The sequence below is a fragment of the Pinus tabuliformis genome, chromosome 5_1 (genome assembly GCF_031772625.1).
Source record: "Pinus tabuliformis cultivar Carrire ecotype Pingquan chromosome 5_1, CPIR1, whole genome shotgun sequence".
NCBI lineage: Eukaryota > Viridiplantae > Streptophyta > Pinopsida > Pinales > Pinaceae > Pinus > Pinus tabuliformis.
Genome location: NC_142305.1, coordinates 752,051,164 through 752,123,252, shown reverse-complemented (window position 1 = coordinate 752,123,252; position 72,089 = coordinate 752,051,164).

Genomic DNA, 72,089 nt, shown 5'->3' with positions numbered 1-72,089 from the left:
TTGCTCCCAACATTGGCTTGGAATGGATAAAGGTTGTAATAGATGCAGTGTCTTAACTGTTTCAACTTTATTTTGTTGGCAAACCAAACATTCTGCCACCAACTTTTGAATATCTGATTTAAGGCCCTCCCAAAAAAATTCCTTCTTAACTCTGTGGTAAGTTTTTAAAAATCCTGAGTACCCTCCTAAGGGAGAAGTGTGCAATTCCATAAGAATCTTTTGTTTTAGCTGGGAATTCTTACAGAGGTATAAGCGATCTTTGTACCATAACGAATCATTTTGCCAGCTAAATGTATCAGACATACTGGAGTCTTGTTGTAACTTTTGAATAAGTGCCCACACTTCTTCGTCGTTCTTCCATTCCTCCCTTACTTCGTTTATCCAATCTGGTTGGATAATAGAAATGGCACACAACAATGCTTCCACATCCTCATCCTTTCTTGAGAGTGCATCTGCCACCACATTTTGCTTCCATTTTTGTAGATGATTTCAAAGTCATAACCCAACATCTTTGTGACCCACTTTTGTTGCTCTTCAGAGGATAATCTTTGTTCTAAAAAGTATTTAAGGCTATCATGATCCATTTTTACCTTGAAGTGTCTTCCAATTAGGTAGGGTCACCATTTCCTAAGTGCATGGAGTATTGCCAACATTTCCTTCTCATAAATAGCTTTGTGTAAAAACTTTCCCTTGATTGGACGAATTTCAAAAGTAATGCGTCTTTCATCTTGCATTAAAACACCACCAATTCCATTTCTTGAAGCATCACATTCCACAATAAAGGTTTTTGTGAAGTCTGGTGTAGCTAAGACTAGTGCTTGGAACATTGCCTCTTTAAGATGCTCGAGGGGAGTCCATGAAAATGCATCTTTCTTCAATAATGTTGTTAGAGGTGCTGCTATTCTCCCATAATTATTAACAAACTTGCGATAATACCTTGTCAACCTGAGAAATCCTCGCAGATGCTTTATGGATGTGGGGATTTTCCATTCCTTAATGGCTTTAATTTTGCTAGGGTCTACCTTAACTCCATGAGATACAATATGACCCAGATATTCCACCTCTTGTACTCCAAAGAAACATTTGGATCTTTTTGCATATAATTGTTTCTCCTCCAATAGTTGTAGCACCCTGTCAACATGTTCAACATGATCCTTCCAAGACTTGTTGTAGATTAGTATATCATCAAAAATACTAACACAAATTTTCTAAGGAATGGTTTGAAAATGGAATTCATCAAATCTTGAAATGTTGAAGGTGCATTGGTAAGGCCAAAAGGCATGACCAAAAATTCATAATGACCCTCATGAGTTCTAAATGCTGTTTTCAGAATGTCTTCAGTCTTCATTCTGATTTGATGATATCCAGAATGAAGATCCAACTTGGTGAAGTAAATTGATCCATGCAATTCATCCAATAATTCATCAATGACAAGAATGGGAAACTTATCTTTAATACTGAGCTTGTTGAGCTCCTTATAATCCGAACACATGCGCCATGATCCATCCTTCTTGTGCACCAATACTACTGGAGTAGAGAAAGAACTTTGACTTTGTTGAATTATACTAGCCTCTAGCATTTCTGCAACCATGCGTTCAATTTCACTCTTTTGGGCATAGGGATATCTGTATGGCCTGATGTTTGGAGGAACACTTCCTGGAATCAGATGAATAGCATGATCATGATCACGAATAGGTGGGAGACCTTTGGGAGTCTCAAATACCTTGGAATGATTGTCCAAGACTTTTTGGAGATCTGGAGAAATAGATGATTCCAATGTGGAAACATCTAGCGAACATAATTGTGCAATTACACCTCTTTGTTCCTTTTTTAGAAGCTTTGTCATACCATTAGAGATAATTATCTTTCCCGGTTTCCCTGCAATACCCCTTAATTCAAATTCCTTTCCTTCCACAGAAAATTTCGTGAAAGGTTCTTGAAAATTAAAAGCTATTGTACCCAAGGATTGTAGCCATTGGACTCCTAGTACAACATCAGCACCTCCCATTGGAATGGAAAGCATTGGGCTAGTCAATACATATTCTCCCATGGATAGCTTGATATTATGGCACTTTCTAGAGCAATTTATTGTTCCTCCATTTGCAACCATCACTTGACACTCTGGTGCTGGATATAAGAAGCAATTCAATTCTTTTGCTACCTTACAATGAATAAAATTGTGGGTACTTCCTAAATCAATCAACACTATTACCTTTTTCTTCTTGATTTGTCCTTCTATCTTGATCGTTTGAGGAGTGGTAATTCCCACCAATGCATTACAAGATATGGTTGGATTCAATTCTTCTTTATCTAGGCTTTTTTCTTGGAGTATATCCTCTTATTTTGACCTTTCTTGCTCCTTTTCTTTTTCCTCTTCACAATATATGTAGAATAATTTCTTCTCAGCACACTTATGACCTTTAGTGTATTTGCTATCACAACTGTAACAAAGCCCTTTTGCTCTTTTTTCTTCCAATTTTTGTGGTGTCAACCTTATAGGTTGTGGAAGACTAGGGGCAACAACACTTCCATCTTTATAGTTGTGAGTGGTATGCTTCCTGGTTGCCATAATTTCGCTTTCCATTTTTCTTGCTAACCTGAATGCCTTCTCTAATGAATCAGGTTCCCAAAGAGAACATCATGTTGGATATTATTCTTTAAAGTACCTATGAACACATCAATCCTATGCTCCTCTGGAATATTTTTTACCCTTATGTTCAATTTTTGGAACTCCTCAATGTGCTCCATTATTGAACCCTTTTGTTTGAGACTTATCAATTGGCTAAAAAAAGTGTTGCATTTTGTATCCTCATAATGTGCTGTCAATTCTTCCGTAAAAATTGCCCAAGTGATAATTTGTTTACGAGAGCAAAGTCGTTGATACCATACAAACTGATTTGGTTCCAAATATAAAGTTGCAATACGTACCTTTTGTGTGTTTTGCACATTATTGAGATTGAAAAATTGCTCCATCTGTAATATCCGTGTTGCGGGATCCTTGCCATCAAACTTCCTCATATCGATTTTTGGAATATGGTGGGTCTTTGATCCAACATTAGAGTCTATGGAATCATGATTAACATTTCTTTTGTTCTCATCATGATTTTCCTTTACTACCCTTTCACCATTAGTGACCATTTCTTGTAGCAACTTATTCATATTTATCTTCAATTCTTCCATCTTATCATCCATGCCATCAATTTTAGCGTCCATGCCATTCATCTTAGATTCCATGCCATCTATCTTAGCTCCTATTCCTTTCTTTAAACAATCCATCTTAGCTTCTACACCTTTCTTTAAACCATCCATCTTAGCTTCTACATATTTCCTTAAACCATCCATCTTAGATTCTGTTGCTTTTTGTGCAAGCGACACTTGTTGCACTTGGTCTTGTAATTTTGATATATCATGTTGCATTTCTTCCTATTCTTCATGAGTCATGCTAGAGCTTTCAGGTTGTTTACTAGGTTTTTGCATTTTCTTTCCTCGTGGCATCAATTACCAATTCAAACTAATTTTTCAAACCAAGCTTATGCAAAAATTTTAAAAAAACTACACACCTTTTTTTACTTTGTAGAAGCTTGATATAGAATCTGATGTATCTCTGCAATTTAGGATCATCCAGTTCTGAAATTGTGACCTATAGTATCCCTCTATATCCTCTTTCCAAAGCCACCATTCTGATCCAAATTGGATTCTCCAAGGAAGAGTTATGCACAATCTCCCAAGATGACCTGATTTTAGACTAGTTCAGTAGAGCGAACTTGTCTGATGTGCCACGAGTCACTGTTTCGACCTTTGGCTCTGAAAAATATATACAAGAAACTACAATCCGTCCTCTTTCTGTGCCTTCTTACGAAATTTCAATCTGATGCTCAGAGAGAAAGTTATGACGATTTTTCCCAGGTCACCTGTTTGGAATGTAATTCAGGAGTCTGCAAAAAGACCAACTTCCTCAGATCATATCTCCGCAAATATAGTGCGACAAGCTCTGAAATTTAGACCCGAGATTCAGCACGATTTATTCTCAAATGGGTTTTTTTTTAAGATTCTGAAACATTAGACAAAAAAAGTTATACTGAAAATTCCACAATGACCTGTTTGGAGTAGCGAAACCCTAGAATCCAAAGCTCTGATACCAAATATTATGAAACCAACTCACAAAAAGATAGAAAAGAGAGATCAACGCCTTAGAATTTAGCCTCTTTGAGGGGGAAACCTCCTTTACATTACACAAATGAACAATTTTTGGATGATTCAAATGACAAAACCTCCTTTGTATATATAGAAGTCTAAGGAGTCCAATATAACCCAGTCGACCTAACAATAATAATATAAAGCCACAAAAATAACAATAGAGGGATTCTATGGGGTACATTAATAACAATATGGGGACAATAGGGGCGCAACAGTATTAATAAGGGATACAACTACAATAGTAATGGGGTAATCACTAGTATTATAGGGACCCAACAGCTTCACTTCATAAAAGCAACATCAATGGGTACAGTGGCTACCTTTGGTTGAATGGTGGTATAATACTAACTATCATGAAGCCACCAAGATGACTCTATATGAAGTAGTGTATGGCCAACTCCCACCTTCACCTATTTATTATATCCTTGGATGCTCTAAGGTGCAAGGATTTGATCAACTCGTACAGAACCGTGCAGCCATGCTAGCTTGTCTCAAAGATAGTCTCCATCAAGCTCAAATCCAATGAAGCAATAGGCAAGCCAACATCGTTCCAAGTGCACATTTCAAGAACGGGATCAGGTATTCCTGCAGCTGCAACCATATAAGAAAACATCGCTCAAAGAAAAGGGTTGTCAGAAATTAGCTCCAAAATTCTACGGACTTAATCAAATACTTCAGCGCATTGGAGAAGTAGCCTACAAGATGGCCTTACCACCAACTTCAAAATTCCATCTAGTCTTCCATGTATCATGCCTCAAGAAAGTGGTGGGGAAAAATTGCAGAACTCAAACTAGTCTACTTGAATTGGATGAAGAATATTCACTCTAGCTCCAACTTGAATAGGTCCTTGATACTCAAGAATGACATCTGCATGACCGCATGATCAAGAAAGTCCTCGTCAAGTGGAAAGACACCTCTCCAAGAGATGCGACCTAGGAACCAGCTACTATTCCTCAGCAGCTTCTGCAGCTTTAGCCTTGAGAACAAGGCTGCTTTTGATGGGGGAGGGCATGTTAGGGTCCAACCCTAACCCCTTTATTTATCTAATAAACCCAATAGGGTCAAGCCATAGTCATATATAGTTAAGGAGTAAATAAAGCCCGTATTAATAATTGTAAGTAGTTGACCTGCATTTAAGAAAGGGACCACAGTTAGTTGCAACAGGATATAATTAATAAATAAAGTATTTAACCCTTGTTATGGAAAGGACCACTAGTCGTTATGTTGTTGAAGGTCATTTAACTATATATAGTCATAATTAGAAGTGAAAGATCATCGAGTCTTATTTTGTAGTCGAGCTATGCTCTACTGGAGGTTGCGCCCTTGAAGAGGCAAGTGAACATTGATTTCATCTCTGAATAATAAAATAATTGTTGTTTTTTTCATTTTATTTTGTGTTTTGGGTTGTATTTCTTTGCATATTTGGTATTTTGGAATTTCTCGCAGGTCAAGAGCATAACACTAAGTGATATGGTAAATTATTCACTAGGGGAATTGGAGCCTAATCTTCCTACCCCTATTGAATAACTTGATATGTATTCCTTTGAGACATTTTTTCTTCCATCTGATGAAAACATCTTGCAATCCATGATCATGGTAAATAGTTCCATGAGAATAGTTCTTTTACTATGCCAGGCTTGTTAAAAAATGAAACAGGCCACCATGAACATAGTTTCTTCTATGTTTCAAGCTTGCATAAAAATGAAACAAACCTTTGATCATGGTTCTTTTCTTGTGTCAAGATCAATGAAAAATGAAATAAATCCCATCCAATTTCTTTGAATCTATGACTAGATATCGATTTTGATTTCAGTTGTTTTCACCCAATCTCAGAGATTGATCTTCATTTCATCTGCCTGTATCACATGATCCTCTTCCTTCCTTCTTGGTGAACATAATTTTATCAGTAAATCGTAGTCTATTTGGGTTCGTGAGAAGAGTTGGCAAACAAAATGAAGCTGGGGGGTGAATGCCTCTATCGTTATGCAAGGGGAGATTTACTTATCTCAAGCATAGTTTTGTTTTGTTTCAATCTTGTATAAAAAAATGAAAACTATTCCAAGCTTAATCTCTCTTCTTTCTTGTGCTCATAAATACATGAGAATACATTACCGAGCTTAGTCTTTGTTATTTCTTGTGCTTGTAAGTACATGAGAATAAGTTGCTGATCTTAGTAGTTATTCCTTCTCATGCTTGTAAATACATGAGAAAAAGTTACCAAGCATACCTTAATCACTTTTTCAGGCTCATTGAAACTTATGAAAAAGAAACCCCATAGATTCCTCTTTAAGTTTTTAGACTCCCAAAATATGAAAATACCATTGAGTACACTTGTCTCTTTCACACTCGTTAAAGTAAATGAAAGGAGATACGCCCTATATAAGTTTACCCCTTTTACACACTGGGTGGACTATTTACGAAAAAGGAATACTTTAGTCAAGCATGCCTAAAAGGTTCTCCTGGGTATGGTTTATGCCTTTTAGGAACTAAGGAAATAAATTCATGAAAAGGAACCTCTCAAAGTTTTCTTTTTGGCCTTCTTTCAAATTCTCTATATACAGAAAATGAATTCGAGCTACCCCTCCGCTAGAATCGAAAAACATAAAAAATGTAGGGATCATCAATCAGGGTGAGACCAAACCACTCCTTATGGTTCACTAAAATTACTCGGAAGGGAAAATTGAGGAAAGAAGGGATAAAACCTAAATTTTGGCAGTAAGTCACTCTTGAAAAAGACACTCTTTCACCTTCGTGATTGTTTTTAGTTGGGAATTTTTCTTGCCTCCTTGTTGATTACACATTATGGAAAGTCTTTGTAATGGGTGTTTGAGTCAATGTTTCCAATTCCATATAAGAATAAAAAATATGTTCAAGAGAACTTCACCCTCAATTGACATCTGTTGTAATACTTATAACCTTCTTTCATGTCATTCATACCTGAACTAACTATGCATCATTACATTCTATATCAAATCTTGGTATCCATTTTATGTCCTTGATGGGGGATACATCAAGTCCCTCCTGAGGCAGGTCGCTTCCTATTGACTTCAAAACATTAACTACGATGTCGATTTAGAAACTCCCATCAATGCCTTGGAACTTGCATGCCTCAATGGTAAGTTTTCTCACTTTACCTTGAGCTCCATTTTCGTTATTGGTTGTTCTCCTCACATTTGTTAATGACTTTAATCATTGGTTGGTAATAAGACGGTCTCTATCATGTTCAAATTTAACACATCTATTCACATAGTTAGATTCGTACTATCAAGTGATGAGATGGACGACCCTAGATCTAGTTTCATCCATATAGGTTGGGGCTTTAGGGTTTTGTACAAATATATGAAGTGTGATGGCTATGGTCATACAAAAATCCATCCAAGAATGGATCTATAATGCATAATAAATGGATGTAAATTTTATCATTGTACATGTAAAATGGCTTATATTTTGAGTATGGGTATGCCTAACTTAGAAGTGATATATTGATGATAATGTATTGTAACAATTGATTGATGATTATTAGATATCAACTAGTGAACTCTCAATCCAAAATTTTCACATGGTAAAGCACTTCAGTCCTCATCCAAAATTTATGACTTTGTAGTTTAGGGTGCAGGCAGATACAAACCATTTTGTCACACTTAGTCAAAATTCCCCAAACCTACGTCTCTCATCATCTGTTACACTTTGGAACAATACCTTATATGGCCAAAAGCCAAACTATTCACAAAATTTATAAGGATCCTCGACTACATTGGTTCAAAACCCTAATTTGAGACTCCATCACATATATCTTCATCACAACAATGGCACATGTTTCACACATGAAAATTGTGTTGTTAATCATAAGTTCCTTTGCCAAAAATGTGATGACACCTAGAAATGAGGAAAAATAAAATATAAATTCTAAGATTCCCCTTCTAGATGCTTCAGGAATGGATTCATCCATTTTCTGTTGAATATGATCTTGAATTCCTATTAATGAGGGTTTATCCCTTATCCCATGGAACTTAACTCCTTTCAAAGTGGATCTATCCTTAGTATTGTGGTTCTAAAACTACCTCATATTCTCTATAAAAGTAGTACCTAATATAAAGTCTCGGTTAGATTTTGGAGACTACAATTCTACCCTTATGCTTCCATTTTGAGTTTGGAGGTCCATAATCCATCCTTATTCATTGGTGAGATTGAAAGATTTATCCTTATGACAAAGAAAGGACGAGAAGGCTGGGAGATATTCACAATATTAGGGCCTCAACAAAGGATATAATATTTCTCTATTATCATTAATATAAAGCGTATTATTTTTCACGTACATCATGTCTTTGATTGCATATGTGTAAAATAAGGTTCCTTGATATCTTATTTGGATTTATTTGAGTATACCATGTTGTATATCTTAATATCTTTGCTTGTCTTGGCTAACTTGTAGGTTTGCTTTTGGGAGTTAAAGCTACAGCTGGAGTGAGTAGGTGAAGACAAGAGGGAAACTTGCACTAAACACCAGGTAGCTCTTCTTCTTATATTTCAAATATCTCTTGGCAAAGGTAGTGTAGTCTGTTTGGTTGTTTCTAGATTAAGCCACTGAACCTAGAGAGATCACTTCTGTTTGTAGAATGGATTTGTCCAAAAATCAATGAACACACCAAATAACTAATCACTAATTCATCATTTGCCTCTCAAATTTCAAATTTGATCTTTGACTCACCCTTGATACAGACCACCACTATGCATCTTGTTGCACCAACAACTTTCAAACCCCTCATCTTGGTTGCTTGAATTCTTCTTTTAAAAAATTCTTCATTGATATTTTGGTGTGAGACTTTAGTTAACTTGTTCTTTGATAATTGCATGAATTTATTATCCTTTTCCTTTTTCCTATTCAACTAAGTCTTTTGAATATTCTCTTAATGTTATCATTCACTACTTTGTTGTTTATCTAAGAAAAAATGAGTTAAATTATTATTTTTCTCAATTTTGGTGAGTTACAGGATTTAGCTGGGATTTTGTATTTTTGGTGAATCTCCAGACTTATTGTTTCTGCTAAAAATTCCTCTTTAATTTATCCATGCTACAAAATACACCTCCACTAATATATTCATGCCAATTATAGATATTTTAGTTCATTGTTTCAATGTTTGGCCTAATCTCGAATGTTCAAGATTTCAACTCATTCATCCATCCAAAGCATCGCCCTATCACTTTATTCCAAAGCACTACCATATATATTTGTTGACTTTTTTAGGCCAAATCTCAAAGGATTTCATAAAACGTCTCAAATAACCAACAAATCAAGACTATAGATGTGGTCATCTGTTAACATTTCTTATTGGGATCCTCTTACTTTTTTCTAGCCCTAAAGGGCTTTACTATTTCTCCATTATATTATATGTATATATATATATATATATATATATATATATATATATATATATATATATATATATATATATATATATATATATATATATATATATATATATATGTTTGGCTCCAGCTACACAATGATTCATCCATGTGTCTAAAGCACTTCACCATAGTCCCAAAGATTTTTATTAAAACATTGTTGCAATACATTGCCACCAAATAAGTCTTAGCCCAAGTTCTTACGCTTCCAAAGTAGCTTTGCGGACCATTTTTAATTATAAACATGAGGGATTCTCTTATAAAAAAAATCTTCACAATCCTATTCTTTGTTGCTACATAAAACCTCAATCTGGTGTTGTGTATTAGCCCATAACACCTTTCACCTTAAGCTCACGCTCTCGATCATATCTACCACATAGAACCTTGTATTGGTGATTTGTATTAGGCCTTGGTGCCTTCATCCTGACATAATTATCTTGTGTCGATCTATAATCCATAAAGGTCTTCCTTACAGGATGATTTGTCTCGATGGGGTCCTCACATATATTTGCACCCAATAACTCTAGTTTTGGGATGAGTCTTCTCTTCCACTTATTATTTCAGCCCGACACCTAATAGTCCTGTTAATTCTTCTATGAATAGCTCAAAACCCTTCCAAATTTTCTTTTGTAGGCTTGCTTTCAATGTGGTTCAACCAATTTCCATTCACTATTAGTTGTCACTACCTACTCTATCGGCCAGCATCAACTCATATCATTTCCAGCTGAAAATTTTCTCCTGTGCCTTTATTTTCCCTCTAGGATTTACCTTGCAGGGTAAGTTGTTATAGTGGGTCTGTTTGATGCTGCTACAACTAATCAAATTTCTACCAAGATTACTCGTTATGCCACCTTTGTCTTCTTTCTCCTTAGTGCATTGCATGAAAAACCTGTTAGGATAACTATGTCAGGATAACGTGAATGGAGCCTCCACCTTGGACCAATGAAAAACCTTTCCACCACTCCATCTTTTGCTCATGTATGCCCGAGGCTTTGGATAGTGACTCCACCAATTACTCCACTATGTTTTCTTGTGTTCCAAAAATAAGCATTCTCCAAAAGGGTATCCAACCAACTTTAGCTTTACCACATTGACTTTGGGGGTTCTAATCTTTGACTGGCTCTAAATTATGATCTAGGAGGCCATTTTCAAACTTCCACATACCACTTGAAACCTCTTTTAGAGCTCTATCCATCCGAGTGGGTTCATACTACGGTGGATATGATTTACACTCAAAGAATTTAGCTCAAATACATTGTAGTTTCTTCATCCACTTTTATCTTCATCCTTCTTGTTACTGATAGTGAGCACCTGTGTCATCCTTTTCCATCCTTTTCCTTTGCCAACAATGAAAAATAATAATTAATTCTTATTAGTTGAAATCCTTTGTATGTTCCATCAATTAAAAAAACATCATCAATGCTTTATAGTTTCAATGCTTTGCCTTTGCCATTAATGACAATGTATTTCCAAAAATCTCCCACTTTGGCGTTGATGGAAATATCGTGATCAAACAAAAAACTTCACTAATGATCAAGAAAAGATAAGTGTAATTCTCTTATTTGTCTCTTATGCTTCTCCCTATGTTTTTCTTGAGGCATTTCTCCCCCTTTGTATGATGATATTTTCCATATTTTGTTTGATCATTAATTCTCCCCCCTCCCCCCCACCCCCTTCCCCCTTTGACATCAATGGAAAAGATACTAACATGCTACCCATGTCAACAATCTCCCTTTGTCATTTTGATCATGTGTACCTACCAGCTACTTCTTCTTATGTTGATAACCTTAGGTACCTATAATATTATCTAAGTGACTTCCTCTCTGTCCTGTGAAGAAGATTGAGTTGAAAGGAGATGAGTAATTACTCTCAATCTCTGCCTCAAGTAGTCAAGAGGGATCTCCTGTTAAAAATTACACATGCTAGTATAAATGAGCCATTATAGAAATACTTCCTATTGGTGTGAGTTTGATCTAGGATTACATTCATAACAATGACCACCTAAACACATACACTTGATCTCTAGCAACAAGAAAAACCTTTCCTATGCATGACACCATCAATTTGTCTACTGATGAACAAAAAATTACTGCACTTAGAAGTTCTTTTTTGATAAACACAAAGGAAATCTCACCAATGTATGCTTAAACTTGCAACTCATACTCGCCTTGAATAACTTCTAATGGTAGCAGAATCACCAAATATATTTGATTCACCATGAACAATAGTCATATAAATTAGTACTTTCTTACCAACACTTGGACTTATAGTCTTATATTGACAACACAAACACCATACTCTGATAAAGAATCTAATGACTATGAATACCAATTGATTGTACCTTTGATACCAAGTGTTAAAATGATGCCAATTATTGAATTGACTCTATTGATAGTAATTTTTGATCACTTGATAACTGAGTGTACTCATCCTCTAATCGTGCTCCTTTCACCAGCAAGTCAAATACCAATTACCACTTAGACCAACATCATAATAGGAAATCCACTCTGATGCAACAAACAACATTAGCCTCTGTCTTGCAGTAAAAAATTGATACCAATTAATGATATCAATTGTAAATGAATAATTTGATACTCAAATATTTACTTGAGTATACTCCCTTGTGGTTATGCTCCCTCTTTGAATTAGGAATCTGTAAATAATAATTACAAAAGAAACTTAAGCAATAAACAAATAATCACCATCTATACTACCAATCTCATTTAACAACAACATTCAATACTTCCCTTATCCTTCAAAATAATTCCTTGGCATATTCCTTTCTGCTCCTTGCATTCGACATTCTTTGTTGCCCTTGAAGCCAACCTCTTCTTTTCAATGAAGAGGAACAAGGGATCTACTCCCCCTAAGTATATTGTCTCCCTTTTTCTTCCGCACCTGGGTATACTAAGTTTGGTAAATGCCATGAGTTGATTTCATGCATTGATATAGTAATTTTTCCTGATTAAGTGACTTTCTACCAAATTGTTAGGTTCCTATACCAATAGGTGTCATAATTTATGATTGGTTGATTTTAACTCTATAATATGTACATACCTTTGCTTTTTCAAAGGTTTTCCATATTTGTAAAAAATAAAAATTAAAAAATGTAAAGAGGGTATACCCTAGAAAAAGAATAAAAGGGTAAAAAGAATAAAGAAAAGGTAAAAAAAAGGAAAGAAAATGAACCCCAACAAAAAGAAAAGACCATGAAAGTGTGCAAGTCTAAAAGCCACTACTTTTTTACTTTTGTATAATAAAAAATTGTGTGCAGCTTGTCACCTATGCCACAATTCATAAATAGTCAAACAGTTTAAGCTTGGCTAGTTCATATTTTCAACTTCATGTTTTAGAAATAGATAATAAAGATCTAACCAAATAGTTTAATCTTGGCAGATCAGTAGATAGGTAGAGTGAAAAAGGAGCTCAACAGTTCAATCTGAGCCCTTGGATGTAATAAGGTTAGATTTAGATAGATATCACTATGTAAAAGAAAGTTGAAAAGGGTTTGCCAGTCTAAGTGCACCCTAATAAAGAAGTAAAAATGCTAGGTTAAGTAGGTAGGGTAAGTAGATGATGGTTGCAGAATAAATGTGTGATGGATGGTTGAGTTTAATGCTTAAATATTTTTCTTTCATCACTTGGACAAGGCATGTATCACATGGAAGGAACATCAACACTCAAAGTAAAAATTAATTAACCTCCATACTCATTTCCCCTAAAATTTTCACTAATTCCCTAAGTGCTAAAGGTAATTGCCAAAGTTAAAGGGGCTTAGAGCATTTCTCTGACTATTGGAGGGACCGGACCCTCGGCCCAATAATTTGAAATACCTAAAGTACTTAAAACCCCTTCATTAATATTCACCCCTTCATAAAGTCATTCATTCCCTTTATAAAGCTTTTCCTAAGTAAAATCCTATTTTACTTAGGAAAATTAAAAACATTCTATCTACATGAAACCCTCATATATTATTAGCCTAAGTAATGTTATATGATGAAATGATTTCGGAAACATTTACATAGCGCACTTCGTAATCCATAGTCATATTAACCACTAATGTTATTATTATGTAATTCCTAAATAAAACAACATTACCCATACCCGTATTATTAAATTATACAAAACCCAAAATTTTTACATATCCCGCCCCGATGGTTAAATATAACTGTAAATCAAATAATAAACGGGATTAATTAGCTAATCTGTAGTTAATTAAAAACCTGACCTCCCTGCCATGCTAATGAGAATTAATTAAGTCATCATGACTAATTAAAAACTCAGCGACCAATCAAATCGCCCCCGATATGATTAAGTATTTTAATTAATATCGGGCCCGCTCCTGTTATACACCAGTCATGTCATTGCCTTGAGTCCAATCAGATCCTTAGATCCGGCGGCTCTTGCTCATATCGCGTGGGCCTTTTGGTCGACCTTTAGTGCATGATGTGAGTCGTTTTGTGAACAGTGCCAATGCTACCTGTCTAGCAATGTATGGAATCGTGCTGCTCCCCCCAAATACCACTTACCCTCCATAAGCGGTGCGATGAAATCCACTTACCGCCCCTGCTTCCCACTCTTCGCATATGACAAATTGTCCACTGTTCATTCAAAGCTTACCCGCTAATACCAACCATTTACCCGTTTAAACACGAAAACCCTAGTTTTGCTCGTTTTCACCTGATTGTTCAATAAAACCCTATGTAACCCATCTGCACCACCTGAAGCCTCTATTAACCGATTCGAGCATGGTTTACTTCCTGAAAAGCACTCTGGACTCACTCCACAAACCTCTCAAGCTCAAATGAAACCTTTTCAACCCTCCCTGTCAACCTAATGTTTTCTTAACATTTTGTTTTGTTATATAGGTGATCAAAAGACTGCAGCCTTGGATAAACAATATTAATACTAGTCGTAAGACCTGTTTGCTCGAAGATTGTTATCAAGTCCATTCAAATAGAGATGCAAAATAAAACACAACTGAAAGACAAGTAAAGGGAACATGGAAATAAAAGGATTCACTGTTGAAATAGACAGTAAAAATCTAAAATATACAGTGAAGGTAAAAGGACACAGTAAAGAACAATCAAAGTGTATCGAGATTAAAGAGTATCAGATTGAAGACCAAGTCAATTAAATTAGCTAGCATGAAGATAAACAGCAGGGAAGATAGCTACAAAACAGAGTATACAAATTCATGTCAAAGTGAAGATAGATGAAAAAATAGAGCGATAAAAGTAAAAAGTAAACAGTAAACAGTAAAAGTAAACATGAAGACATTAAGGGTTAAAAAAATATAAAAACACTTTCACCAGCTACAATGAAGTTTATACGGAGTAAAAGTGAAAAATAGTTGAAAGGAATTTAAGGTTAAAAGATGAAATTAGAGCAAAAATGGTACATTCTTTCGAAATTTCCTGTTTAATTCATATTTTTGCAAAAACTATTGTGACCAATCCAAGATGTATTTTGAAAAAATCAAGGAGGTTTTTGTTCCTAACAGGTTAATCTAAAAAAAATATCTCATGTTTTACACAGGTATTACCAGAAGGGAGATAAGTGCATGCCTTCACAGCCTATTGTTCAGTTTGTGCAAAGTCTTGTTTTTGACATCTTTTTGAAGAGAATATTGTGAACAACTAAAGCTAAATTTTGGGAAAATGAGAGCGGTTTATCTCAAAAACATTCTTATCTACAAACACCTCTTTCACTTTTTACATATCTAACACAGAATAAGATATACAAGTATATCATTGGACCCTAAGTTTGCAGAATTTCTGGGGCAAAATGCACGAAGGAAGGATGTAGTTAGTGACTGGGATGCCTCATCATCAACTAAGAGCTACTATCAAATTCGACTTTCCCTTCTTTGTCACCATAAATCCATAGAAATAGTGCAAATAGATTCATTAGTTTTGAATGTCCTTTATTTAAGTTCTATTAATGTAATTAGTTAGAGATATTTGTGAAACTAATCTTGATATTTTTTCAAGATATTTCAGTGTACAATTAGTATAAATAGTTTTCATTTGAAGTATTTTGTGTGGATTCTTAGACATTTCTGTAGACACTTTATTTTGGAATAGAAGTGTTGTTGAACAACTATTGTATGGCTGTCTAGACAAAGTAATAAAGCAAAGGACTTTTACAGGATTCCTGTGTCAAACGAGAAACAAATAAGTATTCTATATCTTATGTTTTTACAGTTTTCTTGTTTAAATATTCATATGTGTTCCATATCTGAATGATAAATGAAAAATTATATTTCAGAAAGAGCTTTATTGCATTCTGTCTTTAAAATCGTTTATATTCTTAATTTTTTCTTCCAAGCTATCATAGGTAGGGAATTATTAATTGCTCCCTGCTTTTAGTTTATCATTGTGGCCATTTAACAAAGAATTCTTAATTGCTTTTGTTAATGATCACCCATTTTCCCTTATCTTGAACTTTGTTGAAGGATTCTTAATTGCCCTTCCTCCCTTTCAAGACCATTTCACCCTTTTAAGCTATCATTTGTATCTCGTTTAGCTATCTTACCCTGTGAAACCCTCCTTTGTTAAATCAACCTGATCTAGTTAAGCCATCTTTAGTTGACTCCATAGCCCAATGGCCTGAAATACCTTGTTCTATCCATCTACTCTTGAATTCCACCACCAAACAAAATCAAAACCTCCCAAGCTTTCATAACTAGCCTAATGTCCCACAAAAAAAGCTAAATCATAAAGAGAGAGCCCTCTATGAGTATAGATTGGCTAGATTCTGTACTTAAAAGATTGGTTTTTGGTTACCTCAGAAATTTATTTCTTTAACCTTAAGAAAATTCTGAGTGATAACATAGTGGCGACTCCACTAGGGAGAACTAACATTTTCTTCAGAATCGTTTTACAGGTTTAGATCTGATCTATGATGGTGGACAATGATCATACACACAAAGGTTAAAATCATCCGCCTGGCGACTCCAAATCAATTTCACAATCGACACTCCACTGGAGAAATGAACCTAAAAGAACTATGTGAAAAGATCAGGCTTTTAACTTGGATTTTTATCCAAGACATTATGTTCTTTCTCATTGATAAATTTTTTCAATGTATATTGTATTTTAGAGAAGATTTTAGATTAATTTTTTATTATTTCCCTTTGAAAAATGTAGTTATAAAATCTCCTTACACATTTGAGCAACATTCTTCTAATTATTATGAAGGTCATTTTCCAATTGAGGAGAATAAAAAAATTAAGGTTGATCGTACATCCCTGTACATATTCTAGTACCTCATAAAGTTCCTGATAGTTATAAACCATTCATTTTACCTCCTACACTCCATGTTTTTCCTAATGATTATCCTAAGCACCTCCCTAGATATGGTGGAGAGAATGGTATCACTACCCAAAAACATATTCAATCTTTTGAAGATTACCTTAACTTATTTGAAGTAGATGAAGAGGATGTCAGTATTAGGCTTTTTGCTCTTTCTTTACAAGACAAAGTCAAGAGTTGGTTCAAAACCCTGCTTGAGGCAAGCATCTCAAATCTTGAGCAGTTTCTCAAACTCTTCCTTGATAGATGGATAATTAAAGTCAATCTTCTTGTGATCATAGAAGAATATAATCAATTAAAAAGAAATCCAAATGAAACAATACAACAATTTTCAGACAGATTTAATCAAATCTATTATTCAATACCATTAAATATAAGACCTCCCCCTGGTTCAGGTTTTTTGCATTACCCAAGAACATTTGATTCAGAGATAGAATTTCATCTAAGAGAAAGAAACCCCTCAACAATGGAACAGATGCAGAACATGGTAGTAGATGTATAAGTTAATCTTCAAATTAGAAGAGAAAAGTTGAAACCAGAGAAAGAGGAAAAACTCGACATTTTGATCAAGAAAACAGAGGAAATGATACAGAAGATCACCATGAAAGTTGAATTTTTTGTTCAAAATCAACATGACACATTTGTTTAACAAAAATAAAAGGTTGACATCAATGAAAAATCCGTGTTAATTCCAAATACCATAAATCTGAAGATAGAGTTATAGAACCATATGTGGAGAGGCAATCTGCTGATCTAATATGTACATTTGGTGACATTAATTCGTATGATGATGTGCCTAAGCTTGATCAATATAATAATGATTATGTTTCTCAAATCCAAATTAACCTTGCAGAGGAATCAGAAGCTAATTTGAGGAATAAGGAAGTTCAGGTTCAACAACTTGAAAATAGTGATCAGCATGTTCATTTCACTATGAGAATGAGGAGGAAAGTGCATAAAATTTTGAAATGAGTGAAGGAACTTTACCATTTTTTTGCTTCGTTTCAGTTTATCACAAATAACTATCATGCAATTAGAAATCAAATGTCAACAAGTCTTGATATTAACTATCTAGAGGGCAATAAAATCTTTGTTCAAGACTTCTCATATCTAGATTTGCAGCCCCAAAATGCCATTGAATGTTAGGTTGCATAAGAATACTTGGAAGCTGGAACATATCATCAAATGATCCAAGATGATTCCCTGCCTCTTTGTTTTGAATCATTTCAATTTTTAAAGGAAATGTGGTATAAAAATTTTAAAGAAAAGGAGGAGCAGCTTGTAGAAATCTATGAAGTTCCATTTGAACCTATATGTAATAAGTTGCAGAAATCCTTCCAAGTTATTTATGATCCAATAGCTGATAGGTCGAATGATGAATGTAATCAAAGTTTTTCTCCATTAACAGATTATGAGGGTCAAACTCAAGATGATAATAGTTTCACCATATAGACACTACAATTAGTAGAAATGTCATCACAAAGATCAGTTGAAAACATGCAGGGTGATAAAGATAAAAGTGATATTTTAGTTTCCTGGAATGCATGCCATACACAACAGATGTGCATTTGTTTGAATCAGTTCAAGAAAAGTGTATATATTTTACAAGATCCTTTTGTACAGTTTCTATATTCAATAAAGGAGATCAGGAATTTCCTTATCTTCTCAAAGGTTGACAAAGCTATATTTGATTTCAAGATTTCAATTTTAACCACCAACAAGCACAAGAAACAAAAGTCACCAATGTATATGATGTTTGAGTGGTTGCATTGGTTGTTTCATTTTACCTAACCAGTAGCCAGATAGCTGATTAGAGTAAGTAGGTAGGATTTCAGCTTGAATAAATTTAGTTTTCAGCAACAACTTTATGTTAGATCAGATTTCAGTTTCAAGAAAAGGCTACAATTTCAGTTCAAGATTTTCAATCACAAAGATTATACAACAAAGCATACACATGTGTGGGATTGGCCCAATGGATCAGGCTACCAGTTGACAGTGTTCTTGACATTTCACAAGGAAATGCCATCCCCAAGTGGAGCCACTGTTAGGTTCCTATCCCAATAGGTGTCATAATTTATGATTGGTTGATTTTAACTCTATAATATGTACATACCTTTGCTTTTGCAAAGGTTTTCCATATTTGTGAAAAATTAAAATTAAAAAATGTGAAGAGGGTATACCCTAGAAAAAGAATAAAAGGGTAGAAAGACTAATGAAAAGGTCAAAAAAGGAAAGAAAATGAACCCCAACAAAAAGAAAAGACCATGAAACTGTGCAAGTCTAAATGCCACTACTTTTTTAATTTTGTATAATAAAAAATTATGTGCAGCTTGTCACCTATGCCACAATTCATGATTAGTCAAACAGTTTAAGCTTGGCTAGTTCATATTTTTAATTTCATGTTTTAGAAATAGAGAATAAAGATCTAACCAAATAGTTTAATCTTGGTAGATCAGTAGATAGGTAGAGTGAAAAAGGAGCTCAACAGTTCAATCTGAGCCCTTGGATGTAATAAGGTTAGATTTAGATAGATATCACTATGTAAAAGAAAAGAAAAGTTGAAAAGGGTTTGCCAGTCTAAGTGCACCCTAATAAAGAAGTAAAAATTCTAGGTTAAGTAGGTAGGGTAAGTAGATGATGGTTGCAGAATAAATGTGTGATGAATGGTTGAGTTTAATGCTTAAATCTTTTTCTTTCATCACTTGGACAAGGCATGTATCACATGGAAGGCACATCAACACTCAAAGTAAAAAATAATTAACCTCCCTACTCATTTCCCCTAAAATTTTCACTAATTCCCTAAGTGCTAAAGGTAATTGCCAAAGTTAAAGGGGCTTAGAGCATTTCTCTGACTATTGGAGGGACCGGACCCTCAGCCCAATAATTTGAAATACCTAAAGTACTTAAAACCCCTTCATTAATATTCACCCCTTCATAAACTTATTCATTTCCTTTATAAAGATTTTCCTAAGTAAAATCCTATTTTACTTAGGAAAATTAAAAACATTCTATCTACATGAAACCCTCATATATTATTAGCCTAAGTAATGTTATATGATGAAATGCTTTCGGAAACATTTACTTAGCGCACTTCGTATTCCATAGTCATATTAACCACTAATGTTATTATTATGTAATTCCCGAATAAAACAACATTACCCATGCCCGTATTATTATATTATACAAAACCCCAAATTTTTACATATCCCACCCCGATGGTTAAATATAACCGTAAATCAAATAATAAACAGGATTAATTAGCTAATCTGTAGTTAATTAAGAACCCGACCTCCCCGCCATGCTAATGAGAATTAATTAAGTCATCAGGACTAATTAATAACTCAGCGACCAATCAAATTGCCCCTGATATGATTAAGTCTTTTAATTAATATCGGGCCCGCCCCTGTTATACATCAGTCATGTCATTGCCCCGACTACTGTCCGATCGGATCCTTCAGATCCGACGACCCTTGCTCATATCGCGCGGGCCTTTTGGTCGACCTTTAGCGCGCGATGTGAGCAGTTTTGTGAACAGTGCCAATGCTACGTGTTGAGCAATGTATGGAATCATGCAGCTCCCCCCAAATACCACTTACCCTCCATAAGCGGTGTAATGAAATATACTTACCGCCCCTGCTTCCCACTCTCCTCATATGACAAATTGTCCACTGTTCATTCAAATCTTACTCGCCAATATCAACCATTTACTCGTTTAAACACGAAAACCCTAGTTTTGCTCGTTTTCACCTGATTGTGTAGTAAAACCCTATGTAACCCATCTACGCCACCTGAAGCCTTTGTTAACCGATTCGAGCATGGTTTACCTCCCGAAAAGAACTCTGGACTCACTCCACAGACCTCTCAAGCTCAAATGAAACCTTTTCGACCCTCCCTGTCAACCTAATGTTTTCTTAATAGTTTATTTTGTTTTATAGGTGATCAAAACACTGCAGCCTTGGATAAACAGTGTTAATACTAGTCATAAGACCTGTTTTCTCCAAGATTGTTATCAATTCTATTCAAATAGAGATGCAAAATAAAATACATAGTTGAAAGACAAGCAGAGGGAACATGGAAATAAAAGGATTTACTGTTGAAATAGATAGTAAAAATCTAAAATATATAGTGAAGGTAAAAGGACACAGTAAAGAACAGTCAAAATCTATCAGGATTAAAGAGTATTAGATTGAAGGTCAAATCAAGTAAATCAACTAGTATGAAGATAAATAGTAGGGAGGAAAGTTACAAAACATAGTATACAAATTCATGTCAAAGTGAAGACAGATGAAAAAACAAAGCGGTAAAAGTAAAAAGTAAACAGTAAACAGTAAAAGTAAACATGAAGACATTAAGGGTTAAAAAAATATGAAAACACTTTCACCAGATACAATGAAGTTTATCCAAAGTAAAAGTGAAAAACAGTTGAAAAGAATTTAAGGTTAAAAGATGAAATCAGAGCAGAAATGGTACATCCTTCAGAAATTTCTTGTTTAAGCCATATTTTTGCAGAAACTATTATGACCAATTCAAGATGTATTTTGAAAAAATGGAGGAGGTTTTTGTTCCCAACAGGCTAATCTACAAATAAATGTCTCACCTCTTACAAAGTTATTACCAAAAGAGAGATAAGTGTATGTATTCACAGCCTATTTTTCAGTTTGTGCAAAGCCCTGTTTTTGACATCTTTTTGCAAATAATATTGTGAACCACTGGAGCTAAATTTTGGGACACTGAGAGAGGTTTATCTCAAAAAAATCCTTATCTATAAAAACTTCTTTCACTTTTTACTTATCTAACACTGACTAAGATATACAAGCATATCATTGGACCCTAAGTTTGCAGAATTTCTGGGGCAGAATGCACAAAGGAAGGATGCAGTTAGTGACTGGGATGCCTCATCATCAACAAAGAGCTACTATCAAATTCGAATTTCTGTTCTTTGTCACCATAAATACATAGAAATAGTGCCAAATAGATTCATTAGTTTTGAATGTACTTTATTTAAGTTCTATTAATGTAATCAGTTAGAGATATTTGTGAAACTCATCTTGATATTTTTTCAAGATATTTCAATTTACAATTAATATAAATACTTCTTCATTTGAAGTATTTTGTGTGGATTCTTAGACATTTCTATAGACACTTTATTTTGGAATAGAAGTGTTGTTGAACAACTATTGTATGGCTGGCTGGACAAAGTAATAAAGCAAAGGACTTTACAGGATTCCTGTGTCAAACGAGAAACATATAAGTATTCTATATCTTATGTTTTTACAGTTTTCTTGTTTAAATATCCATATGTGTTCCATATCTGAATGATAAATGAAAAATTATATTTCAGAAAGAGCTTTATTGCATTCTGTCTTTAAAATTGTTTATATTCTTAATGTTTTCTTCCAAGCTATCATAGGTAGGGAATTCTTAATTGCTCCCCGCTTTTAGTTTATCATTGTGGTCATTTAACAAAGAATTCTTAATTTCTTTTTGTTAATGATCACACATTTTCCCTCATCTTGAACTTTATTGAAGGATTCTTAATTGCCCTTCCTCCATTTTAAGACCATTTCACCCTTTTAGGCTATCATTTGTATCTCATTTAGCTATCTTGACCTGTGAAACCCTCCTTTGTTAAATCAACCTGATCCAGTTAAGCCATATTTAGTTGACTCCATAGCCCAATGGCCTGAAATACCTTGTTCTATCAATCTACTCTTGAATTCCACCACCAAACAAAATCAAAACCTCCCAAGCTTTCATAACTAGCCTAATATCCCATAAAGAAAGCTAAATGATAAAGAGATAGCCCTCTCTGAGTACAGATTGGCTAGATTTTGTACTTAAAAGATTGGTTTGTGGTTACCTCGGAAATTTCTTTCTTTAACCTTGAGAAAATTCTGAGTGATAACATAGTGGTGACTCCACTAGGAGAACTAACATTTTCTTTAGAATCGTTTTATAGGTTTAGATCTGATCTATGATGGTGGACAGTGATCAGACACACAAAGGTTAAAATCATCCACTTGGCGACTCCAAATCAATTTCACAATCAAGGCTCCACTGGAGAAATGAACTTGAAAGAACTATGTGAAATATCAGGCTTTTAACTTGGATTGTTATCCAAGACATTATATTCTTTCTCATTGATAAATTTTTTCAATGTATATTGTATTTTAGAGAAGATTTTAGATTAATTTTTTATTATTTCCCTTTAAAAAATGTAGATATAAAATCTCCTTACACATTTGAGCAACATTCTTCTAATTCTTATGAAGATCATTTTCCAATTGAGGAGAATCAAAAAATTAAGACTGATCATACAATCCCTGTACATATTCCAGTACCTCATAAAGTTCCTGATAGATATAAACCACTCATTTTACCTCCTACACTCCATGCTTTCCCTAATGATTATCCTAAGCACCTCCCTAGGTTTGATGGAGAGAATGGTATCACTGCCCAAAAACATATTCAAGCTTTTGAAGATTATCTTAACTTATTTGAAGTAGATAAAGAGGATGTCAATATTAGGCTTTTTGCTCTTTCTTTGCAAGACAAAGTCAAGAGTTGGTTCAAAACCCTGCCTAAGGCAAGCATCTCAAATCTCGAGCAGTTTCTCAAACTCTTCCTTGATAGATGGATAATTAAAGTCAATATTCTTGTGATCATACAAGAATATAATCAATTAAAAAGAAATCCAAATGAAACAATACAACAATTTTCAAACAGATTTAATCAAATCTATTATTCAATACCATTAAATATAAGATCTCCCCCTAGTTCAGCTCTTTTGCATTACACAAGAGCATTTGATTCAGAGATAGAATTTCATCTAAGAGAAAGAAACCCCTAAACAATGGAATAGAATCAGAACATGGCAATAGATGTAGAAGTTAATCTGCAAATTAGAAGAGAAAAGTTGAAAGCAGAGAAAGAGGAAAAACTCGACATTTTGATCAAGAAAACAAAGGAAATCATACAGAAGATCACCATGAAAGTTGAAGTTTTTGTTCAAAATCACCATGACACATTTGTTTCACAAAAATAAGAGGTTGGCATCAATGAAAAAATCCCTGTTAATTCCAACTACCATAAATTTGAAGATAGAGTTATAGAACCATATGTGGAGAGGCAATATGTGGATCTACTATGTACATTTGGTGAGATTAATTCTTATGATGATGTGCCTAAGATTGATCAATATAATAATGATTATGTTTCTCAAATCCAAATTAAACTTGCAGAGGAATCAAAAGCTAATTTGAGGAATAAGGAAGTTCATGTTCAGCAGCTTGAAAATAGTGATCATCTTGTTCATTTCAGCTATGAGAATGAGGAGGAAAGTGTAGAAAATATTGAAATAAGTGAAGGAACTTTACCATTTTGTTTTGCTTCATTTCAGCTTATCAGAGATAACTATCATGCAATTAGAAATTAAATGTCAACAAGTCTTGATATTAACTATCGAGAGGGCAATAAAATCTTTGTTCAAGACTTCTCATATCTAGATTTGTAGCCCCAAAATGCCATTGAATGTCAGGTTGCAGAAGAAGACTTGGAAGCTGGAACATATCATCAAATGATGCAAGATGATTCTCTGCCTCTTTGTTTTGAATCATTTCAATTTTTAAAGGAAATGTGGTATAAAATTTTTAAAGAAAAGGAGGAGCAGCTTGTAGAAATCTATAAAGTTCTATTTGAACCTATATGTAATAAGTTGCAACAATCCTTCCAAGTTCTTTATGATCCAATAGATGATAGGTTGAATGATGAATGCAATTAGAATTTTTCTCCATTAACAGACTATGAGAGTCAAAATCAATATGATAATAGTTTCACCATACAGACACTACAATCAGTAGAAATATCATCACAAGGATCAATTGAAAACATGCAGGGTGATAAAGATAAAAGTGATAATTCAGTTTCATGGCATGCAAGCCATACACAATAGATGTGCAGTTGTTTGAATCAGTTCAAGAAAAGTGTATATGTTTTACAAGATCCTTTCTACAGTTTCTAGATTCAACAAAGGAGATTGAGAATTTCCTTATCTTCTCAAAGGTTAACAAAGCTATATTTGATTTCAAGATTTCAATTTTAACCACCAACAAGCACAAGCAACAAAAGTCACCAATGTATATGATGCTTGAGTGGTTGCATTGGTTGTTTCGTTTTACCTAACCAACAGCCAGATAGCTGATTAGAGTAAGTAGGTAGGATTTTGGTTTGAATAAACTCAGTTTTCAGCAACAACTTTATGTTAGATCAGATTCTAGTTTGCAAAAAAGGCTACAATTTCAGTTCAAGGTTTTCAATCACAAAGATTATACAACAGAGCATACACATGTGTGGGATTGGCCCAATGGATCAGGCTGCTAGTCAACAGTGTTCTTGACATTTCATAAGGAAATTCCATCCCCAAGTGGAGCCACTGTTAGGTTCCTATACCAATAGGTGCCATAATTTATGATTGGCTGATTTTAACTCTATAATATGTACATACCTTTACTTTTGCAAAGGTTTTCCATATTTTTGAAAAATAGAAATTAAAAAATGTAAAGAGGGTATACCCTAGAAAAAGAATAAAGGGGTAAAAATAATAAAGAAAAGGTCAAAAAATGAAAGAAAATGAACCCCAACAAAAAGAAAAGACCATGAAAGTGTGTAATTCTAAATGCCACTACTTTTTTACTTTTGTATAATAAAAAATTGTGTGCAGCTTGTCACCTATGCCACAATTCATGTATAGTCAAATAGTTTAAGCTTGGCTAGTTCATATTTTCAATTTCATGTTTTAGAAATAGAGAATAAAGATCTGACCAAACAGTTTAATCTTGGCAAATCAGTAGATAGGTAGAGTGAAAAAGGAGCTCAACAGTTCAATCTGAGCCCTTGGATGTAATAAGGTTAGATTTAGATAGATATCACTATGTAAAAGAAAAGAAAAGTTGAAAAGGGTTTTCCAGTCTAAGTGCACCCTAATAAAGAAGTAAAAATGCTAGGTTAAGTAGGTAGGGTAAGTAGATGATGGTTGCAGAATAAATGTGTGATGAATGGTTGAGTTTAATGCTTAAATATTTTTCTTTCATCACTTGGACAAGGCATGTATCACATGGAAGGCACATCAACACTCAAAGTCAAAAATAATTAACCTCCCTACTCATTTCCCCTAAAATTTTCACTAATTCCCTAAGTGCTAAAGGTAATTGCCAAAGTTAAAGGTGCTCAGACCATTTCTTTGACTATTGGAGGGACCAGACCCTCAGCCCAATAATTTGAAATACCTAAGGTACTTAAAACCCCTTCATTAGTATTCACCCCTTCATAAAGTCATTCATCCCCTTTATGAAGCTTTTCCTAAGTAAAATCCTATTTTACTTAGGAAAATTAAAAACATTCTATCTACATGAAACCCTCATATATTATTAGCCTAAGTAATGTTATATGATGAAATTATTTCGGAAACATTTACTTAGCGCACTTCGTATTCCATAGTCATATTAACCACTAATGTTATTATTATGTAATTCCCAAATAAAACAACATTACCCATGCCCGTATTATTATATTTTAAAAAACCCCAAATTTTTACATATCCCGCCCCGTTGATTAAATATAACCATAAATCAAATAATAAACCAGATTAATTAGCTAATCTATAGTTAATTAAGAACCTGACCTCCCCGCCATGCTAATTAGAATTATTTAAGTCATCAGGACTAATTAAAAACTCAGCGACCAATCAAATCGCCCCCGATATGATTAAGTCTTTTAATTAATATCGGGCTTGCCCCTATGATACACTAGTCATGTCATTGCCTCGACTACCGTCCGATTGGATCCTTCAGATCCAACAACCCTTGCTCATATCACGTGGGCCTTTTGGTCGACCCTTAGTGCACAATGTGAGCGGTTTTGTGAACAGTGCCAGTGCACATGTATGGAATCGCACGGCTCCCCCCAAATACCACTTACCCCCCATAAGCGGTGTGATGAAATCCTCTTATCGCCCCCACTTCCCACTCTCTGCATATGACAAATTTTCCATTATTCATTCAAATCTTACCCACCAATATCAACCATTTACTTGTTTAAACACTTTAACCCCACTTTTGCTCGTTTTCACCTGATTGTGCAATAAAAACCTATGCAACCCACCTGCGCCACCTGAAGCCCCTATTAACCAATTCGAGCATGGTTTACCTCTTGAAAATAACTCTGGACTCACTCCACAGACCTCTCAAGCTCAAATGAAACCTTTTCGACCCTCCCTATCAACCTAATGTTTTCTTAACAGTTTGTTTTGTTTTATAGGTGATCATAAGACTGCAGCCTTGGATAAACAGTCTTAATACTAGTTGTAGGACCTGTTTGCTCCAAGATTGTTATCAATTCTATTCAAATAGAGATGCAAAATAAAACACACAGCTGAAAGACAAGCAGACGGAACATGGAAATAAAAGGATTTACTGTTGAAATAGACAGTAAAAATCTAAAATATACAATGAAGGTAAAAGGACACAGTAAAGAACAGTCAAAGTGTATCGGGATTAAAGAGTATCAGATTGAAGACCAAGTCAAGTAAATTAGCTAGCATGAAGATAAACAACAGGGAAGATAGTTACAAAACAGAGTATACAAATTCATGTCAAAGTGAAGACAGATGAAAAAACAGAGCGATAAAAGTAAAAAGTAAACAATAAACAGTAAAAGTAAACATGAAGACATTAAGAGTTAAACAAATATAAAAACACTTTCACTAGCTACAATGAAGTTTATCCAAAGTAAAAGTGAAAAACTGTTGAAAGGAATTTAAGATTAAAAGATGAAATTAGAGCAGAAATGGTACATTCTTCCGAAATTTACTGTTTAAGTCATATTTTTGCAAAACTATTGAAACCAATCCATGATGTATTTTGAAAAAATGAAGGATGTTTTTGTTTCTAACAGGCTAATCTACAAAAACCTATCTCATGTTTTACACGGGTATTACCATAAGGGAGATAAGTGCAGGCCTTCACAGCCTATTGTTCAGTTTGTGCAAAGTCCTGTTTTTGACATTGTTTTGCAGAGAATATCGTGAACAACTAGGGATAAATTTTGGGAAAATGAGAGAGGTTTATCTCAAAAACATTCTTATCTAAAAATAAATCTTTCACTTTTTACATATCTAACATGGACTAAGATATACAAGTATATCATTGGACCCTAAGTTTGCAGAATTTCTGGGGAAGAATGCACGAAGGAAGGATGTAGTTAGTGACTGGGATGCCTCATCATCAACTAAGAGCTACTATCGAATTCGACTTTCCCTTCTTTGTCACCATAAATCCATAGAAATAGTGCCAAATAGATTCATTAGTTTTGAATGTCCTTTATTTAAGTTCTATTAATGTAATCAGTTAGAGATATTTGTGAAACTAATCTTGATATTTTTTCAAGATATTTCAGTTTACAATTAGTATAAATACTTCTTCATTTGAAGTATTTTGTGTGGATTCTTAGACATTTCTGTAGACACTTTATTTTGGAATAGAAGTGTTGTTGAACAACTATTGTATGGCTGGCTGGACAAAGTAATAAAGCAAAGGACTTTTACAGGATTCCTGTGTCAAACGAGAAACAAATAAGTATTCTATATCTTATGTTTTTACAGTTTTCTTGTTTAAATATTCATATGTGTTCCATATCTGAATGATAAATGAAAAATTATATTTCAGAAAGAGCTTTATTGCATTCTATCTTTAAAATCGTTTATATTCTTAATGTTTTCTTCCAAGCTATCATAGGTAGGGAATTCTTAATTGCTCCCTGCTTTTAGTTTATCATTGTGGCCATTTAACAAAGAATTCTTAATTTCTTTTTGTTAATGATCACCCATTTTCCCTCATCTTGAACTTTTTTGAAGGATTATTAATTGCCCTTCCTCCCTTTCAAGACCATTTCACCCTTTTAAGCTGTCATTTGTATCTCATTTAGCTATCTTGTCCTGTGAAACCCTCCTTTGTTAAATCAACTTGATCTAGTTAAGCCATGTTTAGTTGACTCCATAGCCCAATGGCCTGAAATACCTTGTTCTATCCATCTACTCTTGAATTCCACCACCAAACAAAATCAGAACCTCCCAAGCTTTCATAACTAGCCTAATATCCCATAAACAAAGCTAAATCATAAAGAGAGAGCCCTCTTTGAGTAGAGATTGGCTAGATTCTGTACTAAAATATTGGTTTGTGGTTACCTCAGAAATTTCTTTCTTTAACCTTGAGAAAATTCTAAGTGATAACAGAAACCACTAATGATTTGTTAGCACCGATTAAAGCCAATCTGGAATTTAACACTTTCTCTTCTTTCTCACTATTTGTGCATTCTTTCTTGCTATACTTAAATGAGGAACTAGCAAATCTACTGCTCATTTAGTCTTATTGGAGTCTCTGCTTGTTGCAGTTTATATAAGACAGATCAACTGTAGGAATTTTAGACTAATATGTGAATATTCTGTTGATAATTTTTAAATCCGAGCATTGGTATATGTTGCCTCCATGCACCATTTTATCTTCCTTTCTTATGAGTGTTGTAATAACTCCTACATAGTTCTCTCTACCTACTCTCCTCATGATTCATGCATTTGATTCCAATGTTCTAGAAAGGGGGTGAATTCTTTCCAAATCTGTATGCAACTGCTTTATGCCCATAATTATTACACCTATCGAATTCAACTTTATTCAAGAAGGGGGAAAAAGAATTATTCTTCTTCCCTAAGCTTCTACTTGTCTAATTTCTTGGACTCTTATTTTCTTTCTTGTTGCTATTGGGCCATTGAAAATATTTCCCTTTAGGGAAAAAGGATCTTTTTGTATGTCTATTCAAGTTTATCTTCTAAGAAATTTGTGGCTATTGCTGAAATGGAGCATTTCATCTCTACTATTGCACCTTATTTTTCGTCTCTAGACACATGGAGGAAAAGTTCCCTACGTAACTACAATAAGAACAGATGATGGGCTACATACCTTTATATTGACCCCTGAAGGTCCTTTTATCTCCTTGATGTTGCATTGTTTTCTCTTCCACTTCAGTGTCGTTGGATATTTATTTGACAAATATGGTGTGTCCCTTTAATGATGTTGCTCAGTGACTGTCATTTTCCAACATTGTCTCAGCCTAAGAGGAACATTGGTTGGTTTGAATGTCTTCAAATGCTTCACAATTCTTTACATGCTTCTGAATGTTCATCAACTTCTAATTTAATGTTATATTCTCTTCTTCCAGCTCCATATTTATGGCTTTCAATTTCTTGAGCTCCTTAAGAGATTATATGATTTTCCTCTTTAAATGGATCTTTTCTTCAATATCTTCCAACTGAACATAGGGGGCACTAGATTCATAACAAGTGCCAATTTTACTCACATCATGTTCAAGAGTTTTTTCCCTTAATGACTCTTGGGATTCTTCTTCTTCACTAGAGGTGGACCCATTTTCTTCTTGACCAATGTTAAGATATGTTATTGCTATTAAAGTAGTTCCTTATTCACTACAACAAGGTGAACAACTCTCACTTTCACTAGTAATTTCACTTAACAAATTTGAAGATAAATGGCCCATTGTTTTATCATAAGAATAAATTGACAACTTACTTGCAGATTTCATCTCCTTTGAATCCTATCAGCCTTGATCAACAAATTGGTATGTTGATACAAAAGAATCATCCTCTATTTCATGATCTTTGATTCTCTTTGAATCTTTGACAACTCCATCTTCCAGGGAAATCCCCTTGACATCACATGCATCTTGTATGTCTATATCATAGGTGTAATTCAACTCATGCCATATCTCCTTTGTAGTCTACAAAATATTACATTCTCAATATCTGACTTGGATAACCCTTTCATGATTTCCTCCTTGGCTTGTTAATCAAACTTGTCATCGATTACTCCATTCTCCATAGATATCCATACATCCAAATCAAGAGCTTTCAAGTACATTTTCATCCTTACCTTCCAAGTCATATAATTTGATCCATTCAAAAATGGAACTCCATCTAACGTAATATCATCCTAGTTCTCCATGATCCCTAATATTCATTCTAGTTTTTAAACTCATTTTGAAGGAAACCTACTCTAATACTAATTGTTGAAAACAATGGAAACTAGGACACTACTAAGAGGGGGGTGAATCAATAGTGTTACCAAATTATACAATTCTTCACAAATTATACTTTTCAATCACTTTAACAATTATTCATGGATCAACAACCCAACTCAATAATATAAAACATAACAAAGTCATCATCAAGCACATGAGAACTATATATATATATATATATATATATATATATATATATATATATATATATATATATATATATATATATATATATATATATATATATATATATATATATATATATATATATATATATATATATATATATATATCTATATATATATATATATATATATATATATATATATAAGACACACACACACACAGAGATATATATATATATATATATATATATATATATATATATATATATATCAGACACTAATATATATATAAGACACTAATATTATTTTATTATAATATTTAACTTGATTACATCATTTCCCGACAAGTTACTACTCATAGGTTTATCATCTACTACTGAAAATAAATTTTATCCCTACTCATTTATCAGTCTTCATTGAAAGGGATTTCTTCCCCTATTCATTTATTAGCCTCTCCTGAAAGGGACTATTGCCCCTACTCATTTATTAATTACTACTAAAAGGTACTTGTGTCCCTACTCATTTATTAATTACAACTAAAAGGGACTCTTTCCCCTACACATTTAGCAACAAATACTAGAAGGAGTTATAACCCATGATCTGTAAGCTACCACTTGTTGGCCCTCTTGGTTCATCTTTAATCCATTTTTAAACTAGAACTAATATACCACTCACCTCATAAACAAACAAACTTGATCACTACATCTGTTCTCCAAAACCACTATACTAACACCTTCTGCAATCCTTGATTGCTAATAAAATTACCATCAAAATCACCTTCATCAATTTATCATTACTGAACACATCATGAAAACATATAAACCAACAACATCAACACCAAAAATAACTTTTGATGAACACACCAATGCACTAATCACAAATTTTTCATTCGCCTCTTAGATATCAAATCTGATCTCTAACTCACCACTATGCATCTTGTTGAACCAACAACTTTCAAACCCCTGACCTCGGTTCCTCAAATTCTTCTTTTAAAGAATTCTTGACTGATATTTTGGTGTGAGACTTTAGTTCACTTGTTCTTTTATGCTTACATGAATTTATTATTTTTTTCCTTTTTCTTATTCAATTGAGTCTTACTAATCTTATCTTCAAGTTATCATTCACTACTTTGTTGTTTCTTTGAGAAACATTGAGTCAAATTGTTGCTTTCCTCAATTTTGTTGAGTTACAAGATTTAGTTAGGCTTTTATGTTTCTGGTGAATCTCCAGACTTAGTGTTTCTTCTGAAACTTACCCTTTAATTTATCCAAGCTATAAAATACACTGCCACTGATATATTCATGCTAAATTTGGAGCTTTTATTTCACTAATGTTATATTTGGCCTAGCTGCCAATGTTCAAGCTGTTGACTCATTCATCCATCCAAAACACTACCATACCACTTTATTCCAAATCAATTCCATATATAGTTGTTGACTCATTCATTCCAAAGCTTGAAGGATTTAATAAAAGTGCTCCACTGACTGATAAATCTAGATTGTAGATCTAGTGGAGATCATCTCCACCATGATTCAAGAGGATTCTACATCATCCCCCATTATTCATGGAAGAGAGGCTAGCCACATGATAATTATGAAGAATAATCTAGGAGAATTAATATTGTCATTGTAGTTACAAGTTGGAATCCAACTTAACCACTAGTAGGATATCCTGATTTGTTATAACTAGGCTACTAGGAGGAAAAGGGGCTTCATTTTATTCAAGTGCATTTTGTTCTATAGATCAATAGAGTAGCTGAGAGTGGACAGAGGGAGAATAAAAAGATAGATTTTGTGCACTATAGTAGCCCATAGGCCACAAGTCTCACATCTTTCTAACTGCATCTAGTTCCATTAATTGAAAGGGAGAGCAAGGAAACCTCACTATCCAACTAGCTTTTCTCTTGAAAGGGTTTCCTCAGTCATATATTGTTTTCTCATGGTTGTGATTGTTTGTATTTTTTCTGTTATCCATTTTTTACATTTTTTATATTGCATTCATTAAAAAGTAACTAGATAAATATAAAATTCCAAGGGAATAACCCTCATAGTATAGAATTCAGATCTTTCAATATAAATTTATCAGATTTATTGTGAAAAATTATCCAATGGAAAATCCATGAAAATCTACAGATCATATTGGTATTAGAGCAAGGTTTTCTTGGGTATATTGTGTAGAGTTTCAAGAAATCCAATTCGGTTAATATATATGTCATGAAACCCTATCTATGGTTAATGAATTTTTTTAATATCCCTCAATATCCTATAAAGGAGAGGTTTTTACAAAAGGAAGCACAATCATAGATATAAACGATAATGTGAGCTTCCTCATGGTGGCCTTGACCAATAATCTCAGGCTATTCAATGAAGATGGAGGTTATAACATAATGGTTATATTAGAGGGGAGATTAGGGGACTATGAAGAACCTGAGAGAAATTATAAGTAAGAAACCACAAAGGATCAACCCATTTCAAGTGTCATGAACAATTTAATTCCCTATTCAAGATATAAGCGAAGGTAGCAATCAAGCTATGTCAAGGTGATATTGATGCTTTGATATTAAATCATTGGTTGCAATAGTTAGAAGTTTAGTTAAGTCTTTACCATATGTATGAAGAGCATAAAATGTTATTTATCCAATTGAGATTATAGGGCCATTCCCTCACCCAGAGGGAAAGCCGTAGGGAAACCCCTGAAACAACTGCAGGAGAAGTATTGGAAATTTCATACAGAACTCAACCTAAAGAATTAAAATAATTATGCTAAGAAGAAAAATCTCATGTCCAAATTTTCCAGAAATGACATCAAAAGTAGCTTGGATGTAGATGAAAAGAGTTTATATACATTAGTCTAGAAGGGAGTGAAGCACTATAGTCTACAATAAGAAGAAGAGAAAAAAATGGCTAGACTCTTCCATATAAAGATACCAGTCAAGTAGAGAAAAATATATGCTCGATTTGACTTAGAATCATAGGAGAATCTCATAAAAGTAGATATGACCAAGAAATTGGGTCTGGAGACTCGTGACCAACCTAGCACATATCCATTGGGATTGGTAAATAAGGAGGAAAAGATAAAGGTATCAAAACAATAGAGAATCAATTTTTCTATTAATGTTGATTTAATTAATGAAGTAGAACTAGATGCAGTTCCACTACATCTATGTGGTGTTTCATTTGGGATTCCCTATAGGTATATGTAGGATGAAAGCCTCATGTAAAGAGTTATCTAGTACTACCTCATCAAGGGCTAAAATTCTTTCATCATCAGCATGGATAAGGCAAAGTCAAAGATCTTACTAGTCAGTGCCAACCAGGCAAAAAAATTTCTCAGTTCAAGCAAGAAATAGGTTTTGATATTTTTAAGAGTAAATTAGTATGTAAAAGAGTCCATGAGGGCTAAGTTATCCCTAGAGGTGTGCATTAAGAAATGAAAAAAAAGAGACTAAAATAGTTTGTCCAGGTGTAAAAGGGTTTATTCAAGGAGTGTAAAGGGATACCACCCAAGAGGGAAGTGACGTATGAGATCTAGCTTTTTCCACGTGTTGGGGAAAATTAATTGCTTAATAAAAACAATTAATTACTGTACATTAATTATCAACCCGAGGAACGTCTTTTTATTTCAAGGAAATCAGAAAAATATATGCATAACAAATACCAACAGCTAACGTTGGTTCTATATGATTGTGTTCTATACTATCAAGCTCATTCAACAAGAAATAAAATGTAAGACTTGAATAATAAAACTAAAATTAAAAATAAGAAAGTAAATGACAAGAAAAACAATTATGCTAATCACACAACTTGAATCATTGCTAAATTAAACCACACATTTCTAAATTGGAAATTTAACCTATTTCACCCTGCATAATTAAAATGCTAGTCTAGAGCAGTAAATTAAATGAAATCTAGAAATTGGATGAATTAACAAATATGGAAAATGTAGCAAACAACAAAATATTTAAAAGAAAGGAAATATGCTTTAAGGAATGACAATTGAAATTCAAATAAACAAACACATAACTACACTAATTTACATGTTCAAGGAAGCACCTCATCCGAGGTAGTGGGCCCAACTGCCTAAGACTCAATTCCGCCTTGAGAAATAACTCAGATCATATTACAAATAACAAATATAGAACTCAGTGGATAACTTATTTCATTAAAATATATGAGAGAAATAATTACAACATAATGAAGCTCTTATCTTTGCCTCAAATTCAATAATTGTTCATCTCCCATCTCTTATCTCTTCTTCTACATCCTACCTAATAACTGTCTATCTCCTAATTATCTCCTCTTCTTTGATCTCTGTTTTCATTTAAATACACAGAGAGCAAAGGGAAGTTACAATAAAGTTTATTAAAAAATGATTTCCATTACAATTTTGGATTGATTACATAATCTCAATAAAAGATATCAGACCTTAAAGATCTTCCCATCATCATTCAACAGGAACAAGTCGAATCTGGTATTGCAATTGGAAGAATTTGGAAGACGGCCACAAATACAAATATGAGAAAATCATCTTCAAAGAACCTTGTGTTTCTCTCGATCCAAACTAAATTTTGGAAAACTTCTCATGTCATTGCTAATCTGGTCCATTCTGCACAAAACCCATTTCTTGTATTTTCAATATTCTTCTTCATTTGCTCAAAATGTCCAATGCAAAACTCTCACTTCTTATCCAAATGAATTTCTGAGTTGGAATATTTTATTATGGGCTGGAAATCAAATTTGCAATCTAGAAAATATCTTGGAGGCTAAAATTGTGAGTGATGTTATAACAAATTCATTAATAAACCATCATTGGAAAAATAATGCATAATAATATTCAATATATTAAAAATAAAGGAGAAAAAATAGTATTTATCCATAAGAGCATAAATAATTATGAAATGGAATTATATGATAACTTACGATAAATGATGTGATAAAGAATAGTAGAAATGGATTAAATAGACGTTAAAAAGTGATAATAATAGTTACAAATTATTGGCCCAACACTAGGAACTCCATTGCCAAACATTGAGCGGTAAAAGAACTCCATTGTAGATGAAAATATTGTGAAGAATAAGTTACACTATTCACTCGAAGAGGGTGTTATTTGACCAAGTACCTCACCATGTGGTTCACCCATCATCATTGTGTGAAAGAAGGATGGGAATTGGTGGTTTTGTATCAGTTACAAGGTCTTAAAACAAATTACACTCAAGAAGAAGTGCCCCTAAAATAAGATAGATGATTTATTAGATGAGTTGTAGGGAGCCAAAGATTTTAACGTGTTGGACATAAACTCAATATATCACAAGTTTTGGGTCACTAAACAAGATACTTGGAAGACCACATTCAAAACTCGAAAACTTTTCACAAGTGGTTGGTCATTCCATTTATCCTATGAAATTCACTGGCTATATTCATAAATATAATAAATGATATACTACACCCTTTTATATATTCATTTGTTATTGTTTATTTGAATGATATGCTAGTATATAATGTCACCTAGGAGAATCACATGTAACATTTGATGCATGTGCTAGAGACATTAAAGAGGCACTAAGTGTTGAAAAATCTCAAGAAGTGTGAGTGTGCAAAATAGTATTTGGTGTATCTAGGATATGTGATAGGAGGAGGAGAGTTGAATATATATCCATCCAAGATGGAGGCCATCATGAAGTTTTCTATTTTTCTTAATGTTTCTAAGGTCAAGATTTTTATTGGGGTAGCACAATACCTGAGGATATTGATAGCCTTGATTTCAATAGTAGTAGCAGCCTCCCATGCCATAATAGTTTGGGGTAAGAAGGTCAACAAAGTGCCTTTGAGGAGTTAAATAAGAATATTAGTCAAGCACCAGTGATGGTGTTACCAATCTTATAGTATCCCTTCAAAGTGGATATGTGAGTGGGTGTGATATGGTGGTAGTGTAGATGTGGGGATAAAGGACTATATGTTACATTATGAAGTATTTAATTGGGTGGTTCTAAAATATCCTACCTACAACATGGATTTTTGTGTCATAGTGCATACTATGAAGAAGTAGAAACACTATTTGATTTGAAGGTGTATAATAATCCACACTAATCACTAGTTGCTATAATACCTGTCAATGAAAAGTAAGCTACGATGGACCAAAAATTACATGTGAATGGGGTTTGTACATCAATTTGATTTTGTGATCAAGTATAAGAACTGAAACAAAAAAGTGGCCATGATTTCAAGGCCACCTACATCAAGAGTTACAACATCTGGAACCCTTATGCATATGAAGCCTTTCACCCATGATGCATATAGAGAGACATGACCAAAGGATGATGACATCAAGGACTGTTTTATCATTTTCAAAGCTAGAGACTTATGCATGATGGTTACAATACGGTTTCTATCATCTTCAACATGTGTTACTCTGTATGTTAAATATGTTATGTGTTCGTAATGGTGATAAACTAAAGCTAATCAAAGAAGCTCACAACTCCAATCTTGCAAGGTATTTTGGTGTAGGGAAGAGAATTTACAACTTGGATATGTATGTTTATTGTCCCAAAATGCAAGAACATGTATCTAGGTTAATAAGAGGATGCATCTAAGGTTATACTAGCAAGCCTAGTAATATGAAATAATGTCTATACCATCCCCTTTTTATACCCATTCATACATGGCAAAGAATTTCTAGGATATTTGTGGGAGGTTTACCAATAAATAGGAAGGGACATGAATATCTGTTCATGGTAGTTGATAGGTTCAATAATATAAGTGTTCTCATGCCCTATAAAAAGACCATTAATGGGAAAGTAGTAGAAAATTTATGATTTTGATAGGTTTAAGTGTGCTTTGAGATGCTAAGGAGAATTATTGCATAAAGTGACACAATATTTCTTAATGTATTTTGCACTGTATTAACAATGGAGGAACGTGGACATATATTTGAAGAGATATACAACATTCCATCCATAGAAAAATAAGAAAAAATAGTTAACAACAATTTGGTAAAACTTTTGAGGGATTATAATTAGAAGCATCCAAACACTTGGGATTGAAGTTTAGTATATACAACACTAAAATATAGTAGTTCATGCTTCTATTGGTAAGTCCTCATTTGAATTTTGTTTTATATATTTTAAACCTTTCCCTTTGGATATTTCATATGGGAAGTAAGGACAAGTGAGTGAGAATCTCACAGGGGTTGCCTTGAGGGTAGAAAAATTTGTTGATAAGATCAAAAAAATTCATATACAAGTAGAAGGGACACCATTAAAGTCACAAGATAAAGACAATGTCAGGCATGATTAACAAAAAACTGAGAAGCCATTGACAACGGAGACAAAGTATGTTTCTAGTTTAACAAAGAGAGGTTATAGGGTCCTAGTAAGAAAATCAAGGCTTTGCAATATGGTCCTATTGAGATACTAGATAAAGTGGTAGATAACACCTATAATCTTAGTTTAAACCCATATATGAAAATTTACTTAATGGAAAATGTAGAAAATGTTAATTTTTGTTTATGCTATATTGTTCTTCTCTTTAGATAATTGCATTTCATTATTTACATATTGAATTTACCCCAGATTATTAAAATATCATTACATCATATGTAATTATATAAAAATAACAATATCATCAACAATGCAATGGAACATAAAGGAACAATAGAAAAAAATAATTCACACATAGAGACATCGGGATTAGTCGAAGACTAGGGAAAACTGCCATAAGGGGGAAAACACTTTCAAATTATTATTCTTATTAGATTGTTGTAAGAGGTTTAGCAAAGAGAGAGTACAATATTCCAGTTTCTTCGATCACAAAACTATTCAACAAAACTAAGCAAACAATATAAAAAAATATGAGCCCAACAAAAATATTGATCAGACATAACTTTTCCATCATGTGGTCATCTACAGTCAATTGTGGTCAATTGTCACCTGAAACCCTAGGTCTTAGCTACACAGAGAAAGTGATCTTGCATGCGGCTAAAGAATTCTAGCAACACAAAGAGGCTTTTATGCATGCGGCTACAACTTAAAATTTCCTCTAAAAACCCTGTGGCCATGAACTAAAAGCCCTAATTTGAACATGCAAACTTTAAAGCTTGCAATCTCGAACCTGTACAAACCAACCTCCATGAACGAACTTCATACCTATGTGATCCAAAAAAAGAAGAGAGAAGAAGAAAATTCTTGATGATGATCACCAAATGAGGGTCACTTAACTTGTATTTATAGCCATCCAAGGTTGTCCAGTTTCCTTTTAGGGGTGATATATCCTTTTTTGCACATGTGGGTTTCCATAATAATATTATATTCTTCATTAACCAAATTAAATTCTTCCAAGCGCTAGAAAGGGTCTTTCTTAATGAGGTATATCTTCCAAAGGATGGAATTTGTCCCATAGATGCCAAATTAACACTCCCTCTCATCTAGGGAGAAATTATCGACTACAAAATATGTCCCATCACAAATATCTCATCAACAAATGTCATATTCACTCATTTGTATTCAACTCTTCTCATCCCTACTTATCTCTTCTTATGTATGCTCATCTATGCTCATATGCTGAACACTCTCAATTCTAAAAGAAAAGGAATTTTACACCGGAGGGGAGCCCAAGCTACCACACTCTATCCATAATTATTTTGGTCATTTGAAATAAAATCATCGTCACCATTAAGTCATATCTCGTCTCAACTCTTCTATTCCTATTTCCATATGTTAAACAATCACGAATCTCAAGCGTATAACATCATATGGGAGCCTAGATAAACCCATCAACATAGGAGAGTTTAGCTCAATCTGAAACAACATCAGGGAGCCTTTCTCAACCTGGAACCACATTAGGTATCCTAAGTTAACTTGGAATATCTACCTCTAGGAATACAATTCTACAACCTGAGAAGATCATTGTGAAGGAGCCAATGTTACTACTTGGAATCCGATGACAATGAGGAAGGTCCTATGGGATGCTGTCACCTGATGTTTGTGACAATGGAGAAGATCCTATGGGACACTCTCACCCCATGTCATCTCATATAAGGGAGTATCCATTTACCACCCTGTATCGAGCAATAGACAAGATACCACTTACTAAGAAAGGATCACAACCATCACATTATGAAATCAATGGGAAAGAGAACACTTGGTATACAAGGTAAGGATCACAACCATCCTATTTCCTGTTGATCTTCCCAGCAATGACCCTTAAGAGTCACGTGGTAGAACAAATGCATCATAATCCAAGCTTGGGTGAGATAACTCACTTACAAAAGGTAGGGAGGGACAATCCCAACAAGCCCGACTTGTGGGTATGATTTCGTCTGGTGTATACTCTGATAGACCATGATAGGGGGAGATAATTGACTTTTCAAATTAGACAAGGAACACCCATATCATATGCGCTACAATAGGGGAGATATTCGACCTACTGTAAGGGTATAAATCACACAAACCTATTTTCCAGAGTTCCCTCAACCTTAGGAGATCTTTGGCTTAATTCCTCACCCTAGGAACTATGAAAGGGGGGAAGATCTAGCTCAGTGTCCTCGATAAGCCCATACCATTACTTAGGAGATTCAAATCCATCAATCCATGCTACTCTCTATTATAGACAATTTTGTGCCTTACAGCATCAGGCATGAATTGTCAATAATCCAAGGGATCCAAAGTCCCTAAACATGATGTTCCTACCCCTAGAGGAACAAGGTCAGCAAACCAACAGCTCTCAGATCAGTTCTCCACCTGAAAACACTCAAAAACAAGCAATCCTGAAATCAAAGCAGGTGCTCCACTAGGCTTCTGCGCTGAAACTCAACTCCTCCATGGTGTACCTGTGTTGCAAAGCAAGTAGAACAAAGGCCACCTGCGCTGAGCGAGATGGGACAAGTGGCACACTGAGTCATTGCTCTGGAATCTTCCAAAAATGACACTTGGATCAGGGATTTCGCCTTGTGATGAGTCAGAGGCTCTGTTTCTCCAAGTGGAAGCAAGGTTCTCCAAGTGGACTCAAGAACTGAAGATCAACTAAAGAGAGAGAGGACACAAGGCAGCTACACATCAGTTGCAAGCTGACTCATCCTTTCTCAATTCATCTATATATTGAGCTCTCTCCTATGAGCTCAGGAGGCTGGAATTTTGTGCAAAGTAATGATATGCTGTTGGTTTCACTATAGAACTATTGGGTGATTTCTTGAAGGAGGTGAAGAGGAGAAATTCTTTCTGCTGGGAGGTGTTGCTGGATTGGGGCCTTCAATGGTTGTAACACTCTCAGAACTTTACTTCTTCTATTAATAAAAGCTATTGAGGTTCTTCTATATGCACTTGTTTCAATTATGTGTTGTGATAATTGTATATTTGATTTATGCTAATCCTTGAATCAGTTATGATTGCATGCTTCTTGTAGTTTCCTTCTTTGTTATTTTGCAGGATCTCGTTGTAGCTGGGCCAGCAAAAGAGCAAGGAGCTGGGAGCAAGCAGCAAAGAGAAGAGTTTGGATTCGACATTAAGCGCAAGGCAACGGTTAGTGCATTTCTTCATTCTCTCTTGCTTTCATAAAGAAGTAAACCTTAAGTAGTTTTCTTTACAGTTGTTGCTGAGGTACTATCACCCTTAGAGTGGGATAGGGTCGTCCGAGTCGGATACTTTTCCCTACAACAAACTGGCGACTCCGCTGGGGATCGTATCTGTTTGATTGTTTGTAGTATTTTGCTATTCATTTCCTGAACAAAAGAGTACCAAATCGAAAAGCTTTTGACTATATCAAAAGCGAAGTAGAGGGCAGCTACTCTAGCTCATTTCTGAGCATGTTCATGATTTGAAGAGCTGATCTACAAGGATCCTTGTAAGCTCTTAGTGATAGCTTTTCATCTTCCTTGCCATCCCTTAGTGTGTGCTTGACTGATAGCTTCTGATTTGAGCAAAAACTGTGAATATTTGAGAAAATTGTGACCCGGAAACTGAGAAAACGCAACTTTCGTTTTCCAAAGCAGGTAGTACACAGGCTACCTACTTTGCAACGCAGGTCCCGAAGGGGCTACCTGCGCTGAGAGCTAGACTGGCTGTGCAGCACCTGCGTTGGCCCAATTTTGCCTTGTGCATTTGGGGTTTCCTCCCTTTTTCTTGCCTGTTTTCACTATAGTTTTTGCAGCCAGTTACCAGTCTTGTACCTGTTCTGAAACCAACCTTACTTGCCATCATTTCGCCTCTGTTATATAACGAAATTGTACTTGTTCTTTTGTATTTCTTACATCATTTACAATTTCCCATAACGAAAGTGAACTAGTCTTGCTTTGGCCTCTTAGATCTGAACCTGTGTTAGGCATTTTGCTGGTCTAAAGAGTTAGCTTGTTTGCTGTCCATAGCTAATTAGTCTTTTTACTTTCGTCATTATGGTTTGATTTTATGCATTTCCAGTGTTTAAACAAGTAAATCTTAAGGTGTCTTTTGATTTTGGACTAGCTTGTTTACTTTCGCTTGAAATCGAAATCAAAGTTATATAACATCTTTCTTTTTGTAATACATCAACATTAAGAAAGGGAAAAGAAAATACATGCATTGTGCATTTTGCATTTGACTGTTTGCATGCTGATTTAGGAAATTTTGCATTAGTGTGTGCTCTATGATCTGTGTGAAAAGATTTGCCTTTCTTCTCCTCAGTAGTTAAGATTTTCAAAGTTGAAAGATTGAAAAGTTTGCTTCTCATCTTAGACTGCATTCAGGAATTTGTTACATACATCTCGTGGTGATCCTTAAAGGCAAACTGCTAAACAAGATCAACATTAAAATAAATCCAATTTACTTAACAACGCTTTGTAACATAACGCAAACACATAGAGGTCTAGGTAGAGACGTGTTCCGGCATCGTTAAACATAGTGACTGTCGATCTCTACGAAGGTGGGTGATTCCTCCTGAGAGTCGGTGGCACTAATACGGACTTGTGCTCCCACGTACCGTCGCGTATATATTGGGAGACCCCTATAGGAACAAAGCCTTTATCCATAGGAAGCCGTGTCGGCCGCCCTACTGATCGCGATGCAGTGAACACAGCATTCACGAAGATCGACCACTCGTACCGTAAAACGTATTCTGTGGTTTCGCAAAAAGTTTGGCACACCCTCTGCCTAGAACTCCAGAGTAGTTTCTTTTGGCCTTTTTCAAACTCTATAACTGAAAAAGTCCATCCGAGCATTTGTCACTTCGGGCTCGTTAATACATCGAAGGAGACTAGAGTCATCTTTACCTTTTTCTCGACTCTTAAAACATGAAAAAGCAAAGTTGTGTCTAAAGCGTCGTTAATAAAATTTATTTTAAACGGAACATAATCACCTGTTATTCCCGCGTTGATCTTTTAGTTGAAAAGTATGGAGTCCACCAACCAAGGAAGTCACCTTGGCGGAAGTCCCAGTCCCTTCTCCTCTTGGGGAGATGTTGGTGCGCCCCATATGGCCACATTGTCACTTCCAGGATTGACAATTGGCCTACCTGTATGGCTCTTTTCAACTAATGTAGTTCAGACCACCACAAATCCTGAGCAGTCGAATCAACAGTCAGACCAGTCTAGAGCTGCCCACCAGCCTTCCACTTCTTACAATCCTTCCTCTGATCCTTCATCTTCGTGGGGTAGAGCCGGCAGAAGCCAGCCTCCCATGGAGAAGAAGGAAAAGAAGAAGAAAGAAAAGAAGCAGAAGGGGCCTATGGCGAATGCGACTGGGGGCAAGTAAAAGACATCTGACAAAAATCCACACACTGCACCGACCGGGCCTAAATCGCCATGTGTCATTTGCAAAGGGACCCACTTCCATCGTGATTGTCCTTGTATTCCCCGGATACTAAGAGACTGGTCCCCCAGGTTGCACAATCCGGTAGCATCAACCTCTGGTAGTCATGTTGATTGCAGTCCGTCAACTAGCGAGAGTGAAGGACGAAGAGGGAGACCAAGATCACCCTGTATGCTGTGTGAAGGCGATCACGCCATCCACCGTTGTCCATTCTTAGATGAGGCAAAGAGAGTTTTGGAAGATCGTCCGGTTTCACCGTTACGACTTCCTCCTGGATACCAAAAACTCGCGCCTAATCCCTCGATAGTTGAAAATCCAGCTGGCCTGATCAAGTGGTCAGCTGAAGTGTCAGTCATTGAGAATGAACCTGCTGAATCCAGACCAGACGAAAGTCTAAAGGTCGAAACGGCAGTTGACCCGGTTCTTCCTTCAGAGGTTTCATCCTCAAATGACTCCGTCGTTGAAGATTCATCTTCAAATGACACCCTCACTGAAGAGAACAAGGATGACACCATCCAGATTCTTTTCATCAACACAGACTCTGATGAGCATCAGGGCAATGCGCCCATTCCTTTATCGCAGGAAGGAACATCGTCTGGGTCGTATCCGACCGTGTATTCGGTCCCACCACCAAGCAACCTGGTTGTGTCCTTTGATTGGAATCAACTAGGCAGACCCCGGTTACCAGCCAGTATCCCATTCAGAATCATCGTCCAAATCTACAGAATGGTGATGGCTGGAACTATCGTTGATGAAGGGGTATCTGTGAGTATCCTTTCCTCTATTGCTTGGAAAGCACTGGGTTCCCCGGCGCTTTTACCTGAGATGAGAAATCTATCAAGTTTTGATAAAGGAACCAGTCGCCCGTTAGGGATTCTCCCCAATGTTCCCATTACATTGAAGGGGAAGACAGTTCATATGAACGTCATGGTCGTCCAAGGACCCTTGGTGTATAACTTACTCCTTGGACGAGACTATATATATTGCATGGAGGCGATAGTGTCCTCACTCTTCAGAGTTATGTGTTTTCCGCACGAAGGAAGAATGGTCAAGCTCGTAGACCAACTTTCATTTCCAGGATCACGCATCGCAAATAGTCAAATACCATCCCTTAACGGTTTATTCACTCAAGGAATGCCTCCACCCCCGGTTCTACTTCCCGATGAATGCGAGTGATTCGGAAGAAAGAACTGGGACCCAGGGGGCATGCACCCTGGCCTGCCTTGGGCAGAGGAAACCTTGGGTATAAAGTTAATTTCCGCAGAAGAATATGACTAGTCCGTACCCCGTCCGAAAGAAGGAAGAGAGGGTTGTTCTAGAATAAGATTCTTTTGTCAAAGTTATGAGAGTGGGATAATCTGTTTCTCGCTCCCCTTGTCTAGATAATTAGGATACCGAGGAAGGGGACCATTTGCGGCAGCAAGCAGTAACCATCTTTGAAGGCAAGCCTCACCCATTAAAACATATGTTTTGAAGGATAAGTAGGGGCAGCCTCCAAAGAAAGAGATTCTATTGCTGCAACAAGTGGCCACCATCTTTAGTAACCTAGTGGTAGACATCGCCGGGAAAAAGAGTTTAGTTTGCGGCAGCGAACAAAACCATTTTTCGGATAGTAAGAAAGAGGCAGCGCCTTGAAATTATACTTTATACCTGGGGGCATGCGAACCTTTTGGAGTGCAAGCACGGGACGACTATTTATTTTTTTAAATTTTTAGGTCCTCCCTTTAAACCTGTAGGTCTAACCCTTTAAACTCGTAGGATTAGCCGTTTCCAGCTTGCACAAAGAAAGGATGTGGGGAAAAAGTTAAAACTTGCCAAATAGGAGCATAGCTTCGTGAGATAAAGCTCCTTAAAAAATAGCTATCTCACCAGAGGCGTTTCTTGTATTATGACTGGTATAATCGAGCAGTTTCAGCACACAGTTCATGCTCGTTAAAAAATAAACGCAAGATCCGAGCAGTTTTAGCACATAGTTCATGCTCGTTAAAAAATAAACATAAGTTGTGAGCAATCTTCCCCTAGAGTTCAAGCTCACCCAGAAAAAATGAACCGGTAAATAACCTTGGTAAATGTAACCTTTGACAGCCATATTAAAGCCCTTGGTCGTGTTCTTGCAGTCTCACATCCATCCGTTCATTTGGCCAATCGTTCATCTCCATATGTTTGTTTACCCATTTTGAGGAACAGCTGCGAAGAGTGATTTCACTAAGCCATCCTTGTGACACTGCCATGATTGGAAAATTCCAACCTGTACCTGGAATCTGCTGCTATCCCTGTTTATCACTCGTTCCTCAAAAGATGAGTCTTCTTTGAGCTCTTTTCTCCTGACTCGTAAAATATGAAAAGTTTGCCGAGTTTTGGCCTTCCAGCTCATTAAATGACTGGAAGAGCTATCCCTCCTCTAGATTTTAATCTTTTTGGACCTGAGGGATTATTGCACAAAAAGATCGAGCGCTTGTCTTGTTCGGCTCGTTAAAAGTACCGAAAATTCATCCCTTCTGTATTGTTTTATACTTTTTCGGACTTAAGGGATTAGATGACGAAAAAGGAATTCTGGAGTTGACTTTATGTACCTTTTCAGACTCTCTAAAAATGAAAAGGACCGAGTTATCCTTGTCGTTAGACTCGTTAAATTCATTAAATAGTGACAAACTTGTCTTTAGACGAGAACGAGTTTCCCTATCGCTAGGCTCGTTAAAACATAGCGATGGGCTTGCCCGAAGGGCAGGTTATAGAACAAGCATATGTTATCCTCCTCAAGCTTGACAAAAATAAAGAGGTACTGGTCAGCAATGACTGGGGAAAAATTGGGAGAACCTCACAGCTTTAATGGTAGCAAGTCGCTCTTGAACATGACACTTTGTCCTCCGTATCACATTGGGTTGGGTTGTTTCATTCACCGGTCTCATCACCATGGTCCTCGCCACACCATCCACATTTGGGGTAATGCTACCAATCCATCACATCAGTGTCGTTATATGTTCAAGAGATGTTGTTCTGCAAAGAGTCAACCGTGTCCCATCCACTGCCATACATTGTCCTTCATCCATTTCATGACCGCCACCCTGAATCATACATCACAGTTTGTTTTCACCTCATCACAATCACTAGCTCCGTTCCTTGTCACTGATGTGGGATTCATTAAGGCCCTCCTTTGATGGATCGCTCCTTGTCGACATCAGCTCATTATCCAAGGAGTTGATCTAGGAACAACCCCTTCAGTACTTTGAAGCTTGCATGCCTCAATGGCAAGTTTCTCACTTCCGGCGACAGGTATACATCAATGACCTTCGACCAGAAGATTTTGCATGGTGGTCGACGCCAAGTCCTTTATTCCCACCATGTGAATTGTACTGCTGTACCTTGAGGGTCATCATCCTTATCGGTGATTCCTCTCGCGCTTGTTAACGGTTTACATCATTGACCGGTAATCAAGCGATGTCTTTCCATGTTCGACTTCAAGAAATTCTCACATGGATCGACTTGTACATCGAGTGAAGATCGGAAGACCCCGGATCTAGTTTCATCCATCCGGGCTGCGATATATATTCAGGATATAAAGACATTTGAGATGTACATCATTGCAGCAGATGATCATCCTTCTCAAAGGATGATAATTTCAGCAGAGAATTATCAGTCTACCATCAGACGATCGTCTGTGCTATGTACCAAAATGAATTTATAAAGCTGAGCATGGGAATGCTCGCCTCAGCTAGATCATGAAAAATAATGAAAAATAATGTATTGTATTGTATCTTATTACAGGACACTTCTTAGCAGATTGAATGAACTTCGGATCCTCCTAATAAAGCATTTCACCCGATAAACGACCTCATACTTTAGGGGGCATCTGTTATAGACAATTTTGTGCCTTACAGCATCAGGCATGAATTGTCAATAATCCAAGGGATCCAAAGTCCCTAAACATGATGTTCCTACCCCTAGAGGAACAAGGTCAACAAACCAACAGCTCTCAGATCAGTTCTCCACCTGAAAACACTCAAAAACAAGCAATCCTGAAATCAAAGCAGGTGCTCCACTAGGCTTCTGCGCTGAAACTCAACTCCTCCATGGTGTACCTGCATTGCAAAGCAAGTAGAACAAAGGCTACCTGCGCTGAGCGAGATGGGACAAGTGGCACACTGAGTCATTGCTCTGGAATCTTCCAAAAATGACACTTGGATCAGGGATTTCGCCTTGTGATGAGTCAGAGGCTCTGTTTCTCCAAGTGGAAGCAAGGTTCTCCAAGTGGACTCAAGAACTGAAGATCAACTGAAGAGAGAGAGGACACAAGGCAGCTACACATCAGTTGCAAGCTGACTCATCCTTTCTCAATTCATCTATATATTGAGCTCTCTCCTATGAGCTCAGGAGGCTGGAATTTTGTGCAAAGTAATGATATGCTATTGGTTTCACTATAGAACTATTGGGTGATTTCTTGAAGGAGGTGAAGAGGAGAAATTCTTTCTGCTGGGAGGTGTTGCTGGATTGGGGCCTTCAATGGTTGTAACACTCTCAGAACTTTACTTCTTCTATTAATAAAAGCTATTGAGGTTCTTCTATATGCACTTGTTTCAATGATGTGTTGTGATAATTGTATATTTGATTTATGCTAATCCTTGAATCAGTTATGATTGCATGCTTCTTGTAGTTTCCTTCTTTGTTATTTTGCAGGATCTCGTTGTAGCTGGGCCAGCAAAAGAGCAAGGAGCTGGGAGCAAGCAGCAAAGAGAAGAGTTTGGATTCGACATTAAGCGCAAGGCAACGGTTAGTGCATTTCTTCATTCTCTCTTGCTTTCATAAAGAAGTAAACCTTAAGTAGTTTTCTTTACAGTTGTTGCTGAGGTACTATCACCCTTAGAGTGGGATAGGGTCATCCGAGTCGGATACTTTTCCCTACAACACTCTCTGTAGATCAGAAACATATCAATGTTCCCATATCTAGTATTGGCTCAAACAATTCACTAAAGATTTCAATCATACTTCTTTATGTAGTTCTTTCAAGAAAAAAACCTTTGTTTTGTTGTTCATAAGGAACATAAAACCAAATATTACATTAGATCAAATACAAGCCATAAAAGGATACCTTATTCATTTTCACTCTCATAGAGGTAACAACTAGAAGCCTAAGCTTGTCTCCTACAACAACACCATCTCAATTTATGTAGATATTTGTGTACTAGCTATATACGAGACTGTATTCCAATCAAATCCCAATCTTTTTATCATAATATATCATTGTCATATCCATAACCTATTCAAATAGCTGTCCAAATAGCTTCCTTAACCAAATTGTCTTGCAAATAGCCATGCTAGCAACAATTTACCCAATCTCGGTCGTGCTTAAAACTATGAACGACTATTTTTTTTCTTATCCAATATGTCATGGTAGATCCCAAGCTAAATCATTACCCAAATGTGCTCTTCTTATCAATAATTTTTCCATCCCAATTAGGATTAGTGCATCCATGGAATCATACATCTCCTATAGTATATATTAGACCAAGATTGGTCATGCCATGCAGATTATTTCAAAATGTGATTTACAACAACCAAATTTGTATGAAGTGGCTCAAACATCAACTGAAGCATGGTGTTCACTACAAAGTATATATCGAGATGAATGTCCACAAGGAACATCATTGTCTCAATAAACTGATGGTACTCCAATCCAACAACATCTCTGCATAATTTCTTAATATTAAATTCCGTTGGGTTTCCAAGGATTAACATTCCCACTTTCCAAATCTCTTCAATAGCTTGACGACATATTTTCCTTTTCCAAAATTATAATCCTAGAAAGTAATGCATCACGTCAAGGTCCTTCATCTCGAATTCAAATGTCAACTCCTTCTTACTTTGATCATCAGAGGCTCATTATGTTAGGCCCATATACTACTAGTGTAACCCCTTATTGTTATTAGTACAACCTACTTATTATATTAATGTACCCATGTAGTGCCCATATTGTTACTATTGTGCCCCATAGAAGCCCACTTTTGTTATTATTGTGCCCTTACATTATTATTGTTATGTTGGCTCTGATTATGTTATGACCCCTTAGACTCCTATATATAGAAAGGATGTCTTTTCATTTGTATCATCCAAGAATTGTTCATTTATGTAATGTAAAGGAGGTTGCCCCCTTGAAAAGGCTGAATTCTAAGGCATTGATCTATCTTTTCTATCTTTTCTTGAGCTGGTTTCATAACATTTGGTATCAGAGCTTGTCACCTATATCCTTCTTTAAAAATGAAACATGGAAAAATGGGTGCAATCGAGAATCTGCAGGAAGCTCCAATTTGTATGCCATAGTACCAATCTTTTGCAACACCTTGTATGGACCATAATACTTTGGTGATAACGTCGCAGAAAAAAGTTATATTGAAAATGCCACGATGACCCATTTGAGAAGAAATCGCGTGGAATCTTGGGTCCGAGTTTCAGAGATTTTCGCGCTATATTTGCGGAGATATGATCTGAGGAAGTTGGTCTTTTTGAAGAATCCTGAATTAAATTCCAAACAAGTGACCTCGGGAAAATCATCATAACTTTCTCTCTGAGCATCAGATTGAAATTTTGTAAGACGATATAGAAATAGGACGGACTATAGTTTCTTGCATATATCTTTTAGTGCCAAAAGTTGAAACAGTGACACGTGGCACTTCATACAAGTTCTCTCTTCTGGAAAGTTCTATAATCAGGTCATCTTGGGATATTGTGCATAACTATTTCTTGGAGAATCCAATTTGGATCAGACTGGTGGCATTGGAAAGAGGACAGATAGGGCTACTACAGATCGCAATTTCAAAACTTAAAGATCCGAAAGAACATAGTTACAGTCATTTAAAGATCGAGATCCTAAAATCAAGAAAAAGCAAGATGAGGAAGTTTGATGGCAAGGATCCAGTAAATTGGATACTTCAGTTGGAGCAATATTTTGATCTACATGGTGTACCACTATTACAAAAGGTATGTATTGCATCTTCATATTTAGAACCGGATCAATTTTTATGGTATGAAGGGCTTTGTTCTCGTAAACAACTTGTTACATGGTCAATTTTCACGGAGGAAATGATAGCACATTATGAGGATACAAAGAGAAACACCTTCTTTAGAGCAACACCACAACAATTGGAAAGAGTAAAAGGGCTTTGTGAGATAGTGGAAAGAAAAATTATGGAAACCAGGAAGCATACCCTCATAACTATAAAGATGGAGGTCTTGTTTCTCCTAGCCTTCCACAACCTACAAGGGTTACACCCCAACAATTGGAAGAAAAAAGAGAAAAAGGGCTTTGTTACAATTGTGATAGCAAATGCACTAAAGGGCATAAGTGTGCTGAGAAGAAATTATTTTACATAGAATATGAAGAGGAGGAAGAAAAGGATGAAGAAACATCAAAAGAATAAGATATACGCCAGGACCCCACCCCAAAGAAAGAAGAAATGAATCAGACCATATCTTGTAAAGCATTGGCAAGAATTACCACTCCTCAAACTCTCAAGATAGAAGGACATATCAAGAAGAAAAAGGTGCAAGAAGTGAAAGATCACATCGAGAAAGAAGAAATGAATCCAACCATATATTGTAATTCATTGGTCAAAATTACCACTCCTCAAACTATCAAGATAGAAGGACATATCAAGAAGAAAAATGTTCAAGAAGTGAAAGATCACATCGAGCATCAAGAAATGAATCCGACCATATCTTGTAAAGGATTGGAAGAAATTACCACTCCTCAAACTCTAGAGATAGAAGGACATATCAAGAAGAAAAAGGTTCAAGCATTGAAAGATCACATCGAGCATCAACAACAAGTTCTCCAACTTTTAAAGGATAACGCCACTTTGGTGCAAAATCAAACGAAACAACAGGTAGATCAACATCGTAGTGAAAAATGTTTTGATGTAGGTGATTGGGTATTTTTACTACTACATCTCAAGCAATCTATTTATGAGAAGGAAATGTTGGCAATACTACATGCACTTAAAAAATGGCGACCTTACCGAATGGGAAGACTCTTCAAGGATGAGGATGTGGAAGCATTGTTTTGTGCTATTTCTATTATCCAACCAAATTGGATAAACGAAGCAAGGGATGAATGGAAGAAGGATGAAGAAGTATGGCCACTTATTCAAAAGTTGCAAAAGATCCCAATTCAAACAATATTGCCAGAAATTGAAGAGGAAGGAAAAATCATATTGGAACCTAGAGCAGTCATAGAAACAAGAAACCGACAGCTACGAAATCGATCAATTTTAGAGTATCTCATCAAGTGGAAGAAATTACCTGCTGAAGATTCCACATGGGAGGACAAGAATTTTATACAGAAGCATCAAGAACTACTCAAGCGTTGAGGACAACGCTTTTTGAAGGAGAGGGGCATGTTAGGCCCCTATACTACTAGTGTAACCCCTTATTGTTATTAGTACAACCCACTTATTATATTGATGTACCCATGTAGTGCCCATATTGTTACTATTGTGCCCCATAGAAGCCCACTTTTGTTATTATTGTGCCCTTACATTATTATTGTTATGTTGGCTCTGATTATGTTATGACCCCTTAGACTCCTATATATAGAAAGGAGGTCTTTTCATTTGTGTCATCCAAGAATTGTTCATTTATGTAATGTAAAGGTGGTTGTCCCCTCGAAAAGGCTGAATTCTAAGGCGTTGATCTATCTTTTCTAGCTTTTCTTGAGCTGGTTTCATAACACATTACTTGTCAAGAATAGATTGTCAACATATAAAACCAAAATAAAAGGCATACCTTGGACAAATTTGAAGTAGAGTTTTGTATCAGCATGACTTCCAAGCTTCACTAGATAGTTGTGAATGCAGAAACAACAGGCTTGGTGAGCTTTCTTCAAACCATACAAAGCTATCTACAAACATAACATTCCACAAACCAATGTACCCCAGCTTCAAAAAAATCAATAGCATGCAATCAAATCAACCAAGTCTACTTATCAAGCCTTAAATTTCAAACCAAAAAAAATATCAAAGCAATGAAAGTTTCTACCAATATCACTACTAAACATTTTAATCCAAGTCCCAAAGTACCAAGTTACAACCTTGTCAATTGTCACAACAAAAGCTTTCATTTACTAAGTAATATCAAGCCAAAAATAATAAAACCATCCAAACGATTGCAATATGAGTCATTTTTGTCACTAAATGTAAATTCATATACCAAGGAGAAGTAATATAATTTTCTAACATCCATTCATTATGATTTCTGCACTCAACAGAATAAAATTATTGCATACTAAGAAGTAATTCTTTACTGTAGTACTAGCTCCAATGATCTAATAAAGACAAATAACATATGAATATTACTACAAACCCTTGAAAACACAAAATGAGTTAAGACATTCACATTCTATACACCAATTTAAACATTATGTAGATCTTATTGTTCCTTAACCTCCTAACTAATAAAATTCTCTATCATATGCTTTATACTTGTAGGTATGTTATACTCCTAGTGTGATTATGGTCTCATGCATATGATTTTATTTTTTATATCCTACAGGCTCAACTACACCCATGGGCCTTCTTTTGTGTGGATGAGAGGCCTATAACTACACCTTTAAGTGTTTCTCCTAACGATCGGGGCTTGGAATATGAGAAACCCTTTTTGCTCAGATCAGAACTTCAATAACATCAAATGATCATCTATTCATGTCCATAATATTGTTTCAATAATCAACAGTCTTCTATTCATTTACTACAAACAATAATATGTGTTGGGATGTTATGGAGAGTTTCTCCCTCTGAATGTAAATCCTCTTCAATCATCATCATTCACAACATCAACTTGTTTATCATAATATTGTTATGCATCAACAAAATTATCAGATCACATATTCAAAATATATCAGGTTTTGGAAGATATATGCATAATAGTTATGACAAATAATCATGAGTTTCTTCATATGAACATGTCATCAATCATTAATCAAAGATTAGTGCAATATAATTAGGACACGTGAATATTCACACTTCAAGGATCATAATCACGACATCACTTCTTTAACACATTACTCAACCATCAAGTCAAGGCAAACATTTTCAAATTTACTAAACTTATTAAAACCTTACCAATATCAACAAGAAGATCCTAAGTATCACTTTTATTATCAGAGTTACCATTCTTATCACAAGCATTAACAATAGTATCAAGCTATGAAAATCAATGTTTCTAGCTTGCTTTATAGAAAGAGGAAATCTGCCATGTCCAATAAAATGTAAGATACTTTCCAAATATCAAGTGAACCAATATATTACATGTACTATAAATCAACTTTAATTTCATATTCATGCATGAGTTAGTTATGAATGTGATGTTCTCTTCAGACCTCATGGCTTGACTTTTTATCCAATATTGCAGCTAAACTGAAACAATATACTATACATATCTTGTAATATTGAGATACCTTAGCAATTTGTAGCACTCATTTTTCACTGGCAATTGTATCACTTGCATATTGTAATTTCCAAATGGCACTTTTAAAATTTTCAACAACTTTCCCTAGGTACTTTTCTCTTTTTCCATCACCAACTCATATTTTCCTGCACTAGCTCTCTTTTCCTACAACTTACATGATCCTTAAGAAGGATTTCCTTATCATATCTCATCTAAAGGTTAAAATTATTCAAATACTCAAATATTCATGTAGAAAGTATAAGCAATAGTCAAAACAATAAGTCTAGTATCCCAAATAAATAACATTAATCTAAAAGGTACTTATCTTTAAAGAGAAGCGAACATATCCCTCTTGAGCCAAACTTCAAGATTTATTACTATCCATTATCCATATATCAATGTTGCCTTCAATATTTTTAATCTTATTTATCATCAACGAAGCCTAATTGAGACTAACCCATCTAGGGTTACATTGAATCTGTCACAACTGTTAGAACCAAAACTCACTCTTCATGCTAGGGTTTCAAGATTGCATAACTCAATCCTTTTTCATACTCTAGGGTTTCTTTCAAACCCTGACCTTACGTTATCTGTTAAACCCTAAGAAATAGATTTCCTATGGTTTCCTTCAAACCTTAGCATTCTTTTAGGTCTTCTCTTTTTCCATGAATTGTGTCTTCATAGGGGTGATGTTTAATGGCTTTTCTTCATCCCATATTTGATACCATGTTAATATTTCTTGGGGTTATATTATTCTTTCCTTTAGATAATTGCATTTCATTATTTTCATATTGAATTCACCCCACACCATTATAATATCATTACATTATATGTAATTATGTGGAAAGAACAATATCATCAATAATGCAATGAAACATAATGGAAAAATACAAAAAAAATCATTCACGCATAGAGACACTAGGATTAGTCGGAGACTAGGGGAAAACCCCAGAAGGGGGAAAAATCTTTCAAATTATTCTTCTTATTAGATTGTAATAAAAAATTTAGCAAAGAGAGAGTACAATATTTTAGTTTCTTCAATCACAAAACTATCCAGCAAAACCTACCAAACAATATCCAAAAATATGAGCCCAACAACAATACTGATCATAGATAACTTTTCCATATTGTGGTCGTTTGCAGTCAACTACTCTCAACTGTCACTTGAGACCCTAGGTCTCAATCGTAAGGAGCAAGTTATCCTTCATGCGGCTAAAAAATTATGTCCGCATAGGGAGGTGTTGATGGTGCTGGACCCACCAACATTCACGAGATCACCCCAGTATGAAGTCCCAAATAGACCTCACACTGTTTGGTGTGGGAGTCCCATTTGGTATGATTCCCCAATTCCATTATTTTAAAGATTTGCCTCAACTCTTTCTTGTCAGCATATGAGAGTGGTCTACTTTATCTTCAAGTAGTGAGGTTCATGTGCCTGGTGATTGATAGTGTTACTTGGTCAATGGTTCTTTCACTGTAGAGGGAGAGGGTGGGAGTGAGTCCCAAGTCGGATGGGAGGAAGCCCCAACTTTGTTAGGAACACACAACACAACATGACGTGCACATCTTCCGAAGGAGTAGTCCACACTTATGCGATCGTCGCAACACACAAGGAAAGGTAACACGTATAACATAGAGTGGAGGAGTCTGCACTAGTGTGACCCTCGTTATAGCACGTTAACGTGAAAGGTCTGTCTGATGTCTGGGGAGTTGACCAACATGGGCATGACAACGTTAACAACTCATACAACACAATTTCATTAATATATATGTATTACAACAATTGAATGAGTTCAAGTGTTAAACACAGGTTAAAGAAACGTGCATTACAAGTGTTCAAGGTTAGTCTTACAACAATTACAACATGTGTGAAAATGTGCTAGCCTATTAGCAGGCTTCTGAATTAAGAGAAAGTTCCAAGACACATCGCTACGCCATACATCACTAACCTCGTGGGTGGGGCGTTGGAGCCACTACTTACTCCTCAAAAAAAATATTACAGACTTTCAAGCCTATGTGGGAGGAGCTGAGGTGAAAAGTCCTTTGTATGTACAAATGACGGGTTATTTATAGCCAAGGGTGAAACTGACCATTGTGGCTGTTCGACTTCCCTCATGATTGTTTGACTTCTATGACCTTTTGAATTCACATGACTCTTCATATGACCAGTGTGTCTCTTGGAATGCCACATTACATTACAATGATTGACAGAATGACCCATAGTAGAGATGTGGATGACATGTCTCATGACCAGACTCAACATGACAGTGTTGGTACATTCGTGCTACTGCTAGTGTGCATGTCGAGTTGTAGTGTTGTTGGGTGATGGATGCCCTCATGCTATGTCACAGCTTCACCTCCGCTTGGAAAAGTGCATGGAGTCTCTGATGGTCATTGGGTTTGCTTGATGTTGTATTCGCACATTGATCCTTGCTTGTATGTTGGCATGCTTGATAGGTTCATTCATTCGCGAAAAGTGCATGTTCGTCCATCCATCCGTGTGCGAACACACCCTCTCATGTTTGTCTGTCTGTCCGTCTGCAAACACATATTTGCATGATCATCCATTCTTCAGCACGTCTCTTTGCATGCATAATTTGTTCATCTGTTGGCGAACATGTCCTTCTACACCTACTCCATTTGTTCATCCCATCCATCATCATGCCATGTTTGTTTGTGTACCTCTATCTACAGTCACTCATGACGAGATGACATCAAATCCATAAACCTTCTACTCTACTATGATGCATGATCGTTTCGGATGTAGGTGATCGGAAGAGAAGACAAGGTTGTAAGCTTCGAGTTAGGGTGGAGGCTCCAGGCACAGTGACTGTCTGTGGGGTCTAGCTTAGTTGGAGGACAAAACTATGCAATTTTTGGGAGGAGCACTCTGGGTTGGAGGAAGGTTGGACAGAAAAAATTTGTGCAATTTTTGGAAGGCGGGATCCTGGCAGCCAAAACTTCATAATTCCTGGATGGAAATAGCAGCTAGATGCTAGGATATTGGCAGCGAAAAATTCACAATTACTGGAGGGAATCGACAGTCAACTGCTGGAGCTTGGCAGCAAAAATTGTGTAATTCTTAGAGGGAACTGGCAGTCAGCTGCTGGGAGCTGCTGGTGGGAAAAGCTACACTGATGCTGGGAGGCTGGCCTGTTGATCACCTCTATGCACTTTCTGAGCTGAGTGGACTTCTGGGTAGCAGAGGGCTTGCTCATGAAATTTGTACGATTTTCTGGGTGAGCAGGCCATCGGCTGACTAGTGGGATGGTTGGAAAAAATGTGCAATTTTCTGAGGGAGAAAGGGATGAGCACTGGGTGTCTATCCAGTCTGTCTGTGAGATTTTCTTAGTTAGTGGAGTGGGAAATATCTGTAGCTTCTGTGCAATTTTTGAGGGGAGTCACTCTTGGGGTGACTGTCGGGTCACACTCTCCAGTTGACCAGCAGGATGGTTGATTGATCAGCTTGTGGGCAACGTAGCTTGGAATGGATTGCTTGGTGCTTCTGCGCTATTCTGGGTGACAGTCATTTGAGTCAATGGTGGGGTGAAGGTTCGGTTGTCAGAGGGGAATCCAGTCGTGATAACTTCATCAAAACGAGTAAGTGTGTGAGCGAGTGAAAAGGTGCATACACATACTTGCAAACACACACTTACATGACTTGACAACAAGATGACTCAACCATCCAGACACACATGCTCAGCATGACTCACCGACGGTGTGACCGACATGCGCGATTCTTGTAATTGATTGTTGGACAACTAGGACGATGCTTGCATGATAGTGCATATGACTTAGTGTGTGAGTGCGATGTATGTTTACATAGTGAACACAACATGTACACATGAAGCGAAGACCTTGTGTATGACTAGAATGTGGTCGCAAGCATGACATTGACATCAACATGCAATTTTTTTTTCTATCAAACGATCAAGCAAGGTGGGTGTGAAGATTGACACGAGATCACGGGGTGAGCCCGAGTGTGTGCAGAAATCAAGTAAAACTCTCAAAGGAGGCTCTGAAATTGGATGCGGGCCAAAATTTTGGAAAGTGTTGTAGCCGCTACAACACTTGGTGACACAATGGTAGAAATCCATCTTCTTTGTTTTGGATCATTGAAAGCACATGGCCTTGCTCTTTCAAGGATTATTGAATCATTGTGTAGGTTACTTTGGCTTACCCACTTATCCCATGGACAAACATGGTTCACGTTTTTCCAACTCAGTCAAACACAACAAAGTTCAGCTTGATCACAGTGTTTTGAAATTGAGAAGGGTAGTTTAGCTCACGAGTTGAAGATTTTCAGAGTATAATTTTTCATCTCTGGTGTTTCTCCACTACCAGCAGGGCTGGACAGTACCCCGACGGAGTCACGCAGGAACACACGCATTGTTCCACTACCAGCGATTCTAGTCAGTACCCCGATGGAGTTGCATGCTTCACCTATATGCGCAGGAAACCTTTCTCTTCTTTCGCCTTTGTATTTTTTAAGAGGAATATTCATAGGAATTTATTTATTTTTGGGGTGGAAGAGGGATCCTAACTTATTAACAGCATAAGAGGTTGTTCCTTCAGAGAAGCATGTAAGACCTCTAACATAGGTTTTCTCATTTAGATTTCCCCCTTCTCCGTTTCTACTAGTTAGATCAGTGTGAACACACATAGCATAATGCTGATTACAAGCATGGGGTTTCCCAATGTGGAAATAGGTTCATGGTTGGACCAAAACTTCCCTTGCAGATAGCTCGTATTTTCCGTCAAGACTTCATCGACCGAAGCTTATAACCAAGAACAAAGAAGATGCACACAAGATTGGCCAAGTGTTGTAGTGTCACAAGTCTATTCATATCTTAGCCACATACTCCTTAAAAATCTAGAACTCAGTAGGTGGTAGCACCTATTTCCAAAAAAAAATAGCAAGGTAATAAGTAAACCAAACAAATGAAAACAAAATATTAAGCAAGGGAAACAAAATGAAAACAACAAGCAGCAAGTAGATTATGTACATGGCACAGGGCATGGCCCGGCCTACTAGAAGTAGTGTTTGAGATCTTGGTCGTTGATAGGAAGGTTGTCAATCCTCCCTTAAGTGATTGCAGATGATACGTGTGTGGGCCAAGCTTCTCATGGACTGTGTATGAACCAATCCACGGGGACTCGAACTTCGTATGCTTGCCTTTGTCTTATGGGATTTATCCCATTTCAACACCAAGTCACCAACATCAACGCTATCTTTCCTTGCATATTTCTTATCAAACCATCTCGTGATACGGTTTTGGTGGAATGTAAATTTTTCTTTTGCTTTCATCCTTTCTTCTGAAAGCTTACGGAGTGTATCCATCCTATGTTGGACTAGTTGTCAAGGCTTTCCTTGGGATTCTTGAGATAGTCAAAGTGCAGGGAAGTAGATATTAGGTGGAAAGACGACTTCTTTACCATAGACTAGGAAGTATGGTGAGGTATTCAAAGAGGGTTTGGGTGTTACACAGTTAGCCAATAACACATTCGTCAAGGAGAAATTCTAGTTACGCTGCTCAGAGCAAACAAAATTTTTGATTGTGAAAATAAGGTTTTAGTTCGCGTATTCTACGAGACTGTTTCCCTGTGAGTAGTAGTTGGATGAGTGTTTCAGCATAATACCATTTTGTAATGTAAAATCATAAAGTTTCAAAGATGAGAGATTATGTTCTATTGGAGGAAGCTGATGACCTCCTGGTCTTTCACTTGTTTGAGCAAAATTGCTTCTATCCACTGTGTGAAGTAATCAGTTGTTGTTAGAATGTAGCATTGTTGTTTTGATGAATGTGGGAAAATTTCCCCAATTATGTCCAAGCCCCATTGTTGGAATAGTTCGATCACTACAATAGGGTGTAGTGGGGTTGCCGACCTTTGTGTTTTTTCGGTGCTTTGCTGTCAAACCAGGTACTTGCAGACATAGGTGTGTGCATCCTTGAATAATCTGGGCCAGTAGAAACTGCGTCGCATAACATTGTGTGTAGTGGTGTTTCCCGCGAAGTGACCCTGAGCATGTCCATCATGCAGATCTTGTAATACCTTCTCTGATTTGTGTGCCTCCAGGAACCTGAGAAAAACTCTGTTTTTGTGCTTCCTATAAAGCACTCTATGCACCGACTGATATGCTAAAGTCTTGAGGTGCAACTCCCTCTTCTATTTGCTGGAAAATTGAGAGGGTACGGTGTCATGCTCAAGGTACTGGCACACATCTGAGTACCAAGAGGTTCCGTCTTCAGTGGGTGTCACTCGCCCATTATCATACATCTCAACTTCCTTCTCCTAGTCAACGAGCTCTTCTTCACCCTCTAGTGCATGTACTGCTTCTATTGCAAGTCTGCAGAGCCCATGTCCTTTGACCGTGTGAACTGGCTTGATTTCAAGATCATACTCTTGCAAGCCTATCATCCAATTCACACACCGTTCACCTCGTTCTTTTTGCACAAGTAGCATGCAGACTACTGGGTGAGGGATGTAGACTATGTAGTGGTTCTTCAGCAAGTAGGGCCTAAAGTGTTTCACTGCCTTGTAAACTACATATGATTGCTTGTCAATGGTGAGGTAGTTGAGTTCTAGTCCCTGCATGCTTCCACTCATGAAGGAGATGGGACACTCATCATTCATCTCGTCCTTCTAGGTGAGTACTACACTGAAAAAATTATCGGAGAAGAAGGTGTATAGCAAGAAATCCTTCTTGAAGTTTGGGTTGTAGAGCGTAGGTGCTTTTGCAATAGCATACTTGATACAGGTGAATGCACACTTTTCCCTCTTGTCCCAGCTGTAGACTGCATCCTTCTTGATCATGTCCTACATGGGCTTGACTATCTGTGCATAATCTGAGATGAACTTCTGGAGGAAGTTTATCTTGCCCAAGAAGGACTACAAAGTTGTCTTGTTGGCTGGGTGGGGGACCTATGTAATAGTACTGACTCGGTTCAGATCAATCTTCATCCCACTTTTGGCAATAATTTGTCAAAGAAGGTTCCCCTCAGACACTATGAATACGCTCTTTTTTTTATTAAACAAAATCCTGTATTTTCGACATCGCTCAAAAATTTTCTTCAGGTGGTGTATGTGATCCTCACGTCTCCTTGAGAAAAAAGTCACATCATCGAGGTATACCACTACACTTTGTCTAATGAGTCTGCAAAAAGAGATATCCATGGCACGCTGAAAGGTTGCACCTGCGTTCACAAGCCCAAACAACATTCATCTGTATGCGAACATACCCCACTTGGTACAAAAGGTAGTCTTAAGTCTATCAGGTTCCGCTACCAGAACCTGATTGTATCTTGAAAAACTTTTGAGTAGGGAAAACATTTGTGCCCCATATACTATTTGCAGAATGCGGTTCATAGAAGACATGGGGTATTTTTCTTTGTCCAAGGCATGGTTCACGTTCCAGAAATCAACAAACAAGAGAATTTCCCTAGACTTCTTGCGTACAGGAACAATGTTTGAAACCCATGTGGAATGATGAACTTTGTATGTCATCCGTGCATCCAACAACTTGGTGAGCTCTTTCTGAAAGAGGGGTTCAAGGGATGGATGTGCTTTCCTCAGCTTCTACTGATATGGTTTGAACCCTTCTTTGATTGGGATGATGTGTTGTATTATCCACGTCTCATAATTTTTCATATCATCATACATCCACGTGAACACATCTCAATACTGTTGAACATACGAACAAATGCTTGCTGCTCTCGCTGTGTGCATCATGTGTCAAGATTAACGAACTTTAGATCTCGTTCTGTTCCTAGGTTGATCACTTCATGCATCACGATGGAACTCTGGATTTTTCTATTCCTCGACCCCTAAAAACATTCTTGCAAGTCATAAAGCTTATGCAATGATGCCACACCCTTTGTGATGAGATGGCCTTTCCTATTACCAGCTTTTGCCTATAGATATCACTAGCACTCGTCATCGTCTATCACTGCATCTTTGAAGACGTCAACATTGGCCATGAAATAAAGTATATATTGATCATCATTAAATACACGTAATTTAGTTATGTTATCCTGGATAGATGGTTTGTATAAAATTTCAATAGTAAATCTATCCCTGATCAGTGACATTCTAGAAGCTACATTTGCCAGAACATTAGCAGTTGCATTACACGTACGTGGTAGAACAATGATGTTAAATTCTTGGAAGTTAGAGATCAGTCACCATACCTCTTGCTGGTAACCTTTGAGATGTGGCGACAAACAGTGAATGGTGTTATGTACCTAACGTACCACTATCTCTAAATCACCTACCACTTTGAGTGCGACCACGCTGAGGCTAATGGCTTTCTGCAAGCCCAACATGAGTGCTTCATACTCAACAACATTATTCATGCACTCGAACTCCAAGAAACTTGAAACTAGATTCTTCCTATTGTTTGGGTCAATCAAGACACACCTGGCTCCTAAGTCATCCTATGCCTTTGATCCATCAAAGTACATGGTCCACAACTCGTCTATACACAAACCATTCGACGCGCTTGTACTACTGATACCGTTGTTGCAACTGCTACTGTTACTATTGGTACAACGTACTGTACATGCTTCATTACCATTAATTGAGAAAGGAAGGAGACCCAACTGTGTGTCTGGCGGGGTTGGAGTTGGTTGTGTAGGATAACACCCCAACGTTTTTTCCAAGAGGCAGTTTCCAAACATGAGTTATGTGAAGGCCAACGGTTCATTCTCGCTATTAAGGGGAGTGACATTGTGCTTCATATGCCTCTTGGATACCACCCATATTTGATTGTTTTCTCCCTTGAAAATAAGCCGCATGTGCAACCAGTCCGTAGCAAAATATTCGTTCATCTTTCTGGACCAGTCTCTGTTGAGTAATAAACTGTATGGTTTTGGTATGTCCAAAACAATGATTTTGATGCATTGGAAGGACTCGACTATTGTGAGATAGTTGGATGATCACATAGGCGTTCACTAATGGCTAGTACAGATGTTTGATCAAGTTGGATTATTTGCGCGGATGCCTTACTCCATTGTGCATTGATCTTTTTAGCAATGGAGAGCAGAATGACATTGGTTGCCACACGAGAATCAACCAAGCAGCTGCGAATATTACATTTAAAAACTTCAAATGAGACTAGGAATGGAGGGCAGCCTAATTTTTCTTCTTCCATCTAGAGTGTGTTTAACATAGTGGAAAGTGATTTGGGAGGTGTGCTTTCTCCTTTTCTAGTAGAGGTTTCGCAATCCATCGTTGTCTATCCCAATGCACGCATCAGGATGTCTCACTGACTCTGGATATTGGCTAGCTCGAACAAATTGATGTTCGCACGAGTTTTCTTCACGTCATCCATAATTTTGTAGTCCAAAGGTGGTAGACTCATAAAGGTGTCTCGGGAAAGACTGATGTTTGTTGTTGTCCATCGGAGTGCTCTGGAGTTTGCCGCTCATTGACATACTCTTCTCTACCACTGTGTTCTTGGACTTGCTTTGATTTTTCTGCTTTGGGGTAGCTGGTGGATCAGCCTTCCTCAACAGCAGACTCATATTTTCTTGCGCTTCCCCAACTATAAGGGGATCCCCTTTACTCCTAAGATTTTAACGATCATTTTTCTTTGGGGCTTGTTTCTCGATGTTCACCTTCAGCGCTGCTTGCAAGAACTAATACATGCTCACCACATGCCCAGAACTTGATGCTCCATCAGGTGCAACATCTTTGTCATTATCCGTGTCTTCTGATTGTTCGTCCATATTGTTTTCTGCATCAAATGACTGCATACAAAGCTTGCAACTCACTTCCAGTCTGAACAAGAGTTCTATGGGTGATGTTCTTCATGGAATAATTAGAATTCAAAATTTGCGCACTGATTGAGGTGGAACACAGAGCTCTGTGCAGTTTTTATAGTGAACTGGTTGCTGCCTGATGACATGCTCCCTTGTTTTTTCCTGGATGGATGGTTGCTTTCAGACATGCCCATTTTCAGTTTTTTAAGCTCATACACTTTTGTTGTCAAGTTCTTGATGATGCAAGTGAGGGTTTCAATATCATTAGTTTCCTTGTCTCTACATTTTCTTGCCACTTCCTAGTACTTCCTACTCATGTATTTGGAGTCCTTTGTTGGTTCATCATCCTTGATGACTCCAATTGTGCATAGGTATTTCTCAACAGTAATAGCCTCTTTGCATCTTTCCAATAGTGTTGGTTTCATAGCTTGCTTAATGAACTACACAATTTTGGTTGGCAATTCGGACGTGTAGTAATCAACAGTGATGGAATCATGAGGTTTGGTCTCCACTAAAAACTTGTTAAATATGCATGTAAACCTTTGATTGAAGTCTTTTACCTTTTCTTTCCCCTCCATCTTCAGGCTTCCCAATTCTTTAAGTAAGATAGCTCAGGTCTTGTCATCAGCAAAATTTTGAAGAAACATACGTTTAAATGCACCCCAATTATGTATGGAGTTGGCTGGAAGGTTAGGATACCATCCAGATGCATGAACATCCAAGGTACATGGAAACAATCTACATACTACGTTGTCATACCGTACCTCAAGGGTCTGCAACTGCAGGTAGAAGTTGTCCAAAAGGTCTCCTGCCTTCACTGTGTTGTCAGGGTTGAACTTGATGTTCATTCTCTCTGCCCGCTTTGGCATCTTGTGCAAATGACCCAGGAGAGCCAATGGTCCCTGAGTCATCCATTCCATATTTTGGTCATCCATCTCTTCTTCTTCTTCATGCTCCTCCTCTCCTTCAGAGTCTGTCAGTTCTGGCTCTGAGTCTGCTGGTTCGTCTTCGCCTCCACCTCCTCTACTACCTTCCCCTTCAGCTCCTATACCTAAGTCTAAGCCCAAGATCACGAGGGTATCTCGTTCCCCCTGTCGGAAGACCAGAGGTTCCTCTCCATCTTTAATAAATTCTGGCATACCTTCAAGTGTGGCAATAATTTCTTCTTCCACTAACGATACAACAACCCATGTGGGAGTGGCTTTTGGCTTCCTTGATTCGTATGGAAGATGTTGTATGCCTAGGATTAGTCTGACTACTTTTGCGAACTGGCGGGTGATGGGACATATAGAGAGAAGGTGATGATATGTAATTTTGTGTTCATTCGTGGCAGGTCAGAAGTAACTAAATGCATATTCAAGTGTAGGTGAGAAGGAGTGTGAGTTACTGCCTTGACCAGATGGTAGATGAGTGAGTGTGAGAGGACATTAGACCATAAACAACTGGTGGCCCTCCTTCTAGTGCCAGAAATGTTGACGGTGTTGGACCCACCAACATTTAGGGGATCACCCCGGTATGAAGTCCCAACTAGACCTCACACCATTTGGTGTGCAAGTCCCATCCGATATGATGGCCTCATTTCCATTATCTTAAAGATTTGCCTCAGCTCTTGCTTGTCAGCACGTGAGAGTGGCCTGCTTTGTCTTCGACTAGTGAGGTTCGCGTGCCTGGTGATTGCTAGTGTTACTTGTGTCAATGTTTTGTTAACCATAGAGGGAGAGGGTGGGAGTGAGTCCCAAGTTGGATGCAAGGAAGCCCCAACTCTGTTAGGAACACAAAACACAACAAGACACGCACAAATTCCATAGGAGTTGTCCACACAGATGTAGCAATGACAACACACAAGTAAAGATAACACATAAAATACACAGAGGAGGAGTCCACGTGAGTGCGACAGTCGTCATAGAAAGTTTACATGAAAGGTTTTTCTGATGTCCAGGGAGGTAACAAACATGGGAAGGATAGTGTTAACAACTCGTACAACACATTTTCATTAATATATATGTATTACAACAATTGAATGAGTTCAAGTGTTAAACACAGGTTAAAGCAACATGCATTACAAGTGTTCAAGATTAGCGTTACAAAAATTACAACACATGTTAAAACATGTTGGCCTGTTAGCAGGCTTCTGAATTAAGCGAAAGTTCCAAAACACATTGTTACACCATACATCACTAACTCCATGGGTGAGGAGTTGGACCCATTACTTACTCCTCAAAGAAAAGATTATAGACTCTCAAGGCTATGTGGGAGGAGCCAAGGTGAAAATTCCTTTGCATGTACAACTGAGGGGGTATTTATAGCTAAGGGTGAAACTGACCCTTCTGGTTGTTCGACTTCCCTCATGAATGTTTGACTTATATGACCTTTCAACTTGACATGACCCTTCATATGACAAGTGGTTCTCTTGGACTTCCACGTTACATTACATTGATTGACAGCACAACACATAATAAAGATGTGGACGACATGACTCATGACAAGAGTCGACATGACAATGTTGGTACATTCATGCTGCTACTGTTGTGCATGTCTACTGTGTTGTTGGGTGATGGATGTCTTCATGGTGTGTCACAGCTTTGCCTCCACATGGCAAAGTGCGTGGAGTCTTAGATGGTTGTTGGGTTTGCTTGATGTTGCATTCACACGTTTCTCCTCACTTGTATGTTGGCATGCTTGACAAGTTCATTCGTTCATGAGAAGTGCAAGTTCATACATCCGTTTATGTGTGAACACATCCTTGCATTTTCGTCCATCCGTCCATCCATGAACACATCTTTGCATGATCGTCCGTTCGCAAGCACATCTCTTTGCATCCATCGTTTGTTCATCTGTTGGAAAACATGTCCTTCTACATGTACTCCCTTTGTTCATCCAATCTGTCATCATGCCATGTTCGTTTGTGTACCTATATCTGCAGTTACTCATGATGTGATGACATCAAATCCATAAACCTCCTAGTCTACCATGATTCATGATCATTTCGTATGCAGGTGACCGGGAGAGAAGACAGGGTTGCGATCTTCGAGATGGGATGGAGGCTCTGGACACTGCTCATGAAAATTGTGCAGAAGTCACTGGGAGATGGTGACGAGCAATCTTGATCGACAGTGACTATCTACGGGGTTTGGCTCAGCTAGAGGACAAAACTGCGCAATTTTTGGGAGGAGCAGTCCTGGCTGCGAGAAGGTTGGGGAGACAAAATCTGCACAATTTTTGGAAGGAGTAGGAAGTGGGAGCCTGCCAGCCAAAACTGTGAAATTCCTAGAGGGAACTAGCAGTCGGCTGTTTGGACCTTGGCAGCAAAAACAACACAATTCCTGGAGGGAACCGGCAGTCACCTACTGGAGCTTGGCAACAAAAATTGTGAATTCTTGGAGGGAACTGGTGGTCAACTGCTGGGAGCTGCTGGTGGGAAAAAACTACACTAATGATGGGAGGATAGCCTCCTAATCACCTCTGCGTAGTTTCTAAGCTGAGTAGACTGATGTGTAGCAAATGGCTTTCTCATGAAATCTGTGCAGTTTTCTGGGTGAGCAGCCGCCCGACTGACTGGTGGGTTGGCTGGAAAAGCTGTGAAATTTTCTAACGGAGACAAGAACAGGCACTAAGTGTATGTCCGGCCTATCTACAAAATTTTCTCAATCATTGGAGTGGTCAATATTTGCAGCTTTTGTGCAATTTCTTAGGGGAGTCAGTCCCATGGTAACTGCCAAGTCAAACTCTCCAGTTGACCAACAAGAAGGTTGATTGATCAGCTTGTGGGAAGCATAGCTTGAAATGGCTTGCTTGGTGCTTCTACGTTGTTTTGGGTGACAGTTGATTGAGTCGATGGCAGGGTGAAGGTCCGGCTGTCAGAGGTGAATCTAGTCGTTAGAACTTCAACAAAATGACTAAGTGTGTGAGCAGGTGAAAAGGTGCATACATGTACTTGCAAACACACACTTACATGACTTGACGACGAGATGACTCAACCATCCAGACACACATGCGCAACATGACTAATCGATGGTGTGAGCGACAAGCACGATGCTTGTGATTGATCATTCGACGACCGCGACGAAGCTTGTGCGACATCTCATATGACTCTCTATGTGAGCATGACGGATGTTTACATAGCGAACACAACATGTACACATGAAGCGAAAACCTTGTTTATGACAAGAACATGGTCGCAAGCATGACATTAACATCAAGATGAAAAATTTGTTTGTCGAAAGATCAAGCAAGGTGGGTGCAAAGACTAAGAGGAGTTCACGGGGTGAACCCAAGTTCACGTAGACATCAAGTAAGACTATCAAAGGAGGCTCCGAAATTGGATGCGAGCCAAAATTTTGGAGGGTGTTGCAGCCACGACAACAGGAGGCTTATATGCATGCTTCTATGAACAAACACTTTATGTTCCAACCCTATGACTATGAACCAAAAATCCTAATCCACACATGTGATCTTCAGACCCTGCAATCTCAGACCTGTACAAACTAATATCTGTGAACCAACTTTAGACCTGTGTGAGCCAAATCAAAGAAGAGAGAAGAATAAAATGTTAACAAAGAGAGAAGAATCAAATGCTTAATTATGATCACCAAATTAGGGTCACTAGACTTGCATTTATAGCCATCCAAGGGTGTCCAATTTCCTTTTAGGGCCAACTTGTCCTTTTTTGCACATGTCAGTTTGCATAATAAAAATATATTTTTTCTTAACCTAATTAAATTCTTCCAATGGATAGAAGGGGTCGTTCTCCTTGAAGAAGACTATCGAAAGGAGGGAATTTATCCTAGAGCTACCAAATTAACATAAAATATGAACTCTATGAGCCTTTTATGCCTGATCAGGATGAGAAATAGGTCGTACTTTCTTTAAAGGACTTAACGCTAGATGCTTAGGAAAAGTTGATAAAGAATAAAATTTTACAAAATATTTCCAAAACTATAGGACATAGGTAGAATGATTTTTGGTAGATTGGGTTTAAAGGATAGCTTCATGGAAAGCCTAAATGGTAAACTCAACATAAGGTGGAGGAAACATGTCCTCACCTCATTTCGTAGAATATTTTGTGGACCAAAAGTCTTCCAAAATTGGGAGGTACAATCTATATTGAACCAATGATTTATTTTTCATCCATCTTGATCCTTTCAAAGTAGAAAAAGTTGAGAAATCAACTCCTAATACCACTTTTACCTATGGGTTCCAGTTTGGCAAAACGACGTATGAAATATTATGAAAGTATTGTGAGGCATAAAATGATATTTTTTGTGGTGTGAAAATATATCTCTTAAGTGTAGCACCCCATAATGCTATTCTACACCTAAATACGTTTTCAATGGCATAAGGATCACCTTAATTAGAGTTTGTATGTAAACGTTATGCCACTTAGAAGTTGGCCTTCATGTTTTTACCACCATGATTCGAGAGGATGGTACATAAGCCTTGATTATTTATGGAAACGGGGTTAGCCACATGATAATTATGAAAAATACTTTAGAAGCATCAATATTATAACTCTACTTAAGAGTTGAATGAGTGAAACATAACGACTAATAGGCTATTGTGTTGTGTTATAACTCTGCCACTAGGAGGAAATGGAGTTTGATTCTATTCAAATACATTTTTGTTCCATAGATGATAAAAGTAGCTAAGAAAGGATAGAGAAAGCAAACATAGAGGTTTTGTGTATTTCAGTAATACGTGAGCCATAGGTTTCACTTCATTTTACTTGCATATAGTTCCCTTCAATGAAAGAGAGAGCAGAAAAGCCCCACCTTCCAATTAAGTTTTCTCCTAAAATATTTGGCTAAGTCATATCTTGTTTTATTATGGTTGTGAGTGATTTTATTTTCATATGTTCTCTATTTTTTTTTTTCTGTATTTTGTGACTAAAAAAGTAACTCAATAAATCAAAATGTCTAAAAAAGATTAACCCTCATAGTATAGATTTTGAATTTTTCAATATACACTTATTATATCAATTGTTTTGAACGTTCCAGTGGAATATCCATGGATATTTACTAATCAACATAGGATCCCTAGGGCCTTAACATATCCCACTCATTCAAAAAAGAGTTTTCCATTAAAGTCTGAATTAAGCACATGTAGAGAGGCATATTCTTCCACTTGATTAAGTAATCCATAATGCTTCTATTATAAATAAATAGAAAATATTGATTTTATAACATTTTCTCTTTCAAGGATCAACTTACCTTATTCATCTAATTTTTGAAGTTCTAATTGGACTTGCATAAAAATGTTTTGGATCTTCTTTATTATTCTTCTTTTCATTATGTGTAGATTTCTTATAACATTATAATCTAGAAAATATCATGTCACCCTCCTCAAATTGTCCTTCACTTCAATGTTGATATGTTGTTTCATCCTATTTTGCACGATTTAAATATTTTCCTTAAAAAACATCAAATATTTATTAATATTCTCCATATATGACTTTACTGCCTATGATTTAGACTTAACTTTCAAAAAGTATGAGATACTAAGAGTTGTGTTTCCATAAAAAGACTCGAATCGGAATATTTAATAGATGTATGATAAATAATATTATACTACCCTTCTACTATAGGAAGGCACTTTATCTATTGAGATTGTCCATTTAAAATATTTCCTTAAATTCAAAATTTAGAAACCCAAACATCTATTCCCTATTTATGTTGCCACCTGCGAATGAAAATATTAAAATAGAGGAAGTACCGATGTATATTTATGGTTAGCTTTCCATAACAAACTAAATCTGCATACCAATTGTAAAAGAAAATGTGTATTAGAAAATAGAGTTGACAAATATAAATTAAAATTTCAGGAGGGGTGAGGAGTTTTAGTGGGAAAACATATACATAAGAGGTCCACCACATTATCTGATAAATTGGTTTGTTTAGATGTGTGGATAATTATCATTAAATTTTTTTAAGGAAAGAAAAATGTAAATGTTTTTTCAAAATTATAATGTTCTATTCGTTCAAAATTCTCATTACAAAATTTCATGATTCAATAAATTATCAATCATATTCAATTATAATTTGCAACAAATGTTTATGAGATTTGAGCATTTATAGATTTATTAATTTTTTATTTAGAAAACAAAAGATGAAACTAAGTTATTGGGAAAATTATGATTTTAATTTGTTGCTAGAAAGTATAAATATAATCACATTATTACTTGATTATCTAGTAATACAAGTATAGATTCATCTTAACTTTAGATCTACTAAGGGATGAGACGGATCAAATTTCTCAAGAAGAAAAATTTTTTGGTCACGAATCCACTTATTATCCTTAACCATATAAAAATATATAAATTCTTTTACCAGCTATTACTGTAATGTAAATACACATCTATCTATTTCAATCGAGCGATAAACATTACACTTGTCATTATATATTTATGCAATTTGTTGTTACATTAATGTTTGCATCTTGACCGTAGCCTTGCTTTAATTTCGTTCCCTTTATCAAAGGTTTCTGAGTTAGATTTGATGGTCCTCAAATATTCTCAGGATTCGTCATTACTGAGGATATACGGTCGCATTGATGTCGCTTTGGATTTATCTCTCCTATTGACTAAGGTTGGGATTTACATGTTAATTTCTTGAGTTTATTTATCAAAGTTTAATGCTACACTCATCCCTCCATCTGGTCTCCATTAATGCTGAAGTTACCACTAGCTATTCTGGCAGCCTATGTAATAGGTCTAGCCTTCTAGAATATTCAATGAAAAGAGGTGCCTCTGCCATCCTTGGACTTCGGACCTCATCTACGGTCACTAGGCGTTGGTAACAATCCGACGGTTGGTAACATCCTTGGGTCCTTTTGCCTCAGATGGCTTGGCGATCTTGGCTCATTGTTTCTGTCCTCCAAAGGAGGTCTTCGACCCGCTCTACAAGAGGGTTCCTATGTATCATTAATGTTGTTCCTTAGCCGAGTGTTG